The following is a 57753-nucleotide window of genomic DNA, read 5'->3' as shown; positions in this document are numbered from 1 at the left end:
GTAACGCGGCAAGGCTGCAGCTGCCGGGGCCGCGCTTTCTCCTCCCCGCGGCCTGCTGGACACGCTCGCCGCCCTATTTCTAGCACCGCGACGGCGCTGGGCAGTGTACTTGCTGAACGATCAAGTGAATCCACCCATCCCTCCATCCTGGGAAAGGCTGGACCGCACGGCCACCTGACGTAGTTGGACTGGAGGAGTGAGTGGATGGCGGCTGGTGGCCCCCGTTGGGCTGAAATGGACTGCCAGGCACGAGCCGCCTGCCGCCCGCCCCAGGCCCACAGTTAGCCCCGAGCCCCAGGGGCGGTGAATTCGCAGGGTGTCCTTACTGAAGCAGGGAGTCCAGGACAATTTACCCACTCCTTCAGGAGCGCCCATCGATAGCTATCCCTTTGGGTCAAGCTACAGCGCAGAGTCCTAGGTTAGGATGAATCCATGAGCCTGTCTTCCAACATATAGTCAAACTCCAGTTCCACAAAGAAAATTCCCTCTAGGGCTGTCAGTGCACAATTATCAGCATATAAAAAGCCCAATTTTCTCAATGATTTTTCTGACTTTAAGAGGCCCCCAAGACCTCAGCTTTCCTCCAGCCCCTGGAGAATATAAAACAAAGATGTCGTCTCCAATCTAGAGGCAGATACCAGCTACTACTCTGCAGTGTTCTGTTTCTAAGGGAGGAAAACAAATGACCCTCCAAAAAGTCAAATGAATCAAATAACAAATCATCAGGAATTAATTTTCTGTGACCTCTTACGTCCTTCCCTTCTTGCCCCACACTTCCACCTGCCCCAGACAGAGTTTCAGTCCTGACTCTGTGGATCCAGCATCACTGGCCCAACCTCCAGGTGGGTAAAGGATTTCCAGAGTGTACAGCTACCTGTGCTTCAAGGGCAAGTGCAGGTCTGGTGGAGCCAGGGAGCTGGCTCCACCCGAGTTTTCATCCATATAATTTTGCCCAGGCCCATGGAGAATGTGTGACTGGTCATCAGCTCATCACTGGCCCACTTGGCCTAGAATCCACTCTGCCGTGTCATTTCAGTGCTCTGCCATGACCTGGCGTGAGATTAGGTACAGGTGACACCTACTGACTGCCAGCCAGACAACAGGGCTAAGGGGCTTACCGTGGTGACCTCATTTAAGCAATATCCTTATGAAGTAGGCACTGTTGATTTCTACATTGTACACAGGAATTAACAAAGTGAAAGACTTCCCCTAAATTCCACAGAGTGAGCAAGGGTAAGAACTCAACAACACGGTGAGATTTTTTTATACATAAAATTAAGCTCTGTTGGTTGAATAGTTTATGGAACATTTGTGTTCTGCTTTAAACAATCTAGGAGTGAAAATGTGTTAACAAAGAGGAGCAAAAGAAGATAATTCAGAAATAGTTATTTCCTTTTTGAAAAAATTTGTCTTAAGATTCTTAAAATGGCAAACTCCACACATGCACGTTATTCCACTTACAAACCTTCTTCCTGAAGTTTTTGAGAAGTCTATCTCACATGTCTGGCAGCTGTATGTAACTAATCCATAAACATGCAAAGATCTGCACCTGGCTAATTCTCTACTCCTCATGTTGTTTTGATTTGTCATATTTAAGAATATCAAAAGAAAATTTTCAAAGGAATTATCAATTAACTTCATTTATGATATTTATTTTTGGCTGTGCTGAGTCTTCCTTGCTGCACAAAGGCTTTCTCTGGTTGCAGTAAGCAGAGGCTCTTCTCCAGTTGTGGTGTGCGAGCTTCTCATTGCAGTGGCTTCTCTTGTGGAGTACCAGCTCTAAGCTCATGGGCTTCAGTAATTGCAGCACATGGGCTCAGTAGTTGCATCCCACAAGCTCTGGAGTGTGGGCTTAGTAGCTACGAAACAAAGGCTTTAGTTGCTTGCAGCATGTGGCATCTTTCCAGACCAAGGATCAAACCCGTGTACCCTGCATTGGCAGGCAGATTCCCATCCACTGTACTACCAAGGAAGTCATTTATTATCCTTATTAAATATCCCTTCTGTCCATACTAAACAAGTTATTCTATGGAGTGTGAAAAAGATGGCCTCAAAGATTAATGAAGATTAAACATTGAATAGATACAACTGAATTCTTAGTATTACACTGCTAATGAGAGAAATCAACACCCCAGGTTCTCATTATATATCTTGTTCATGATTCATTCATTCAGTAGACACTGAATACTTACTAAGCATAAGCACGTGTTACTAGGGCCGAGGCAGGGGTCGGGGTGGGGTGTTCGACTCTGTTCCAGAGGAGCTTATAACCAGTGAGGTGATGACGCCAAGCAGGGCAGTGTTTGTTGGTTTTCCTCAGCTTTGTTCTTGTCAACTATAGGCCCCAAATAAAAATGTTAATGAAAATCTCATGATCTCTGAGGAAGGGGAAATTCTCATAATAAAACCTGAGCATTTTTGGTTACTATATAATACAGATGACTTCCCTGGTGGCTCAGACGGTAAAGCGTCTGCCTACTATACGGGAGACCTGGTTTCAATCCCTGGGTCGGGAAGATCCTCTGGAGAAGGAAATGGCAACCCACTCCAGTACTCTTGGCTGGAAAATCCCATAGACAGAGGAGCGTGGTAAGCTACAGTCCATGGGGTTGCAAAGAGTTGGACATGACTGAGTGACTTCAGTTTCAGGTCATAATACAGGTGAACGGTTGTAGCAGGAATGAACTTCAGTCTACAAACTCCAATGTGGAACAACTGGAATTTTTTTTCTGTAACTGAACTTTATTTTTACTTAAGGCCCACTCAGCTGCCAGGGACAATAATCTTATCATGGAAGGCCCGCGCCCTTCCCCAGGGCTGTGTCTGGTTAGCGAATGTGTAAGGTGCCAGGATGAGGAGAAGCAGGAGATGTCTGGTCCTCACATCTCTGGTCCAGCACGAATTCAGAGGTGCTCTTTGTCCACTCTGGCATTTGGTTTTCAGTCTTGTTCTTTAGGTGCTGACAAGCCTGGCTTGAAGCCTCCAATCACGGTGTCTGCCTGGCTTACAGGTCAGATGCCTGTCGCTTCCTTGCTTCGATGTGGCAGAAATCTCTTTCAGGTGGCCCTTCTGCCTGTACACATTCGAAACATCACCTCAAAATCGTTAGAAAGGCAAATTATCCCCCACCCTACTTCTGCATCAGAAACTGATTTAAACACAGCAGACCACCTGTTTTCAGAGGCTCCTCTCTCTAAGGCTCTTTCTAGGATGGAGTGAGGGCAGGCATTACCAAAGACCCTGTCTCTCTTTTCCCTGGAGTGGGGAGGGTGCTGAAACCTTATCAACACTTCCTCCTCTCTGACTCTTGATTTTATTCTTTTGCTCTGGGGACACTACTTCTATCCTGAAACGTTTGTTTCAGAGACACCAAGAGTTATCTGAAAGGATTTAGTTTTAACCAGGGAAGTACTTCTAGTTTTAAACTGGAAAATACGAGAAGGAAAAAAAAAAAAAAAAAACTGCACAGGTCTTACCTGCCATAAAACGTTTTTGCTGATGAAGAGCTTGAGACATCAGGTTAAGTCCTGAAAACCACAAGGGAAAAAACAAAACAAAACCCAAGAACCGGTAGCCACATTTCCAGGTAACAGGGGAGGGATTTGCCCTACTTTGGCTCCATCTTCACAACACTGTGAGGGGCTTTATTCCCATCTCAGAGCTGGGGAAACTAAACAAATGTGCGGCTGTGTCATCGGCACTTCTCGGCTGCCCTTTCATGTGTGAGTAGGTTCATTCCGAGTATTACTTCGGGAACAAATACTTGAGTGACTACTATGTGCCAGGCGCTGGGTTCCAGGGAATTAAAGCCTCTGGCCTTACATCATATTGAAGGAACATTAGGAAACAAACAATAAAAAGGCTCAAAAAACAAAACCAAGAAGCTCTCAAACACTATTCACCATATTTAGACTAACTTTCGTCGGCCTCCCGTGCCGTCTTCCCGCGAGGCTGCCCTTGGACTCCCATTGGTCTCTGTCTCTGACGTCATATGAGGCGCGACCAGGCGCGGCCAATCGTGGCTCGTGAACTTCGCCTTTCCCTCTCTTCCTGCCAGACTGGAAACGCCAGTGTCCCCGGCAGGGAGCGCGTTCACTTCTCTATGCCCCCGGGGATATTCTCCGGTTAGAGCCCGCCCACCACCCTAGCCTGCCCGGAGAGGCGGAGCGCGACGCGCTGCACACACAGAGTGACTACACACCCGTGGCCTCCGCGCCTGCCGTGACGTCACTTCCGGGACGCTTGCTCGCGGGAGACTTGTGGGTAGCCGGCCGGGGTCTCCTGGCGACGACGATGGCGGGGGATGTGGGCGGTCGCAACTGCACGGATTCGGAGCTGCTGCTGCACCCGGAGTTGCTGTCCCAGGAGTTCCTTCTCCTCACCCTGGAGCAGGTGCGGCGCGCTGCTGCGGGCGGGCCTGCTTCGGGGAGGCGCTGGGACTTGAGCTCGCCCTGAGTAGTCCTCGGCGGCACCCGACACACCCGCCGCCGCCGTGCCAGCCGCCCGGTCGAGCCGCTCTCCGCCCCGTGCGAACCGGCCGGGTCTCCGCACTCACCTGCCGAGAGAGAGAAGGCCTCAGAGTTCCAGGGACTCCTGGGAATTAGGAATACTCATTTGGGGTTCCGATGGTTGGGAAAGGGAAGTCCAGACGACCCCCGCGGCCTGGGTGTGATCAGGGGCCTGCCAAGAGGGGCTGGGGAAGGTCGTGGAAGAACGGGAACACGGGGTGGCGGTCCCCGGCTGCTGGCCTGGAGGGCATCGGAGAAGTCGTCCGTTCTCCACACTCACCGAGTTCAAAGACGGGGAAACTGAGTCTCAGACAGGCGGAGTGACTTCTGTGTTCACACCGCCGTTAGATGGTGCAGTCGGAGAACTCAGGGCTCCTGGCTTCTCAAAGCAGCGTTTGCTCTTTTTCAGCTGTTGTGGCTTAGATAGCAGACGAAAAATAAGACCAAAAAAAAAAAAAAAAAAAATGATTTGTCGTACTCTAGAGCACCGGGAACTGTGTTCAATGTTGTGCGGCAGCTTGGATGGGAGGGGAGTTTGGGGGAGAATGGATCTGTGTATATGTGCGGCTGCTTCTATTTGCTGTCCACCTGAAACTATCACAACATTGTTAATCGTCCAGTATAAAATAAAAAAAAATTTTTTTAAGTGATGAGTTTTGCTTAAAGTGGTAGAGAATTGCTGAAAACTTTGGGGGGTTTTAAGTGGCATGTTTTGTTGTTTTCCTTTTGTTTTTCTCCTCAGTACTCTTCTTTGATTTCCTCAAACCTGGCCCCCTCACCCTCCACCCCCTACCCAGCTAGAATTTTTTAGAGATATCAATTACCTATTTTCACTGTGGTTGTGAAACTTTTTAGGTCCCTCACAATCACCCTAGGGTGTGTGAAAACACAGATTGCAGGGTTCAATGCACAGAGTTTCTGGTTCAGTAATTTTGAAGTGCCTGAAAAGTGCCATTTTTAACAAGTTCTTGCAGCTGGTCCAGCAATCACAGTTTGAGAATCGCCTTGAGGTCTGAGTGATGAGCTCCAGTTTAATATAGTTTCCGAAGTAGGGAAACTTGGGGAAGAACATCCTGGGTGAGATCTCCAGCCCGCCCATCTGCTCATGACAGTAACTGTCTAGATACCTTTCTGACAGGATGGAGTAACTGTTACCATTGTTTGCGTTCTTTTTTCTGTCTCCCCATACAGTCCCCCGTTTTCAGTTGCATTCATCGGTTAAGATGCTGCTACTGGAAATGGCCTTTACGCCTCCTGTGTGGGTCACACTGAGGACACATGACCATTGTCTTTAAGATGAAGCTGGACAGAAAATGTGAAGAGCTTAGCCTTTCTATAGTATTGCTTCTTGCAGCAGCATATAGGATGCTAGGCGTGTGTCCAAACATGAAAGTGGTTTTATACTTGTTATTTAAGCACTCATGTCTTACCCTGTTAGATAGGCAGTTAAAATGAAGGCTGTTGTTTTGAAATTACTTTTGCTTCCTTTTCCACAGAAGAACATAACTGTTGAAAATGACATGAGAGTAAACAAAGACAGTCTGACTGACCTTTATGTTCAGCATGCAATACCACTGCCTCAGAGAGATTTGCCAAGGAATAGATGGGGGAAAATGATGGAAAAGAAGAGAGAACAACACGAGATAAAAAATGAGACAAAAAGGTACTTTTCTGCAGTTCTGGTTATTGTTTTATATGACTGAACAATCTTGCTTTTCTTTTTTTCCCCAGGTGAATTTAGGTAAAAAAATACTCAGCTGCTGTTTATTGAGCATCAGGCATTGTGCTATAGCATAAATAAGACTGACTGATCTCCTTGATCATATTTGAATTGGGAGAAACACAATAAAAAAGTTAAGTCAAATACAGGGCATGCTACACTGTGGTAAATGTGAAGGAGAAATGGGAAGAGGGATGACAGCTTTGGGTGAAGTAGCCAGGGACAGCCTCACTGAGAAGTGACATTTCAGTGGAGACACCTGTGGAAAGTAGAGGGTGAGCCAGGTTCTGGGCCAAACATGGGAGCCAGGTCAGGGCTGTGTCCACACGATGGCCACGAGCAGCCTGGAGGCAGGCAGGGCTGAGCAGGGAAGGCGGCGCAGAGGGGTGAGTGTGGGAGGACCTTGGCTCTGCTCTGAGATGAGCAGCCGTCGCAGGATTTCGAGCAGAGAGATAATACCGTCTGATGCATGTTTGAAGAGGTTTACTCTGGCTGCTATACTGAGACGTGGTTTAAGGTTGGGGGAGGGTGTTTTGTATTCCTGGCAGTAGACAGTGGTGATTCTGGGGGAGGTACTGGACTTGGTAAGAAGCATTTGGGGTTTGATTGTGTTTTGGAGGCAGAGCCAACAAGGTTTATTAAAGTAGAAGGAAACAGTGGAGTCAGATAAGGCCATGAGGTCGGTGAATAAAATAGAAATAAAGAGATGGTTGTATTGCTTCCATAAACCCCAGAAAAGTCCAGAAAATTTTAAATTCCAGAAAAATTTTCGTAAAACCACAAGCAGATGAATTTCCTTTTATACATTTAATTTAGCATAGTTAGGACGAAGTATCTTAACATCTCTAAGTGGCCTAATTATTTCCCTGTGTCTTATTTCATCACGTGTGGGTGCTATTGATTAATTGCTGAATATTTTTTTGAGAGCCTCACTGTCCTAGGCAGTGCACTACAGACAATGGGAGAAGATGGAATGAGAGGGTTCCATAAGGGGCACCTTAGCTCTGAGTTAGTGGTTTTAATCTCTAGTGACGAAGAAAGATTCCTGACTGATGGGTGATTATTTCCCACTTCTGAGAATAGCGGAAGAACATAACACCTGTGTCATCAGCGTATAATCTTTCGGCGAACAGGTGTGTGTACAGTTTCAATGTTGATTGGAACACAGCTTAGGATGAGCATATTTCTTAGAAGCTCCTGAGATGGTGCTGATGCTGCTGGTCACTAGTAGCACTCTCAGTAGCAAAGCTGAAGTGTTTTTCCTAATAACTGGTTGTTCAAGTTCTTTCAACATATTTAATTGAAAGTTGTCCTGTCCCCCCCCACCCCCATCGGGCCCAGACGTTTGTTTCACTTAATGTCTAATTAATACTGAACAAATGAATGCTTTTATTATTTATACTTACAAATAAGAGTGGAAATTCGGTTTTCAGAAACTAAAAGTGAAGACTTGCTAGTTATAAGCTTAAAATTATTTAAATGTTACAGTTAGTTTAGGAAATACCTGAACTTTAAGGACTTTTAATGAGTGGAGTCAGATGTCCTGTCAATTCCTTGTTTGTAAGCTGCCAGTATGGTGGTTTAGTGTAGTTTTATAGTTTGTTAGCCTTTCTAAATAATCAGTGATACGTGGGCAGAATAACTGTCAACAGGATGGTAATTTTTAAAAGTTAAAATTTTTTGTTGTTGTTCAGTCAGTGAGTTGTGTCCAACTCTCTGTCCATAGACTGCAGCACACCAGGCTTCCCTGTCCTTCACCATCTCCCCGAGTTTGCTCAAATTCGTCCATTGAGTCAGTGATATCATCCAACCATCTCATCCTTTGTTGTCCCCTTCTCGTGCCCTCAATCTTTCCCAGCATCAGGGTCTTTTACATGAGGTGAGTTAGTTCTTTACATGAGGTGGCTGAAGTATTGAAGCTTCAGTCCTTCCAGTGAATATTCTGGGTTGATTTCTTTTAGGATTGACTGGTTTGATCTCCTTGCTGTCCAAGGGACTCTCAAGAGTTATCCAGCATTATAGTTCGAAAGCATTGGTTCTTCAGCATTCAGCCTTATTTATGGTCTAGTTCTCACACTGGTACATGACTACTGAAAAAACCATAGCTTCAACTATAGGAACCTCTGTTGGCAAAGTGATGTCTCTGGTTTTTAATATGCTGTCTAGTTTTGTCATAGCTTTTCTTTCAAGGAGCCAGAGTCTTTCAGTTTCATGGCTGCAGTTACCATCCATAGTGATTTTGGAGCCCAAGAAAATAGTGTATCACTGTTTCCATTGTTTCCCTATCTCTTTGCCATGAAGTGATGGGACTGGATGCCATGATCTTAGTTTTGTGAATGTTGAGTTTTAAACCAACTTTTTCACTTTCCTCTTTCACTTTCATCAAGAGGCTCTGTAGCTCCTCTTCAGTTTCTGCCATTAGAGTGGTATCATCTGCATATCTGAGGTTGTTGATGTTTCTCCTGGCAATCTTGATTCCAGCTTGTGAGTCATCCAGCCTGGCATTTCGCATGTTGTACTCTGTATATAAGTTAAATAAGCAGGGTGACAATATACAGCCTTGATGTACTCCTTTCCCAATTTTGAACCAGCTCATTATTTCATGTCCAGTTCTAACTTTTGCTTCTTGTCTTTTATACAGTTTTCTTAGGAGACAGGTAAGGTGGTGTGGTATTCCGATCTTTTTGAGTTTTCCACAGTTTGTTGTGATCCACACAGTCAAAGAGTTTAGCTTAGTCAATGAAGCAGATGTTTTTTGGAATTCCCTTGCTTTTACTATGATCCAGTGGATGTTGGAAATTTGATCTCTGGTTCCTCTGCATTTTCTAAATTCAGCTTGTACATCTGGAAGTTCTTAGTTCATGTACTGTTGAAATCTATCTTGAAGGATTTTGAGCACTACCTTGCTAGCATGTGAAGTGAGTGCAACTGTGCAGTCGTTTGAACATTCTTTGCTTTTCTTCGGGATTGAAATGAAAACTGACCTTTTCCAGTCTTGTGGCCACTGCTGAGTTTTCCAAATTTGCTGGCATACTGAGTGCAGCAGTTTCAAAGTATTATCTTTTAGGATTTGACAATAGCTCAACTGGAATTCCATCACCTCCACTAGATTTGTTTGTATAATGCTTCATAAGGCCCACTTGAAGTTTTAGGGTTAATTGATGGATTGATGCTCTAAAAGTAACTATATCTTCTGTATACATGAAAGATAACTAAATTTTTGTTGATAAATTTTTGTAAAGTTCAAAGCAGCAGAAAGTTATTTCATTTAGGGTAAACATAGAAAACTTCATTTCCAGTAGTCCTACTTAGTCAAATCTTTTTTGATCATTTTAGCTTTGAGTTCCAGGGAACTGGTTTGCCATTCAGAGTATTTTTCATGAATACATCTCTCTGATTTCAGGAGTAGCCCTGCAGATGGGTTGCGGAAAAGACCTCTCATTGTGTTTGATGGAAGTTCAACAAGTACAAGCATAAAAGTGAAGAAGACAGAGAACGGGGATAATGACCGGCTCAGGCCTCCGCCCCAGGCGAGCGCTATCAGTAATGCCTTTAGAAAATTGTCTAATTCCTCTTCAAGTGTTTCACCCCTAGTTTTGTCTTCCAATTTGCCTACGAACAATAAAATGGAACACAGTAATAATGACACTAAACAGAACCATGACTTAAGGCATAGGAAAAGTCCTTCGGGCCCTGTGAAGTCGCCGCCTCTGTCGCCGGTGGGAGCCACTCCCGTGAAGTTAAAACGAGCTGCCCCCAAGGAGGAGGCTGAGGCCACGGTGGGTGCTGCCTGGTGGGCCCTGCGCCAGCTGCGTGCCTGGGGTCCGCCCTGCCCCATGCCGCTCTCCTGCCCGTCAGCAGGAGACGTCTCATTTCTGCATTCACTCCCTGTGCGTGGCCCTGGGAGCTGTGATAAGCTGATGTCTTAAAGTGCTCTCCATTTATTTCTGCTTAAAACATGTAAAGGCAGTGCCTCTTGGGCAGTTTTCCTCAATTGTCCTCTTGGAACTCAAGGAGAGAAGTAGTCCTGTGTTAGCAAGACTCAGAATGTTAACTCCGTTGTGCAGGGTTACACGTTTATTAAGCGGCAGTGTAGATATTGACCTTGAATCTGTCTGTTTTGCACTTACCTTAAAATCACACCAGAGTCTTTAGGTTTGCCTCCCCGCCCCTTGCAGGCACCTGTCTTTAGGAGGATGGAGGTGGTTTGGGAGACTGCTCAGTTAGGCTCCACTAGACTTACTGTCTGAATGCTTGCATTTCAAATGGCAGATGTGTAGAGTTGCCAGAATATATTTTGAGTTTAATTATGAGATTTTATATATGTATATGTGCAGTTTTATAGTTTTTACTCCTTGTCTTAGTTCATTCAGGCTGATACTAACAACAGACACTACTGACTGGGTGGCTTCAACGGTAAACATTCATTTCCCACAGCCCTGGGGACTAGAGTCCACACTCAAGGCAGATTCAGTGTCTGGTCAGGGCCTACTTCCTGGTTCAGAGTCGGCTGCTCTCTCTGTCCTCTCCTGGTAGAAGGGGCAGGATGCTCTCTGGGATCTGTTTTATGGGGGCAGGCACTCATACCCTTCATGACATAACCACCTCCCAGAGGCCTCCCTCCAGTACCGCCACCTTGGGGGTCAAGATTCAACACAGGGAGTTTGAGGGACATAGGTATTCAATCCACAGCATTTCTGTATATTCTTCGGCTTTGTTGTCAATATCATGTTCTGTGTCAAAGCGATCAAGTAGTTGAGACCTAAATAGCAGACCCCGGAGAGAGAGCTGCAGTGACCTGACCAGCCCACAGTTCTCCTTTCAGTTTATCAGTTCTGACTCCTTTCAGCCATCCCCTGCAGTGGGTGCAGTAGCTGTTCCCATTTCACAGGTGAAAGAAGCCTCGCTAATTGAAACAAACTAGCCTAGGGCTCCAGTCAGTAGGCACCAGTCTGTAGCTGAATTCAGGCCTGCCTGACCCCAGCACATGCACTTCTGGTGATGCCACACCGCTTCTGTCCGCAGTCCCTGCTGGGGGACGGGGGGCGGGGAGAGGTGGGCATGCGAGGAAGGACCTTGAGTATTACGGTCAGTGAGCCAGTGAGCACTGAGGACTTTTTTTTCCCCAATCTCTTGGAAAGCATTTTTCTACTCAGAAAACTTTTATTCTTTCAGAGGTGTGACTATTTTTTTAAATCTTGTACTCAGATCTTAGACTGTGAGGTTGGGGTGTGATGGGCCCTGCAGGGAGGAAGCAGGTCTGGAGTGGCTGTGGTTCTTAGCTCTGAGTGTACCTGAGGGGGGCTTCCAGAAAACCCCACTGGGGTCAGGGTCGCATCCCAGCACCTCCTGAGGGTGCTGGCTGACTTGGCTCTGGGGTGAGGTCCAAGCCCGGGCGTGTTGTCTGTGCCCTGGCCCAGTCTGTCCGACAAACGTCAGAGAACCACAGCTGTAAACGCAGGACCAGGGCTGGCCTTTCCTGCCGCCAGGTGGCAGCAGTGCGCCACCGTCCCTGTAGCCGGGGTCAGTCTCTGTAAAACGTGCTTTTGGGGTGTCCTCCGACATTTCTGCAGTGTGCACTGACTTCTGCTCCTGTGTTTGCAGATTAACCTGAAGCCCCCAGAAGCCAAGAGGAAGATACAGCATGTGACATGGCCGTGAAGGAAAGTTTCCAAAAATGTAAATATAACTGTAACTGTAGTTTTTCAAGCAAGTCCGCATATATTGACAGTATTTACAGAGATCTTGATTATTGTGGAATTTTCTTAAGAGGTTTAAATTAGGTTCAAAAAAATAAAGTCCTTTTCTTTCCCTTTCTCCTTCCTTTCCTTCCTGTGGTGGGAGGGGGGTGGAATCTTGCCTTTCATGCTCTGATTAGGAAGGAATTTCTTTTTAAACAAGTGGTTTATTTAGTAAAGTCATTTATATTGGCCCTAGTCACATAATTAGCTGCCAGTCAGGTATAAAACATTTGATGATTTATAAGAATTATGCTCAATTGTCTGTTTTGGTCTTTGGGGAAATTTGAAGGATTTTTAAAATTCAAATACTTTAGAAATTCACGATTTTTATTTCTTTGCCCAAGCTATAGAATATAGCAGTTCATCGCAGTATTTTAGTGAATACTGACAGACTCCTCTTCAGGGTTCCCCATGGAGAGCATGTTTGTAGTGCTGCCAGTTACCTGCTCAGAATATTCAGATAACACTGCTGTCCTTGACGCTCACGTTGCCTCTTTTCCTAGAAACCAAAAGGGAACCCAGTGCTTGTTACTGCTCCTTCTTCCCTTTAATTGTGAGTTGATTTCTGGAGAGTAGACTGCCCAGCCCTTGGACACTCCTAACACGTAGTCATGGCAGCTCTGACCTCCCTCTTGGCCAGGAATCACTCCTTCCTGGCAGCATTATCTTTTCCAAGTGAAGCTGACTTTAAGCTCTTCAGGGGAGTGATCCTGTTGGATGTGGTACCTGACGGCAGGAGACTCGGGATAGGAAGAAGGGGTAAAGGCCAGAGCCTGAGGATCCAGGAAGCCTAGGAGACAGCCGGGGGTGCTCAGTGCCACGCGCAGTTGGCAGGAGAGGGGCCGCCGAGTCGGGGGGGTCACTCAGCAGCGCGGGGCAGTGGGCAGTGCCCACGGAGGCACCAGAGGTTTCCTGGTATGTGAAGTGGCATTACTCTGGTCCTCTAACAGAAGTCAGCGGGGAGACACGCTAGCCTCCTGCTCATGAGTTCCCAGGTCTGCTTTCTGCCGTGTGCTTCTGACCAAGGTCAAGGGTACTTCACGTTCTTCCCTTGTATGAGTGACCCTCAGATTGGAGTTTTCCTTCCTAGAGCAGTTCATCCCTTTGTTGATTTGTTAAAACAAGCATTTTAGCTCTTGAATCGCCTTACAAAACATTCATTCAGCCTTGAAGATAGGTACTATACCCAAATTTTAACCCTACAGTTTTCAGCCTTTCTGCCTTTATCCCGACTAGAAATCCGCACACGTAAGACAGACTGATCAGCAGTAAGTGCTGTGTCAGTTGTTAACATTACAGTAAATTGTTAGAAACGCTTTGTGATCTGCAGGGCTGACATCTGGGTATGTTAAAGGACAACCATAATCCTGTACACTGTGTTACAGGAGATTGTGGAAGTGCAGAGTTTAGGGTAGAATGACAGATTGTATTTTATGTTCTGCTATGTCCGCTCCTGTTTGCATCTCTCTCCTAGTTAAGAGAGTTAGCCATTTGACAGTTTTACGTCAGTGGAAACTTATTTTTAGTTACTCTATAAAGTTAATTTTTAATTTGTATATTTAACTTACAGAGTAGGTTGGTAATAACAGCTGAACTGTGTAACATTGTTGCTTCAAATTGAAGTTTATATTACGAACATTCAGCATCAGTGCTCATATAGCAGCATATTTTTGAGCTGTTCTGAGTTTGAAGAGTGGAGAAGCCTCAGCCAAGTACTGCGGGTCACCTTTGCCAAATCTGAGCACAGAGTGGACAGGCTCCACGGCGATGCCAGCGGTCCCAGGGGTCGCTTTACGGGCTTGTGTGCAGGCCTTGACCTGAGCAGCACTCATGTGGACGGTGCCTCGCTCTGTGACGTGGCCCATCTGGCTTGACGAAGTGAGTGGAGGGCAGGTGGTCAAGTCAGGTGACTCCCGGTGTAGGCACGTCTACTTCCTGGGCACGTGGGCGCCTATGCTTCTCCCTCTTGGCTCCCTGTTTTCCTGTTCTTACTCTTCTCTCCCACAGTTCTACCTTCTCTGCTCCTCCTCCTTCACCCTATAGATCCTGAGCTCCAGGCTTACATTTATTTGCAAGTCGGATTGCTTGGCCCGCTGATCACTGGGGCCAGAGCCAGGTGAGCCCCGTCCTCCTTGAGGACCACAGACGCTGGTGCAGGGGTCCGAGAGGGTCTGTCACCCAGAGGCTGAGGACGGGCAGTTCACCAGAACCACTTTGGGCACAACCAGGCACTTTGCAAATACCACTATGAGGCCATCATATATATCTCTGCTAGTATTAAAATTCTTCAGAATTGTAATTATTATTTGAAATAGCATTTTGGTTAACTTAAGTTTTGAGAGATGATTCTAAAACTCAGCTAGAGACTCATTTGATAGCACCAACCTTCTAAAACTTACATTAAGTGAAACTGCCCGTAGGTGAAGTCAGGTCTGTCAGAACACCCTTCCTCTGCTGATTGCTGTGGGACTTGTCATCCTTAGAGGCTCCAGAGTGGCCATGATGTTTTAAGTGTGCTCTTTTATTAAATGCTTGTTTTGTAATTCAGTACAGAGTTTAACCTTGTAATGTACATTTTTGTATGTCAACGGTCTTTTAAGTAGCCTTATCTTTATTTAAATAAAAAGAGTAAAATTACTGAATAGGTCTATCATTCATAACAAAAATAAAATGTAAAAACACTGTAGTGATTTTATCTTATTTTTTTTCACTATATAGAAACTTGTTTATTCCTTATAGTACAGCCTTCTGTACCTGGATTGACTTCTCAGGTCTGGTGCCAATAGTCTGGCCTCGTCCTGGGCCTGCGGGAGGGGCTGAGTGGGGGTCCTTGGGGCTGCCTGCTGGTGGCCCCTGCGCTTCCAGGGATGGAGCCACCAGCCCCCATATGTGTCCTCAGTCAGCTCTCCTAGCAAACGCGGACTGACCAGAGGTTCAGCTGAGGGGTGATTTGTTTTGGGAGTAATCTTGAAAAAGTTGTTTTTAAAATTTTTTTTACTGATGTTTTACTGTTGGAAACTGAAGCTCTAAATTAACTAATTAATTTGGAGAAGCCTCAGGTAACTTTCTACCTTGAACTTAAACATAGATCTTTTTTTTTTTTTTTTTTTTTTTGGTCTGGACAGAAGAGACGAAACAAATGTCATTTCCATTTAGATCAGTTTTACCAAAGTGCCTTTTGCTGACTGATGTTCTCTGTGCTGTCTGTACTGAACTCGGTTGTCTTCCTTGTGGTGGAAAAGATAAAGATGTGAGTTAAATTCCTGCTCAGTGGATAGTAGATAATTGTAATAATAGGAAGAAACTCAGACTGCAGTGTAACAGTGAGGGATGCGGGTGGTGAGGAGCGTTAGGGAAGATCCCCCAGGAAGAGATGGTACTTTAAGGGGGGGAGGCTTGGAAAGCTTTCAGGAGAAGAGTTCTGTTTGTTGTGGGGTTCAGAGGACTGTGTGGTCGTTGCTACTCTGCCCATAAAAGGCAAGAGTCTGCGTCCCACTGCTGGGTGTGGAACCAATCGAGTGCTCGCCCTGGTACCCATGCTGCAGCTGCGGGAAAAGCCCACTGGAGAGCTGTGTCCCAGCAGTCAGCGTCCCCCAGACCCGACTGTGGGTCACCCTTCTCCACGGCCAATGAGACCAGCTGGCAGCCGACTCGGAATCATGAGGAGCAGAAAGCCCTGAGGTTCTTTGCTCCCAGCCCTGGATGACTCAGATGCCAGCCAGTGGTTCTGCAGAGGGGACAGGGTCTCATGGCAGAAAGGCTGTAGCTTAAATCAGTGAGAGCAGGGAGCCTATTAGGAAATTACCCAGAAATCAGGGTGGGGTGGAGGGGGCAGGGGCCAGATAACCTAGGATTTACACAGCTGTGTAGGAATTAGGATTTGATTCTAAGAGTAACTGGAAGCTGTTAAATGTGTCTAGCCTTAACTAAGCATTCAGTTTAATCAAAGGACAGAAATAAGACTAGTTCAGTAAGTACATAATAGCTCTATACATTTTTTCTAGTAAAAATTATTGATCTTTTTTAAGCATATTTGAACTTATATATATATATATATATATATATATTTTTTTTTTTTTTTTTTTTTTTAAGGCTAATAATTAAAGCTTTTGTTGTTGCTGTTTGGTTGCTATGTCCTGTCCAACGCTTCGCAACCCTGTAGCCTGCCAGGCTCCTGTGCATGGGATTTTCTAGGCAATAATACGGGAGTGGGTTACCATTTCTTCCTCCAGGGGATCTTCCTGACCCAGGCATTGAACCTGTGTAGCATGCGGAATCTCAATTCCCTGAGCAGGGATTGAACCGATGGCACCTGGAAGGGGGACGTGGACATGCAGTCTTAACCAATGGACTGTCAGGGAAGTCCCATAAAGTGTTTATACTCAGAAACTGCATGTTTCATCACCAGATCACACATTGCGCCTGGCAAAAGATTTTGCCCTGGATACCTTTATTGTAAGCCGTGTCATCTTGCTTTCAGCCCCACAGGACAGGAAGTTACACCAGAAGTACCAACTCATTACCTTACGGTAGTTCAGAAACAGACAAGTTTGTGACAAATTGATTGCACTTAAATACGCATGAAAGAAACGTTTATAAAGATATCACTCAAAAGGATTTTTACACTCGGATTGGCCTCGCTTGATTACAGAAAGTCAAAGCCCTTTCCCGCCTAAAGTTCCCATGGGTTTTCTCCTTCCCAAGCACAGAGTGTGGATTAAAGGACTTAAACAGGTGAGGATCGCTGAGAAGCTCAGAGGGAAAGCCCGCAGTGGCCAGGGCCCCGGGTTGCAGCATTGCCGGGTGGAGGCGGAGGAAGCAAAGAGCGTCTGCGTGCAGTGCAGTGCGAGCAGGGACCTGGGTGGGTGGGAAGTCGGAGGCGGCGTCGCTCAGATGTCCTTCCCGCAGTCGGGGCACAGGATGTCGTCCCTCTCCGTGAGGAAGCCTCGGCCCACCAGCGACAGCGAGCACTTCTTGCAGTTGAAGCAGTCGTTGTGCCACTGCCGTTCCTCGAAGGAGATGTACTTGGTACCGCCCAGGCCTGCGGAGGCGGGAGGAAGACCGGGTGAAGATGGGGAGGAAGCCGGGTGAAGATGGGAAGGGAGCCGGATGAAGATGGGGAGGGAGCCGCGCGGCCTGGCTCCCGCACTGTGGACAGTGTGAGCTGCTTACAACCTCGAGGGGCTGGGCTCCGCGTTTAAACCAGATTCCATGCTCAGGCTGGGGAGCTCCTGAGCCTCAGAAAAATATGACGGGCTCCAGCACTACGTGGTCATCACTCATCATGAGACTCCTGCTGTGTGTGTGTATTCCTCCTACTGTGCGTCTGGGAACTGATTTCTGTTACTCCTTAACTGCGCACCTCAAGTCTGGTGCGCAAAAGTTTCTCGATGCAAAGAATGAGGGAGAACAGAGGTGGAACATGGCATCACGGAGGAGACGCTGCGTGGGCCGGGGTGGAGGGATGGTGGAAGCCATCCCTGCACAGGGTGATGGAAGCCGGGAGCGGATTAGGAGGACGTGTGCAGAGAAAACCATCCTTTACTGAAACAACAGGACCTCGTTTCAGCTAACACCGGACACCCGCAGGAAGGGGTGGGGGGTGGGGGGGGTGATGCAGGCCCGGATAGGACGCTCACCGCTGATGGGGTTGGCGCAGCCGGCGCATTTCTTGGCGTACAGGTCGCAGAAGCAGCCCAGGCAGTAGGCGAACTCGTCGCGGGACGTGAAGCGCTGGCCGGACAGGGGCTTCTTGCAGGCGGTGCACACGAAGCACTCGCGATGCCAGGGCTGCTCCCGGTACGTGACGCCCCCGGTGGTGATGGGCTGCGGGCAGAGGGGCCTCAGCTCCCGCGGCGCCCAGACCTCTGCAGGGCGCGCGGCCCTAGCCCCAGACACGCTCTCCAGACGGAAGGGCACCCCCGCCACCCCCGTCCCCAGCGGCCGGGCCTCCACCGCAGACCTGGCTCCCCGTCTGTGACCAGGGTACCAGGGTATCTGTCCGGGGAAAGCGCCGCCTCCTGGCTGGCAGGAGGGCAAAGCTGGAGACTGCGGCTCCGGCGTGGATGCTAGGTCACCCGGCACCCTCGGTAGCCCCGCCCCTTGGCAGCCACGCCCCTCGGCAGCCCCACCTGTGGGCAGGTCCCTGTGAGCATCTCTCTACCTCCAGGGGCACCTCCTCCAACAGTCTATTGAGCTACTCGGGCGTTAGAAGGAAGAGCCTTAACAGACACCTGGGGTTGGCACCACCGTGGAACCGGCTTGGAACCGGCTTCTTGGAAGGTGGAAAAGAAGCCCAGGGCCTGCCTCCCTACCGTGTCTAGTGGTGTTAGGACACGGCCCTGGACAGTATGATGAGGGGTCTGCTTCCACCCACCCCACCCCCACCCCCGGGAGACCTTTCCAGTTTCCTTGTCTCCTCCCTGGCCCGGTCCAGGGCTGGTTTCTCATTTATCCAAGGAGAGCGGTGAGCGGGGAGACCTTGGGGATGGGCGGACGCTGTTGAGGAACACCAGACAGACACAGGCCGGGTGAGTGAGGGGTACCTTCTTGCACTGCACGCACTGCAGGGCGTACTGCCTCTCATAGCAGGGCACGCAGAAGTTCTCGCTGTCCTTCGGGATGAAGCTCTTGGTTCCGATGGGCTGCTGGCAGCGGTGGCAGATGAAGCAGGTCTCGTGCCAGCTGCTGCCCTTGTACTCCATCTTGCGGGTGCCTGTAGGGGGTCAGGGAGACAGGAGCTGAGTTGTTACTGACCACCCAGGAGGGCCAGCAACCGGTGCTGAGAACCTGCCGCCCTCCAGTCCTGGGACTCGCGTAGAGTCATTTCAGCTCGGAAGGCTTGCCTCTCAACCGGCAGCTTTCCTATTTAGTCGGTTCACAGCCACACACCTGGCTCCTGGAGCAGAATCTGTACATAGTCAATACTTAACGTGTTGAACAGGGCGATTATGAACATTAAGTGGAAAAAAATCCTTGTCTTTCAGCTTGTGAAATACTAACAGACACTGGCACAGCTCAGATTCATCCTTGGGGAATATGCATCTGGAGCACGGGGACCAGAGGATGAACACACGTCTGGTTCCCAGTGGGGTGAAAACGGAGGGGGGGGGGGCGTTGTAAGTGAACCTGTAGTCTAACGCCTGCTTCAGGGAGGAGCCTTAGTATCTCTCACATGATGCAGCCGGCTGTGTAGACTGAGCTGTGATGAATCCTAGTGGTTAAAACTCACCTGCCTCACTTGTACTTCCATTTAACAATTTTCTGATCTTACCTCATGATATTTCATTTCCTTCCGAAAAAAGTGCTATCAGCTGAGAGGTTTACATCATTTCTCAAGCAGACCAGAAATCCTCGAGAAAACGCTGTTGATTCACCCCTTCCCAACCACCAGGCTTGATTCACAGCAAGGAGAGCTGTATTTGTTTGGATTTCTTCCCCATATTTGCCAAAAAAAAGAGCATGTATCTGTTTATAGAAAGAGATGGTTTAAGTAAGAGAAACGTGTATGCGATCTCCCTCTGTGAAGTACTACAGAATTTGCAGGCTTCCCAGGTGGCGCTAGTGGTAAAGAACTGCTTCCCAATGCAGGAGACACTGGGGGGGTTTGATCCTTGGGTCGGGAAGATCCCCTAGAGGAGGAAATGGCAACCCACTCTAGTATTCTTGCCTGGAGAGTCCCCAGGGACAGAGGAGCCTGGTGGGCTACAGTCCATGGGGTCACAAAGAGTGACTGAATGTGACTGAAGCGACTTGGCAAGCACTTAGCATGCACGCAAGGAAGGACTTAGGGAGAAGGAGCTTCTTGGGTGAAGAAACAGAAGCATTCCTGATACTTGGGCAGCTCAGGGGCAGGCCGGACTCTGCGGGTCATCACCAAGGTCTTCCCAGACATAGCCGCAACCCAACCACTGGCTCATCCTCAACCATGGATGTTGTTTTGTGGTTTTTTCCACTCTGGCCACCCCCTGGGCTCACCTGAAGGACGGAACCTACAGACTAACATGTGAGTCAGACTGAACTCAGATCAGGGAGCAAGGAGGGAGGCGGCTCCGGAGCTGGAGGCGGTGTGTGGGGGCTTCGTGTTGGGACACAGGCATTGGGTAACTAGTTTTTAGCACTAAGACTGAAATAACATTTGAAATGACAGTCAGTGAGCCAAACTGTAGCTGGCTGGAAAGGAGCTGAGCATCGCTCCAGAATCATGACCTGCTTGTTTTAGCAGGCGTCATTTTTTCAGGATAATTTTCTCAGCTTCCTGGCCTTTTAGACCCCAGGCATCACCTTCCAGAAAGAGCAGGAGGTAGGGGGCACATGGTGATCTTCAAAACTATGTGATTAAATTGTAAGGCAATGAATCCTGAAAATGGGAAAAATTACATCAAGCAATTAAATTTCAGGTAAAAGTGGTGGAGGGACTTTGCTGTAAATTCTAGAACCAAAATCTCCTTTGGTCTCTGGGATTTTAATTTCCCATGTACACCTCTGACACTGGTTCTTTTAACCTCTGAACTTCTTTCTGGTCAGACACCAAAGAATTTGTCCATAAATATCCAATGATTCTGAGTCTCACGAAAGCCCCCAAACCAGACCACACATGCCTTCTGCATGTTCAGAATGAGCCTTCTGTCCACCCCAAAGCTCAGGGAGATGTCCAGTCCTAGGTCCCAGGTCCCAAGTCGGGCACCCCCAGACCTGGTGCACACCTTGTGGGCCTTGTGCAGGGTCGCCAGCAGGGGGCGGCAAAGGTCCTCCTTCTAAGGACCTGCAGCAGAGGAGGAGCCTGGGGACCGAGTCCACCTCCTGGAGGAAGGGGTGTCTTTCTGTTTCAAAGGAGCAAGTGAGGAATCCGAAAACCGGTGAAGGCCTGGCAACAGCGTGAGGCTGCCTGGAGGCCGTGCTGCACCTTCGAGCCAGGGCTCAGCATCTCTGCGTGGGCTCGGGAGCCTCGTACCTGGGGTTGGTGACTCACAGCTGTGGGTGCCAAGTGGGGACGCCTGTCCTCTTTATCCAAGTTCAATGCAGAAGCCGCATTGCCAGTCTGCATTGCTCTCATCTTGATTTAGTTGTAGCACTTTTGAAAATCAAACCAAGGAAGGAAGCTAGCTAGCACTCTGATCTAGTTTTGTGGGATTTTTTTCTGTTTATTTTTTTTTTTAAGTGTCTAGTACTTGTTTTATTTTTGCAGGCCTTTTTTCTTGCACTGCCTCTGGTGCGCGGTCCATTTCTTCTGCCAGATCTACCCTCTTCTGACTTCTCCATCCGCTGAAATCAGGTCGACCTTGCGACTGCTCAAAGGTCATGTCCCCAAGGGCTGCTTTCCTGGCTGCCCTGCTCTGGCCTAGTGCCTCCATCACAGTAGATACCACCCAGGCTTCTCCTAAAAACCCCAACAGCAGAGATGGTGAGGTGCATGTCCCTGGGGAGAAAGCAGGGTGGAGGGAGGGGGAAGTAGTCCTCAGAGACCAGCCTGCCAGAATCAAGAATTGTCTTGGTGGCCTCAGGAATTTTAGGAAAAATTCACCTCTTACTCTAAGGTATATTTGTCTTTGTCAAAATGGCAGTGAACATTTTTCTTCCCATTCTGGACCGCTGCCCTGGGAAGCTGTGTCTTTCCCCACACGCATGGCCCTGGCTCGGGTCCCGGCAGCTGGGCATCCCCTGGGTCAGTCTCCTTGCAGAGTCAGGAGTCTGACTCTAAATGATCCCGGCAGCCTAAGTTCTCTGCATGTGTCGGCGCAACCCCAGCCCCTGTGTGGACTAGCATGACTCTGCAGGACACCTAGGTTTCTACAAGCTGACATTCATTCTACTGAAGTTGAAAATTCAAAATCCTCCCTCAAACTTCATCCTGCACATCTTATCGGCGTGTTCATGGATACAGCACATTAAAAAAATCACTTTTAAGGGGCATGACTTTATGTTTGGTTCCATTCACCAATGTAGTGAAGTCCTTTAAAAGGACACTTAGAATTTAATGATCCCAATGCTGGAAAAGATTGCAGGCAAGAGGAGAAGGGGGCGACAGAGGATGAGATGCTTGGATGGCATCACTGAGTTAATGGACATGAGTCTGAGCAAACTCCAGGAGATGGTAATGGACAGAGAAGCCTGGCATGCTGCAGTTCATGGGGTTGCAAAGAGTCAGACAGGACTTAGCGACTGAACAACAAAATTTAGTGTATTTGATATCCCTTCTAAGTTCGATGCCAAGGAGGACTTTGGCAAACTGGACCTCAAGTTCTTGAGTAATTGTTGATAAAGTGAGCTAAATATAAAAATACAGTGGACAGATAATGATGGACAAACATTGACCGTTATTCAAAGCCTCAAAAACTAAGGTATCTTAAATGTCAAAAACATTTACTGATTAAGAAAATCCCCATATAAAACCACAAACCTAAATCACTTAATTGCACACTTTTAGTAAGAATAAAAAAATTAATTTACTCTTGGAGACCAATTTTTTTTCTAAACTTCACTCATGCTTTATCAGATTATTTAACACAATATTATTGCTGTGGGTTGGATTCTCTTGATAAGTGAGTGTGCCCTTAATTCTAAAGCTTCCCAGGACTGAAGGAAGCACATCCTCTAAGACACTGTCTTGAGGACAGACACTTTCTTGAGTAATTTGAGGGCTCCCCAGGCAGCAGCATCCAGCTTCCCAAGAGCTGGGGAGCCTAGACCTATGCCCTGCTCCCACCACCCTGAGTCTGGTTTGGGGGCCACACCCCAGAAGGCAGTCAAAGGACAGAGCCCTCTCTTGATTTTATGTGGCTCTCTGGCAGAGATGCCAGATTAATGAAGTCTCAGGTGGGATCGGCTGAAATTCCAATTTACCTGGGAATCCTGTATTTTATTCACTATGTCTGGCGAGGTTACTGTCCAGTCGCCCCTTACTGGTCATACAGAGGTCGTCACTGGACCCTACGTGGCTGATGAACTATCCAGGGTCCAGATCTTAGGTTCTTCTTGCCCTCGCTTTGCGTGTCTAACAGATTCATTTTTTTGAATACTGTGTTGAAAAATTTTATATAGCATTTTTGTCCATTCTATTCTTTAAAAGATTCCTGTCTCCCATAAAGCAAAGATTCCCCACCCCCCACCAAAAGCAAGGGACACAGTCCCATCTTCCCCCATCAACAGACAGGTCATCCATCACCGGCCACTAGACCCAGCTGCGGTCAAGTTTGCCAGGATGTCGCCGCATGGGGTGCAGCACCCAGCTCTCAGCTCCAGGTCCAGCATGAGTGTGCGGGGGTGGAGGGGGGTGTGGGCAGGGACTGGGGGGTTAGGGCTTGGGGACTTGGCGCCCACCTGGCATGATGCTCTTCTTGCACTCCTGGCATCGCGACGAGTACTCCTGAGAGTAGCACTCAGCACAGAGCAGCTGGTCCTCCTTGGCAGCGAACGGCTTGTCCACCAGGGAGCCCCGGCACCGCGAGCAATGGAAACAGGCCTCGTGCCAATGCCGGTCCTTGTAAGACAAGTCCTGCAGACCCGGAGTCGAGAGACGGACACGTGAGAGGGGCCGGGGGAAGGGAAACGGAATTCGAGGGGTGGAACGGGTCAGGGTGGGGAACGTCTCTTGCTCCTCTCCAAGGCACTGTTAGAAGCTTCTGAAAAACAGGTAGCTTTCCCTGGGAATGGTCTGTAAGAAACAGAAGCTGCACATGGAACTCATCAGTGCTTCTCCTGGATACACAGACCTTGGGGGCCCACTGGCCACAGCACATGGGGCAAACCCAACCGAGGGGGTGGTTGTGATTCCCCGGGGAGGGAGGCTGGGCTGCGGGAACCTCAGAGACAGAGCCTAGGGTGGGGGCCCTGGGTCAATCTGGAGAAGGTGGGAGAATACGTCCAGGAGGTGCCACCAGCTGAACATCAAAGACCAGAGGATGCGTGAGCTGGGCAGAGAAAGGGCACAGACCAGGAGGGCCAGGATGAGGGGTGCCGGCTGGGAGAGTTCCCAGCGGGCTGGACCAGGAGGCCAGATGAATGTACCCAGGTGAGTGCAGTTCAGCTCTGTCTTTGAAAATTTGAATAAAGTCGACAAACCATCTAAAGTCCTGTCCACTGAGGACAGTGATCAGCCTAATTAAAGATGAGCTGGGGTTTGGATCATGTGATCACTGTTGTAATGCTGATTATGGAATAAATGCATTGAACAATTTTTTTTTTTTTTTTTTTGGTATGGAGAACAGTATGACAGGCAGTTCCTCAAAAAATTAAACAGAGAATTACCCCATGACCCAGCAATTCTACTTCTGGGTACACGTCCCAAAGAACTGAAAGCACGAATCTGTAGACCCAGATTCACAGAAGCCAAAAGGTGGAAGCCACTGAAGTGTCCATCACAGAGTGGACAGATAGTGATGGACAAACATGGACCCTTATTCACAGCCTCAAAAACGAAAGAAATTCTGACACACACTGCGTGCGTGTGTGCTGAGCTGACTCTGCATCACCGTGGACTGTAGCCCACCAGGCTCCTCTGTCCATGGGATTTCTCCAGGCAAGAATACTGAAGTGGGTTGCCATTCCCTTTTCCAGGGGATCTTCCTGACCCCAGGGATCAAACCTGGGTCTCCTGTATTGCAGGCAGATTCTCTACCAACTGAGCCCCCAAGAAAGCCCCATTGACACTAGAAAGTTCCCTCTAAATCTGATACTACGCCCTGTCCTGACTAGATCCTCCAGAGGGAGGCCCAGCTCTTGGCCTCCACCCTCCTGAGGCTGTTGGTCATTTGGTTGCTCGCTGTCCCGAGTCCCATGTCCTGCATTCAAGGGAGGGACTGCTCACACCCTGGCTATGGCATGGCCCTCCAGGCTGGTGACAGCAGCTGCCTGGAACCCTCCCACCCATCCCACACCCACCCTGGGGGCTGGTCACCATCCTGCCGAGATTCCTGCTGAGCTGAGTCACCGGCCTTCCCTTCCCTGGGGCATCTTCTCCCCTCTGCACAGCTGCTCCCTCTGTCTGCCCTCTCTTGCACACACACACACGTGTTTCTGCATTAACACACAGCAGCCCTGAACTGTTCATCCAAAAACATTTGATAATTCTTAAACCTTCTGACAAAAATATTTTTCTTGAAGATAAATACCAATCCACGCCCATGCTCTCAGGAGCCATGGTGAGTCACAACTCTCTCTGAACAAGCTGGCATCACCATCAGTGGAGCGGGGAGGGGGGTGGGCTGAGGTGGGACGACAGCTCACCCACCCCTGTTCCAGTTGCCATCAGCGGCGACCGCCCCAGGCCGAGGACACCTGACGTGCAGGCAGGTGGGAAACGTGGAGTCACCGCCCTGCACTTCTGCCCTGCCACTAGTACCCTTGGGGACCCTGGGAGCACGTGTCTAAAAGGCCTGATGTATTCACCCCAGCGATTAAACTTGAAGGCTCCAGACTCAAGTCCTGGCTCCGCCGCAAACCTGCTGCATGGTGGGGGGTGAGGGGGTGCTGGGTGGAGGGGGGTCAGTCACCTGACCCCTTCCAGCCTCAGACGCCACCTGTGAAACAGAGATAATGGTGAAGAATTGACCACAGTCCTGGCACATCGTAACTGCTCGGCTAACAGTCTTCGATCCCAGCTCATGGTGACAGCAGGTGCCCTGAAGCGTCACTTGCTGGGGTTGCTGTTTTTCCTGAGATGCGGATGGAATCCACGCCCTCCTCTAAGAGCGCCAGGTCCCTGGGCTCAGTCAGTACTCTGTACAGCGCTTGCAGCCTCTGCAGCCCTTCTAACTCTAAAATTCTCTTAATCCCCTCTTGTTTTGAGTCACACAGTGACCCCATGGAATAAGGTTTTATTCCTATTTTATAGGTGAGCAAGTTTAACAGAATGATGCTAAGATGTTGTGAACCCGGTCTCCTGCATCCCCCTTTCTGGTCTGCATCTGGCAGGGCACAGACCTTTACTGGGCCTGGCAGCGTCTTTATAAGCAGGCCCCAGCGTGCTTGCCCAGCCTCACCTTCTGCCCCAGCCTCCTCTCTGCGGCGCTCCCCTCTCCCCTGCCCATACCCTAGTTTGCGCTGTCCTGGCCTCCGAAGGCCCTCGCCCTCATCCCCCTCGGCTATGAGGCCCGGCTAGACACCAGTTGCTCCGTGATGCCTGTGTGGCCAGGAGCGATGCTGGCCCTGCGGGAGGGTGTACCACACCCACGGGCGCGCCTGGAAGAGCCCGCATCCTGCAACTTTCTCAGGGTGCTTGTGGGAAACCCCACCTGAGGCTGTGCCGGCAGCTTCCCTGGGAATCCTCCTCCTCTCGTGCCATCCGCACACGTCAGTATGAGTCAAGTTGACACTTCGTGTCCCCACCTCCTCTGGACTCCCTTCTATGGGAAAGCCCACTCTGCATGGGCGCCAAGGTGGGAAAAAGGCCGCTGGCTTTGCTGGCTTGTGGGGCTGGACTGGAAATCGGCACAGGAAGGCCGATGCATCTGGTCTGGGGCCTGAATCAGGCTGACGCCTGCTCTAAACATGTGTCTGTAAACTGGGTTCTGAGTGACTCTTCTCACCACTGGCATTCGCTGCTCCAAATGGAGTTTCAGTCTTATAGTACCAAGCTAGTCTTGTCTTGCTGAATTCTGTTGTGTGTTGAGCCTACCGGGCGGTCCCCAGAGACACCACTGAGATGCCAGAGGTTCAAGGCTAAGAAGTAGGGGCTCGCTGACTAACTTTCAAGAACTTTGAAACATCCTAGAAAATGCCCGTTTTAAGGTTTTCTAGAGAGCGCGCATGAAGGGGCAAAAAAGAAAAAATAAAATCTTCAGCACATCCCAGAAAAACTAGCAAGGCTAATCCTGTGCACATAGAATGTCATAAATTGCTGTAAAATGTTTGATAAACAGTGTGAGGTTAGGTGCAAACACTTCCTTTTCAGTTTTCCATGTTTCCATTTCAGAGACACTCCTAACATGGGAAGGGCTTGTGGCTTTGCTCTGCCCTTGTTGAGGCCTCGGCTGATCCGTGGGTGGAGTCAGTGGCCTGGGGGGACCCCGAAGCTCCCCAGTTAACGGCGGCGGCCCAGGGCAGCAGGGTCACTTGCTGTCCTCGCCCCCCCGTCTGTCTCTCCCGGGCTGGGACAAGCTCAGCTGCTGATTCCCAAGCCAACCAGTCCTCAGACCCGCAGGACCCCGTTGTGTCGGTGGGCGTGCCACGTCATTCGTGCTCAGCACCGTGCAAAGATGTTCCCAGCTTTGTGTCAGTCACAAAGCCACCATGTTCCCATCCGTCTGGTCGTTCAAATCCTTGAAGAAAGACTGGCAGAAACCCTGGCACTTACCCTGTTGCCAGGCTCGGGGTTCACTTCCTGAAAGGCAGGCACGTTTCTCCTGCCATCACTTTCTCCACAAAGCCAACTTTGTAATTATTTCTAAAAGCCAAGAAAACTGTTCCAAATATTCCAAACCCCACATGCCAAGGTCTAACTGCAAGTTCCCTTCTTTGTTTCCTTCCCAAATGCACAGAATCACATGCTGAGACTCCACAGTGGACCGTTACCCAGGTTGAAAAGTTCAGCGTGATTGACTGAACAGCAGTCTTGACTCTGCAGCAGTTTTGTTGATTTTGGCCGCTTTGGGGGGATTCTTGTTTATTTACTCATAAAGCATGTGCGGAAGGATAAGAAGTTTCAAGGGCCTGTCCACTAAATCACACTGAAGAAATGATCAGTGACCTTAGTTTTGTTTTCACGTTAGCTCCCAGCCAAGGATGACTAGCCCCAAATCTCCAAAACATCTCCTTCAAACCAGAGTTGGTAAGTCAGAAAAAAACAAATATCGTATATGAACGCATATATGTGGACTCTAGAAAGATGGTACCGATGGACCGATTTGCAGGGCAGGAGTAAAGACGCAGATGTAGAAGGCAGATCTGTGGACACGGAGTGGGGAAAAGGAGGGTGGGATGCATTGGGAGACTGGGATTGACGTGGATACATGACCATGTGTAAAACAGAGAGCTAGCGGGAAGATGCTATATGGCACAGGGAGCTTGGCGCGGTGCTCTGGGATGACCTAGAGGAGCAGGATGTGGAGGTGGGAGGCAGGCTCAAGAGGGAGGGGACATATGTATACATATAGCCGACTCACTTCCTTGTACCCAGAAACCAACACAACACTATAAAGCAATTATGCTCCAAACGACCCCCCAAACCCCAGAGCTGTTCTCTGTCAGAATGGTATCTGAAACGCTCATCTACTTACGTCTTTTCCAAGGAGAGCCTTTAGAAAATAATAAGTTTTCCTCTGCCTATTAGTTCTCCCTCAAAGCAGACGTTCTTATTGATGTTTTTCTAGTGAAAACGGATAGGGTGAAGCTTCAGGAGGCCTGGGAAGGGGCTGAGCTGCAGAAAGAACAGGGGCGCAGTCGGCAGAGAAGAGGGGACAGGAGTTCATACCACCAGCACTGCTCCCTGAGCTTCCCAGCTCACGTGAGTGGTAAAGAACCCAGCTGCCCGTGCAGGAGACATGAGAGGCTCGGGTTTGACCCCTGGGTCGGAAAGATCCCCTAGAGGAGGAAATGACAACGCACTCCAGTGTTCTTGCCTGGGAAATCGCATGGACAGCGGGGCCTGGCGGGCTACCGTCCATGGAGACGCAAAGAGCCGGACATGACTGAGCACACACAGGCAGCTGCTCTTTAGAACTCTGGCTGCTCCGTAGCTGCACATGTGAGAACCCACGGCCCAGGCTCCCTCGTCGTTGCTCCACTTTGTAAACACGTAGACGGGCACTGAGGGAGTCAAGATGTGGGCCTGAGATCACACAGCCTGTGAGACACAGGGCCAGTTTGGAACGGGGCAACTCGGGGTCCGAGCTCTCCCGCTTGGCCTGGAGACAAATGTAGAGGGACTCAGACACACATCCCCCCAGAGCTGGAGGTCGGAGGGCCGGCAGCTTTCAGGTGAGCAAGACCAGCTGCTTTTGCTCCTGGATGAAGCCAAAGCTCCGGTGGTTTTGAGGTTCCCCATGTCCCTTCCTTTCAGAACGCACCCTGCTCTGGAGCCAGGGCACGTCGTGACTGCAGCTCAGGCTCCAGCGGCTGGCATCCCACGCCCCTTGTCTCTGCTCAAGGCACAGTCTGCCTTCCCCACCAGATGGAAATTATTCCTAGACTGTTACTAAACACACAGAGACAGAAGCTGGTGTGTGACCAGCTGCTCACCGCCTGCCCTCGGAAGGATGAGATGCAAGATAGACGCAGGGCAGACGCGCAGTAGAGCCAGCTGCACCTGCTCAGCCAGCAGCTACACAAGCTGACCCTCCCCACGAAGACCAGAAGCTCCCCAGATGCCCCCGGGCAGCCAGAGCCTCTGAAACCCTCCACCCAAGGGGCGAGTGCCCGGTCACCCATGCCACACTCACTTCGCAAATATTGACCTCGCACACCTGCCCTGTGACTCAGCCCGGGAAGAGAGCTGGGAGCCTCAGGGCAGCAAGGGATTGGGCGGCAGGTGTCTGGTTAGATAAGGATGCTGACCTGGAGCCATCAGAAGTGTACCTGGGACGCCAGGCGTGCATGTCCCGGAAAGCCCTGAGCAGGTGCGACTGGGAGGGGGCAGAGACCAAGCCTGCAGGGAGAGGCTAGAAGGGCTCACGCAGGGTCCCAGCCCAGCAGAATGGGGCTCGGGAGTGTTCAAGGTGATGGGGACCAGGACTTGAGTGCAAACTATGCAGAGTAACATGGGGAGGTGATGTGGGGCCCAGTGAAGCCGGGGGGTAAGGGAGGACATGGGGAGCATGGGGGGACCCCCCAAGGGGCCGGGGTACCTTGCAGTCACAGCCGATCAACTTCCCGCACTCCTCACAGGTGCTGGCGAACAGGGCCTCGAAGCAGGCCACACAGTAGGGCTGCTCCTCCCGAAGTACGTACTTCCTGCCAAAGAGCGAGTCCTCGCAGTGGTGGCAGTCAAAGCGCTCCGTCATCTTGGCCCCGGATGTCTGTCACCTGCCAGGAAGGAGAGAAGGACAGGTTCCAGTGGGCATGCACACGGCACGACTGTCCCCCTCCACCACGGTCACCTTGACCACCACCTTCACCATCGGTGGCTCGTCTCCTGTATCGACACTCACCCCTGACACGCCTTGTAATTTTCAACTTTAAAAAAAATTATCTGGGGGCAGTTCTGTGCCTGAGCGCATTCCGCTTCCCTAGAAGTCCTAGTTCTTGGTGACCGTGTCAGGAAAAGTGATCTTGACATTGAACACAAGACAAGAGTTGGAGCCAGAGCCCTGCTCCCCCAGGAGGAGTGCCTGCCCCAGGCAGGATGGAACTGCACGTCGCATCTTCCCCATCTTCTGCCCCCAGAATAGCTTGGCAGGGACAGAAACAATATGCTCATTTCTATAAAAAGACTTTCCACGCGCTCCTCTATGATTCATGAATTTGAATAAGGAGAGACCACAGAAGCCAGGGGAGGGTCGTCGGAGCTGGAAACCTGAGGCCGAGGGAGCACACCGTCCCCTCCCCCACACCAGCCAGCGAGCAGGATGCAGGGAAAGGCTGGCTTCCAGGCACAGACAGGGATTATCACAGTAGGAAACTCGGAGACAGAAATCAACCGTCTCCCCAGGCGACACCTCGACTTGCATTTTTCCAGGATGAGTGTGGCATGTGCGTGAGCAGAACGCAGAACGCAGAACAGACTGGGTGGGGATAGAGGGAGGCAGGACTTCCCCTCCTCCTCCTCCTCGCCGAGTGTGGTTCCTGCACCAACATGTCAGAACCACCCCACAAAGAGCCCGTCTACCCTGGGAAGCCCAGGTGTGGAGAAACGCCTCCACGCCATTAGAAACACAGCCCAGCTTCTCAGGTGGCAATATTTAATTGACGGAAAAGTGAAAAGCTTTATAAATGATTAAATCTGGAGACAGGTTGACTGCATAACTCACAGGGATGTTTCACAAACTGATGAAACTCAATTCGATTTTCAGTCATCTCCACCCATTGAAGAGTGAAATTCCAAAATGATACCCTAGGGTGCAAATAAAATATTGCTGGCTGGTTTACGGTAATAGTGAACTTCACCTTGTTTATTAATTTTGTACTCTGTGTATACAAGACTCTGACGACTGTAAGCAAAGAAACGGACAACTTTCAGGAGTCCATACTTGGTGACTTCTGTGTTTATTGGACAGTCTTTTTTCCCGAAAGTATTAAACTTGCAGCTGGACACATGTGGCAAGATCCATCCCTCTAAATTGCTCTTCCTGGAGTTAAAGAAAACATTGCCGGGATATTCTTGAGATAACATCACAAGATGAGGCTCTTGAGTGATCTTTGTTCTGAAACCCAGTGTATGAATATCACATCTGTCCTAAGGGCATCTCAGATTTCAGCTGCTAAGTTGGCAGAAGACACCATGCTTTCCTGAAACCCCTGTTACTGGCCTTGAAAGTGGTCACCGTTCAGTTCTTTGCAATTAAGCACCGTCCTTCCAACCTATGGGTTTTTCCACAGAGGCCGCCATTTAACTGCAGAATCTTATTCCCTATGCGGGTCACACAAATTTAAGAATAATGACCTGAAGATTTGAAATAAGAACAAGGAAAGGAGATAGGGCTATAAAAAATAAATTTTTAAAATCTGGGAACTACCCAGGAGATTATCTATTAACACAACTACCTTGTTTTATGGGCTTCCCTGGTGGCTCAGTGGTAAAGAATCCGCCTGCCAATGCAGGATACTGAGGGTTTGATCCCTAAGTTGGTACGATTCCCTGGAGAAGAAAATGGCAACCCACTGCGGTATTCGTGCCTGGGAAATTGCATGGACAGAGGAGCCTACTGGGCTACAGTCCATTGGCTTGTAAAGAATTGGATATGAATGAGCGACTAAACAACAACAACCTCATTTTATGGACGGAAAAAGGGGAAGCCAGGAATACTGATGGAAACAGAAGACTATATGAGCACTGGTTTCCAAACAGCCCTCTCACTTAGAACAAAACAGACTTCCAGTCTGCATGGAAAAGTGGTTCCACGCGGGTTTGGAAGAGCAGCGGCCCTTCTGGGGGAAGGAGACAGGCTGTACCAGTAACCCCCATCGAGAGCCATTCCTGTGCTCTGGAGCCATGAAAGGGGGCACTGTTTTCTCCAGGGTATTGCCCCAGCAATGCTCATATGCCTGGGATGTGCTTTCTGCCTCCTCTGACTCCACAGGACTGTGACAGAAGTCATCTAAGACAGTAAACCGTGAGCACACGCAGGGATCCACGGCGGATGAAGAGGACCGAGGCGACCCCAGCACAGTGCCCCCGCCCTGATACTGACTCTCGGCAGGACGAGTGAGGTCCTCACCTGCCCTCCAGATCCGACGGCCCCCACTTCTGCAGATTGTTTCAGAGACTGGGGATCGCTCTCCTACCTCCATCCTTATCTCCTCTAAGTCACAACAGCTTTATTGACCAGGACAGTGCTTATGCTTAAACCAACAGGTTGGGGTGGAAAGTAAGACCACTGTTAATTAGAAGCAGAGCAGATGGACATGAATCTGAACCCATCTCCAGTGAGTTCCAAGAAGCACAAGCCCTGAGTCTCAGAACAAGCAGCATATCAGCTCCTAAGGAATCTAAGAGGCTCCCTTCTCCTACAGAGTTTGGAACCAGTTCTTTAATCTAATGCTACCAAACAGAAAATGACACAACTGTGTATCCAAAGTTACACTATCAATCTTAAGCCTCTGCTTAATGGGAAAATTTTTAACATAGTCTTGCATTAGACGTCCCCTATAATTCCACTTTTAAATCTTACAATATGCCTGATTTTTATTTATTTGAATGGGGCTTTCCCTGGTGGCTCAGATGGTAAACAGTCTGCCTGCAATGCAGAAGACTCGGGTTTGACCCTTGGGTCAGGAAGATCCCCTGGAGATGGGAATGGCTACCCCCTCCAGTATTCTTGCCTGGAAAATCCCATGGACAGAGAAGCCTGGCAGGCTACAGTCCAATCTTTTTAAGCCACTGTTTAATGGGAAAATTTTTAGCTACAGCCTTGCGTTAGACACCCCCTATAATTCCGTTTTTAAATTTTATAAAATGACTTATTTTTATTTAATTAAAATTTTTTCTTTTTTAACTTAAAAAAAATTTTTTTGGGGGGTACACCACATGGCATGTGGGATCTTATTTCCCAAACTAGGCATCGAACCTATGCCCCCTACATTGGAAGTGCAGAGTCTTAGCCAGCGGATCGCCAGGGAAGTTCTAAAATGCTTGGTTATTCATTCATTCCAGAGGCATCAGCTGAGCTGGAACTGTGTGAAATGTTATCCAAAATGCTGTAGCTGCAAAGCCCAGTAAGATACGGGACCTCCTGGAGGGAATTTGTGGTCTAGTGAGAAATAGATGCATGGCGTGTATCAAACAGACAGTTCTACGCTCAACACCCTGAGGGAGAGACCTGAATGGTAGCAGGGAAAGCCGGAGGAGCAGCCCCTGAGTCACCCCTCCTGGGAGGGTGGACAGGCTTCCTAAGATGTTACCAGTGCCGGGAAAGAGTTATCCAGGTGATGATGTAGGCAGAGAGCGGAGGCTTGGGAACGGGAAGTGGGGTGGGGAGAGCAGACACCCCAGGAAGATGGGTGTGACTCAGGTCACTTCAAGAGCAGTCAAGATGAAGCTGAAGAGATAGCCAGAGGCCAAGGGAAGGAGGGCCTGCGGCCATGACCCTGAACACAGATTGGCCCCACAGGCAGTTAGCTGTAGCACGTGAACTCCTCAGCCTGCAGTGAATGAAGATTTACTGTGTGGAAGCCTGACTTCGCTCTTTGGGGTTGGGGGAGACAAAAGCAAGGGGCAGTGACTCTTTCAAAATGTTTTTGGGGCGTCCAAGGCCATTTCTGAATCATTTCCTCAAACAAAACCTGAACATCTTGTTTTGTTGTTTTTTACCTAATTGTGCACAACCTGCTTACCCCCGCCAAAATGCCACATCCCTCCCTGTGGGTTACCTGTCACTCAGACCATCACCTGTGCGCAGATGCTGACAACGCAAAGCAGTAGCAGGCACGGAGACCCTGGACCTCAGGGATGACTGCCGACTTGTCGTTCACGAACTGAACCCAGATCCCAGTGTCCGGGAGTTCTTACACCTCCCCCAGGTTAAGTCATCCTCTGATGTCATCCCCCTTCGGCTCTGAACAAGAAGCCGATCATAGGGGACAGGTTTACAGATGTGGCTGCTGGCCCAGCCGACGGTGCTGGGTGCAGACAGCCCTGGGGCAGCTGGCAGGCCCGGGGTGGTAGGAGGGAGGGAGCTTTGATCTGAGTCTCTCCACCTGTGCTGACTCAGGTGTGAGGATGCAGGTTCAGAGAGTGCATAGGGCTCCCCACAGAAAATGATGACTCTAAAAGGTCCACAGGCTTGTACATGTGAGCTATTTTTATCCTCTCAGATCTAAGAACTGTCAAAGTCCGGGATGGGAGGGGGAGTGTGAGAGCCAGGAAGAGAAGAGAAATGAGAAGGGAGGAGGAGAGGAAGTGGAGGAGGGAGGAAGGCATTTAGAGCCGGGGAAGAACATGCCTCATTTTAAAAACTTTTCATTTTGTATTGGGGTATAGCCGACCAACAATGTTGTGATAGTTTCTGGTGAACAGTGAAGAAACAGAAATATGAGCCAAAAGGATACACACACCCCAGTGTTCACTGCAGTGCTATTTACAGCAACCAAGTCATGGAAGCAACCTGAATATCTGCTGACAGAGAAATGGATAAAGATGCGGTACATATATACAATGGAATATTACTCAACCATTAAAAAGAATGCAATCATGCCATCTGCAGCAACATGGATGGGCCTGGAGATTATCACACCGAGTGAAGTAAGTCAGATAGAGAAGGAGAAATATCATATGACATACCTTATATGTGGAATCTAAAAAGAAATGACACAAATGAACTTACAAAACAGAAACAGACTCAGGGACTTAGAGAACAAACTTATGGTTGTGGGAGTGGGGAAGGATGTGGGGAAGGGATAGTCAGGGAGTTTGGAATGGACAAGCACAGGGCTGCTATATTTAAGATGGATAACCAACAAAGACCTACTATAGAGCACAGGGAATTCTGCTCAACGTTACGTGGCAGCCTGGATGGGAGAGGAGTTTGGGGAGAATGCATACATGTATATGTATGGCTGAGTCCCTTTGCTTTTTTTCCCCCAGAAACATTTCCTGGGAATCAGGAGAGGGGCAGAGTTCCAGGCGTCTGGCCGGTCCTTCCTGAACAGCGGGCCTTCCATGTAGCTTTCTCTTCAGTGCTCCCCTTGCCAACCAAACACCTCGGCCTGACTCCAGAGATGCCCTCTGCCTCCAGCTCCACGATGCCCGTGCGTCTTTATCCATGCTGCCTGGTGAGACTGGTCTAACAGCCTTGATTCCTCCCGAGAAATCTGCAAACATCCCCGGAGCCATCCCACAAGCTGCAACGCAGCCTCAGCAAATCAGTCCTGACGAATCCCCGCCCAGCTTTCACCGACAGCCAGGTTCCAGGTGGGAACCACTGTGGCTCACCAGCATTTGGAGCTTTCTAGGGAGGATTCAGAAAACCAGTCTGCAGCATGTGGGTTCTTTTAAGGAATATATTTGAAAATGCAGTGTTTTCCTGACACCACAGGATGCTGACTGCCTGTGTACCCCCACCCCTCAACCATAATCCTTGCAAGGGTGTCACCAGGTGACAAACATGGGTCCGGCACTTCAGGGACACATGGAGAATGAATGAATGGACACGCAATGGGTGGTGGGTGAACATGCATATCCCAGAGCACAAACATGTGGGCAACATCCCCAGAGGAAACGAGGCCTCTGTTATGTGGACAACCCACTTTGCATAGCAAACCCCAGATGTAATGTGGTTTGGCATCCGACACCGTTACAGTTTCTAAAGCAACAGATTTAAGCTTCATTCTTTCTTCTCTGCCTCTGGCCTCGTCCCTCTTCCAGATAAACGGCTGCTTCCTCAGCGGGTAGAATTGTTCTTATTGTATTTGGATCCACACCCATGTGAGGACACAGCTGCAAGGCCCCCGGATGAGGCTGGTCAGGTCAAGAAGCCCACACCCCCCAGGAGATGCCCCCAACATCTTTGTGCGGAACTACCAGCTCCCTAGACCCAGGCTCCAGGCACCAGGGGGGTCCGGGGGGTCCCACACAGACACGGTAGCCTGTAAACCAGAGGTCTCTGTCCAAAGGCACAGACTCTCACCAGCAGAGAAGCCAGAGAACACTGCACCAGTTTGTTCTTCTGTGGACAGAAGGACAGACACACAGACCCGCTCACCCCAAAGCTCTTGCCATCAGGCCAGCTGAATTGTTTCTATTAAACAGAAATTCTGCTGAAAGGGAGAGGGACACCATCTCAAAGGATGTTGTTATTTTAAAAAGTATTATAATGTATTCAAAATCCTTTTGAAATCTACTTTGGGATTCTTGGTAAGAATGACTATATCTTGTGTGTGTGTGTGTGTGTGCGCGTGTGTGCGTGTGTGCGTGTGTGTGTGTGTGTGTGTGTGTGTGTGTGTGTGTGAGTTCAGTCGCATCCAACTCTTAGTGATCCCATGGACCGTAGCCTAACGGGTTCCTCTGTCCATGGGATTCTCCAGGCAAGAATACTAGAGTGGGCTGCTAATTCCTTCTCGAGGGGTTCTTCCTGACCCAGGGATAGAACCTGCATCTCCAGCATTGGCAAGCGGACTCCTTACCACTGAGCCACCTGGGCAGCCATACCTGTTGTATATTTAAGGGTTAATTTACTGAATCTTCAGTGAGAATATAGGCAGGGGTCATGAATGTATTATAACTTGGTATATTAACTAGTAACTTTCAGAAATATTTAAAAAGCTTGAGTCGTTTATGATCATGTTAAGAAATATTTTGTGTGAGAGGCAAGGCTTGGATGAGGTGAGCTGATGTCTTCGGCATTATCTTTTGGGTAGTACTGAGTAATAAAAAGGCCCCAGGAGACTGAGATGAAACACACAGTCTCCGGAAGAGTTGTCTAGTTCTAGTTCTAGCTCCAAAGAATTTAAATCACCTTTAAGATTCTACCTGGCAATTTAATCTCAAAACACATCAGCTCTGTCTGCACAGGACAAGCATAATTACACAGGCTAGGATGGTGGGCAGCCTCGGGTCCTCAACTGGAATCAACGTGTGTAGGGGGAACCCGGCCTCTCTCCCTCCGCTTCCTGCTTACGTGTGGCTCAAGTAACCACGCTGGGTTTCACAAGAACAAAAGGAAAAACTCTCACTCCCCTTCATCCGTCTCCTCCCATCTCCAGAAGGCAGCTCGCAGTTGGCTCTCGTCTGCCTGGCCTTCCATCTGCTATGACCCCAACTTCCACAGAAGACCAGCCCCCTCGCTGTACTCACAGCCCCACTCCTCTTGGTGTTTTTTTTAGCACAACCTGCAGGATCCTGTCACGACAGGCATGCACATCTCCTGCTGTTCCCACCACTGCCTAAACTGGCTGATTCTTATGTTACAAAGGTTGTACCATCAAACACAGACAGACCTATTCTCTTGAAACACAAACGTTTACAGGCTTCAAGGATGCCCTTCAACCCTGGTTTTACTTACAAAAACAGGGCAGCCACTTCACCCATGGACACAGACATCACTGACCTCACTTAGAAACACTTAAAGGAGATCTTTAAGCCACAAACTAATTTAGGGCTGGCAAGGTACCGTTTACACAGGCCAAGGACGAGCAGGGTGACATGTGATGTCCAAGCTCAGACAGGGCGTGAGAATCACCCATGAGAACCAGACTGAAGATCAACAGACCAGAGGCTGCCCCCAAACAGCTCATCAGAGACCCAAGAGGGCGGGCAATCACAATTTACAGTGAAGGGAATGTGAGGACCACCAGTAGCAGTAGGATGATGGAATCTTTAAAAACCAAGATGGGGCCAGGGGAGGAAATGGGAGATTGAGATGGATACATATACACTATTGATACTAGGTATAAAACAGATGGTTAGATAGCATCACCTACTCAATGGACATGAGCTTGAGCAAACTCTGGGAGGTCGTGGAGGACAGGGAAGCCTGGCGTGCTGCAGTCTGTGCGGTCGCGAAGAGTCGAATACAATTTAGCAGCTGAACAACAACAACAACAAAAAATAGATGACTAATGAGAACCTGCTGTAGGGGACAGGGAACTCTACTCAGGGCTTGAGATGACCTAAATGGGAAGGAAGTTCAAAAAAGAGAGGATGCATATATACAAAAAGCTGAACCATGTCGCTGCACAGCAGAAATTAATGTAATGTTGTAAAGCAACAGTACTCCAATGAAACTTACAAAAAGCAAAACTGAGCTTATGAAGAGAACTGGGAAGAAAAGTTACTGAGAAATGGCTGGAGTCAGGGTTCTCCAGAGAAGCAGAACTGAAAGTATATATTATATGAAGAGGCTGATTATTAGGAATTGGATCATATTATTATGGAGGCTGGAAGCCCCAAGCAGCTGGCAAGCTGGAGACCTACTGGCAAAGGAGAGCTACGAGGTCTTGAGTCTGAAGTTCCAGTCTGAGTCTGAAGGCCTGAGAACCAGGGACCAGAGGTATAAATTCTAGTTCAAAAGCCGGTATTCTCAAGACCCAAGATGAGCTGAAGTTCCAGCTGTGACCAGAGCCTGGAAAGGACCGAGTCCCAACTCTGCAGTCAGGCATGGGGCGTCCCCTCCTGCTCGGCCTTCTATTCTACCCAGGTCTCCAGCTGACTGCAGGAGGCCACCCCAGCCGGGCAGGGCGACTCATGCTACTGATTAAATGTTCATCGCATCCACAAACAGCCTCCCAGACATACCCAGAAGTTAAATCTGCGTCTTGGTACCAGGTGACCCAATCAGGTTGACGCACAATGAACCACCACAAGAGCTAACACTGCACTCCACCAGTCAGGACAAGAGAGGCCATTCACGTAACTCACCCCAAAGTCACTGCCGGCCTCGGGTTCTGGAAGACTGGCCTCACAGTCCCTAGAGATGGGACTGTGCATTCAGTTTCAGGTGGTCATTTTCAGGAAGTGACCGCTCAGTGTAAGTCCATGTGACAATGTGGCTCTGATAAATCTGGTGTAAGAGAATGATCAGGAAGTCCCCAAAGTATCGTTTTGTTCACGGGAGCTCACGGAACTGGGTTATCTCCTGGCGCTGAGTCAGAGCAGCTTAGGTAAGCTACCTCCTCCAGCCTCCTGCTGATAACAAGGCAGCTGGAGCCCCAGAGGCTGGGAAACAGGCCCTCCGGGCAGGACAGGAAGAGAACCCAGGCCTCCTGAGCCCAGACTTCTTTTTTTTTTTTTTTTCAATATCCTGCTGGGCTACAATTAGATTCTTTCAGTACTAGAAGTGACTTAACAACAACCCTTAACAACAACCGTGGGTGAAGGTATGCAGTTACGCCCTCATTGAAATGTTCAGGTTCCCCCACCCCCACCCACCCTCAGCTTAGTGGTTAGAACTCAGGCTCTCAAGTTTGAGCTGTCTGGGGTCTGCTCTTGGAGTCACAGTTTCTAAGCTGGGAAACCTTGGGAAAAGTTAACTTCGATCTCTCTGTGCTCCAGTGTATCTGTAAAAATAAGAGGACTATCCATTTTGTATACACTGCTTCTGATGTGCAGGCTTTATAATAAACCCTGCAAGCAAGCCACCATCCTGTGTTTTCAGGTTGTGGAAACCAAAGCACCAAGAGTTTAGATGACCTGGTCAAGACTGCACAGCTTGAGGCTGAGGGATGGGGAGCGACGGGAACCTAAGCTCGGGCAGCCTAGCTCCAGCCCAAGCACACAGGCTACCAGCCACACCTGCCTCAAAGCACGTCCATACCTGAGCCTACCCCACCGTACCTGGCTGGTGGGAAGCCAACACAGCCCTGTGAACACGCAGCTCTGCAGAAGCATCGAAGCACACCAGGTAATAGACACTGTGGAAACCCCATTCTATCTATTAACTCACAACCCTTAAAAATACAGGCTGGAAAACACTGTGAAAAAAAATCATACAGCTGCACAATGAAATATTCTTCACTGTTTGCTTTTATAGGACTTGAAGTGTCCGCCTAGGAATGCCTGTACTTCTCAGACTCTCCTCACATGTTTCTTAGTCGAAACCACCTTCAGGATATGAAAGCCTCCTCCCTCAAAGGTATCATTACAAAACGCACATCTGCGGGGTTAGTGCCAAGGGGGTGGGTCCTAAACACAGTTCTTGGGATTCTAAGTCCCAGAGGTGGGTGGGTTACTGCCTCCCAAGTGCCCTAGTGCAGCATAGGTGACCAGGTTAGACTAATGGGAATGAAAAGCCAAGTGGGGGTCTGAAAGTCAAGAGAATTAATCCTTCCTTTAAAATGGAAACATTTAACACTTTGTTCCTGCAATTTTAGGTATGCTAAGATATCACAGGAGTCAGTTTAAGATGAGTACTGTGTTTTGTTTTGTTTTGTTTTTAAAGAAGCCCGTTTTGGTTTTATTCCGCTCTGATGTTTCAGGTTCAGATCTATGCCTGAGGTCACCGGCAAGGTCCAGTCCTTTCTACCGCAGGGAAAGCCTGGGTGCCCAGAGCAGACTCACTCGGCCAGTGCACCAAGAACATTGGCTTGGTGACCCTCCTCTCCAGGAGGCTGGCTGCCGTGCTCCCTTCGGGATGAGGTGGGGTCCATCCCCAGCCGGATCCCTCCCACCTAAGGTACCTCTAAGGTGTCCCGGTGGGCCAGCTCCCCTGTCCCTGGATCCCCGCCCCCCCATGGCCGGCTCCCCTCTCTCTGGGTACCCCCACCACCAGACCTCCCATCCCCAGATCCCCCACCGCCAGCTCCCCCTGTCCCCAAGTCTTCTGTCCCTGGGCTCCCCTGTTCCCAGGTCCCCCACCACCCCCAGCCACACTGTCCGCAGATCTCCCTCTTCCTCCGAGGTTCCCTTGTCCCCCGGCCCCCCACCGCCGGCCCCCCAGTCCCTGGCCCGACAGCAGCTCACTCACCGCGCGGCGGCTCGCGGACAGACGGCGGACGGCAGCGGAGGTCCGCGCGGCTGGGCCCGCGGAGAGGCGCGCCCCGCCCGGAGAACCCCGCGTGTCATTTGACCAAATAAGGAGACGCTCGCTGGGCGGCGCGGGCCAGGCGGGCGGGCGCCCCCGGGCCCAGGGCGGCGCTGGGGACCCCGGCCCTTTGTCTGCCGCGGGCGTTTCCTGCGTTCCCGGGCTTCGCGGGCGCAGGTTCCAGGGCTCTCGCCAGGTTCCGGGCGCGCGGCGACCCCGCCGGGAAGGTGCGGGGCGGCGGCGGAGGGGCGCCCACTTACCGGATCTGCAGGAGCGGGAGGCGCGCCGGGGCGCGGGGTGGGGGGCGTCTCTCCGCAGCCCTCGCGGCTCCTGTGCCACCAAGCGAGCCGGCCGATGGCAGGAAGGATGCGGAAGGCCGGGTCTTTGTCCCGCGCGGGAGGGGACGGGAAGGACCAGTCCCCACGCTCCAGGCCGGAGGAGCGCTCTTTGGATGTTCTGTGGTCTCTCCGGGGCAGGGAGACCCAGTTGAGCTGGAGAAAGCGCCTCCCCCACTGGATCCCAGGCCCCCCGAGCCCGGCCTGGGGGCTCAGCGGCACGGCCTGCGGGCCAGAGCGCACAGAAGCCCAGCCAGGACCGGGCGCGCGGGGCTGGAATTGTCCTAGCGCGCAGCCGGGGTGCAAGGTGGGCGGATGGAGGCCGAGGCAGCACAGAAGGCCTGGGGGTGGACGTGGCGCGTTCAGCAGGAGTGGGCCTCGGAGAAGGGAAGCAGTCGAGTTGATTTCTCCTGTTCTATGCTCTGTGTCCCCTGATGCGTCAGCGGGTCCCCATTATAGAGTCACAGAACCCCAGCGTCATACTGTTAGCTGTCACCCACTGAGATGTAGCTCTACAGGGCATCTCATTGGACCCTCGCCCCTTTAAGGTAAGGGCTAACACTCCTGCTTGAGGGTAGAGACATTTCTCTCAGAGGGGTTTGCTAAAGGCAAATGATTCTGGCAGTGGTGATCTGATCTGGAGTCTGAGGAAGGCAAAGCCCTGTATCCAACAGGGGACGAGATGCCCTCCGCCCAGCAATCACTCCAGGGCCGCGGGGGCTGTGACTCGCCCCAGACCTAACCCCTCAGGACTCCCTTCCCTGCTTCCTCCCTGATCCTTGAAGTTTTTTACCAAGAACCTAAGTGTGGGCTCCGGACCTGATTCCTCACTAACAGTCAAAGCAGGCCTCATCTGGAAATCCAGAGCAAACTGGGTATAAAAGCCTTTTTCCCTCTGGCAGTTCACCTAGGTTATGTTGTCAGGTGTGCTGGTTTAGTCTCTTAGTCGTATCCACCTCTTTGCGACCCCGTGGACTGTAGCCCACCAGGCTCCTTTGTCCATGGGATTCTTCAGGCAAGAATACTGGAGTGGGTTGCCGTTTCCTCCTTCAAGGGATCTTCTCAACCCAGGGATCAAACCCGTACTTCCTGCATTGGCAGGCGAACCCTTTATCAATGAACCACTAGGGAAGTATTGTTGTATATTTAGTTGTAAATCACAAAATGACCACCTAGATCTCAAATGATGATCCTAAATCTTTTCAGCAAGTTGAAAAAAAATAACAAAACATTAATTTCTGTATTTTATCTTCTTTCTGCTTTTCCTTTGCTTAATTTTTTATTGCTATATTTTTCAGCTTTGTAAGTCGAATGTTTAATTTATTTTAATTTTCTTTTTGATTGTTATAGATATTTAGTTATCTATGTTTTCTTTTAATAACTACTTTAGGTAAGCCACACAGATTCAGATGTGTTTTTTTCTTGATTATTTTAAGAAATTCTACAGTTTAATTCTGCAGTTTTCCTTTGACCTAAAGGATAGAGGAGCATATTAAATGTCCCTATGGGGATGTAACCAGCAAAATCCAGCCTCTGGAAGCAAATTCACTCAGTTTCTACAGTAATATCACTCAGGAAGAAGAAGAAAAAAGAAGAGAGAAAGGAGAGAGGTGGAGGAGAAAACCAGTAAGTTTAAAAAATAAAACTTAACCAACTGCAGTGAATGGATAAAACTTATTGAGATTCTGAATCAAAGAACAAACTGTTGAAAAAATAATTTTTCATGAGACAGTCTGGTGAAATGTAATACTAACAAATAATGACATTAAAAATAATATTAATTTATTTTAGATATGCTAATGAAATTGCACACACATTTTTTAAGCCCTTACTTTTCAGAAATACTTTTGAGAAATATTTACCCATGGAAAAAATGCTATGTCAGGGTTGTTTCAGAATAATTTGGGATGAGGGGGATAAGTAGGACCTAATTTATATATATATAGTATGTATGAAATATTATCAGCCATAGATTAATGATAACCATTGAAAAGTGGTGGAGTGTGTCTAGAAGTCCATTGTACTTTTCTCTTTGCTTAATGAATGCCAGGAAGGATCATCAGAGGCTGCAGGTAGAGTGCTTTGGGGGACCCAGACATGGTGCCTTTAAAACAGGGTTTTGCCAGGTTTGCATAGACCTGGGACATGTATATACCCTTTAAATAGATTTTGGACTAACAGACAGGTGGAAAAAAACATTTGCTGGCAAGCAGAGAGGTGAATCAGGGCTTCCCAGGTGGCTCAGTGAGTAAAGCATCTGCCTACCAATGCAGGAGACATAAGAGATGCGGGTTCAATCCCTGGCTTGGGAAGATCTGGAGGAGGGCATGGCAGCCCACTCCAGCATTCTTGCCTGCAGAATCCCATGATAGAGGGGTCTGTGGTGGGCTACAGTCCATAGAGTTGCAAACAGTCAGACATGGCTGAATCGACTGAGCACAGCATGCAGAGAGGTGAATGGTTGCTACAGAAAAGAGCTGGAATCAGAGAAGAAATGATCCCAAAGGAAAGAAAGAAGCAGCGTGCTTCTGGGCCTAGAGTACAAATAGCTTCATCCATCACAGCCCAGCATTTCCTGCTCCAAGGCAGATCCAGAGGAGCCGCAGCGTGACAGCCTCCTCTCACTGGATGTTAAGCCTCAGACAGAGCAGTTCCTCCTGACCTAGCAAGGCTCCCGGGGATTTGGGTCAGCTGCTCAAAGACGCAGGAACCAACCAACAATGCAAAGTTTGACCCTGGTGCTGCTTGTGGATCCAAGTCAGACATGTCTGGGAGCTTCACAGCAGCAGTCCCCAACCTTGCTGGCATCAGGGACTGATTTTGTGGAAGACAGTTTTGCCATGGACATCCAGGGTGGGGTTGGGGACCCCTGCTTTACATACTGTTTGCACCCAGTAGGTCAGTTTATGGAAAGGGGAGTGTGAAGAAATGGGATGTGGCAAGGCAAGCATCTTTCTTCCTAGCCAGAGGGTGGTCGGGAAGGGGTGGGGGCAGTGTCTATCTTTTGTGCCCACCTATGCTGTATGCTCAGTCCCACCCAGACTCTTTGCAACTCCCTGGACTGCCACCCGCCAGGTTCATCCGTTCAGCAGATTTCCCAGGCAAGAATACTGGAGTGGGACCCTCCAGGGGATCTTCCTGACCCAGGGATCGATCCCGAATCTCCTGCAGTGGCATGGGGATTCTCTACCACTGAGCCACCTGGGAGAGCTGAGCTTTTTCTGCCCGACTGCCAGGCACAGGAGCAGCATGGGTCCTTCAAGAGTGAGCGGTGTGGAGCCACTGTGACCCGACCAGGTTCCTTTCATTTGCTCCACCAGCTCAGGGGCACCAGGTTACTTAACTGGGCTTCCCAGGTGGCTCAGTGGTAAAGAATTCACCTGTCAATGCAGGAGACACGGGTTCAATCACTGGGTGGGGAAGGTCCCCTGGAGAAGGAAATGGTAACCCACTCCAGTGTTCTTGCCTGGAGAATCCCACGGACAGAGGAGCCTGGCGGGCTGCAGTCCATGGGGTCCCAAAGAGTTGGACATGACTTAGCAACTAAAACAACAACAAAGTTATTTGTAATACACAGACTACGTAAATAGTTGTAGATTCCACGTAACTAGTTACCAGCCTGGCAAATTCAGGTTTTGCTTTGGGGAGCTTTCTGAGATTTCATTTATTTTTTAAAAGTATTTACCATCTGAGGTTGGTTGAATTTTCAGATGCTGAACCCATTGATAGGGGGCCAGCTGTATTCCCAGGACCTGACTGTAATACATGGCACATGGTAGGTGCTTATTAAATAAAGAATTTGAATTAATAGATGGGCCATAGAAGAATTGTAATATGTGACATCTCTCATTTTGTAATTTGTTAGTTCATAGTATAGCAGATGGAATATTATAGAAAACTGGCATCAGACCCGACTTTGAACCCCTGTCCTACCTGTGACCAGCTCTGTAGCCCCAAGAAAACACAAAACCCTAAACCTCAGTTTGCTCATGTGTAAGATAGACCGATGACATATTATCTGCAAAACTGTTGGGAAGATCCCTTGACACAGTGCACATAAACCACTTACAGGAGTACACACTTGGGACACCGTAGGCCCTCAGTAAACGCTAGCTTTTATTCCATGGGTGTAGGAGAGATGACTCCAGAATAAGAAGCGAATGTGAAGGTAGTTAAATGGTACACATTTTTTTTCAGTTACAGTAAGTTCCCAGCACACGAACTAATTCCATTCTAAGAGCATATTCCTAAGTCTAGTTTGCTTGTAAGTCCAACAAAGTTAGCCTAGGTACCCATGTAACATAATCAGCTATAGAATATTGTACTGTCATAGGTTTGTAATACTCTTCACACAAATAATACATGAAAAGCACAAAAATAAAAGCATTTTTAACCTTATGGTTTAGTACTTCAGAAAGTACAGTAGTACCCGCTGCATCACCACTGGTTGATGCTTGCTTCCAGACATCCTGGGCTTCAAATAAGGACCCCGTATGACTATTCTCTGTACAGTCCCCACAGTGACGGGCACGAAAGCACAGCCCCTTGTAGAGGATCCACGTGCATGACAACATACGCCAGGCGTGCAAACCAAGTTACGTGACTGGACATGTGAACGCACGTTCACATCTCTGAAAGTTCTCAGTTTGGAGTTTTGTATGTAGGGGACTTACTGTGTGAGATAAATAAGTCCTGGGGATCTGATGTACAGAACAGTGACCCTGGTTAACAGCACTGTATGGAATACTTGAACTAACACAGTGCACATAAGAGATGTGGGGACTTAAAAGTTCTTGTAGACAGAAACTTAGAAGCTCTGTTTACAAGAAAAAATGTGAGGCAAGGGATGTTAACTAAACTTACTGTGGTCATCCCTTCACAATATATGCCAATATCAAATCACGCTGAAAGTAATATAAGGTTATATGTCAATTGTATCTCCACAAACAAAAATCAGGAAACAGACTTAATTCTTCTCAGAAGGAAGGACAACAGTTTGGATCCTGCTTTCAAGATAAAAAACTGTCTTTTTGAGAGAACAATTCTCTGCTATAGACCTGAGTTGAGTGGTGTAGAAGGACAAAATTAAGAAACTCCCTTTCCTGGGAGAGGGTTTCTGTGGCAATGCGGATGGGTCATTCAGCTTGCTCTTGGGTTTATTTCACTTCCCCTGAAGGCTTTGTGGGGCTGTTGTTATGGTTTAGTTGCTCTTTGAGACTCCATAGACTGCAGCCTGCCAGGCTCCACTGTCCATGGGATTCTCCAGGCAAGGATACTGGAGTGGGTTGCCACTTCCTTCCCCAGAGAATCTTCCTGACCCAGGAATCAAACCCGCGTCTTCTGCATTGGCAGGCAGGTTCTTTACTGCTGAAGCAGCAGGGAAGCCCAGCCAGTGGTCCTCTGGGTGGTCTGGAACCAGAAGCGCTAGGGTCACTGGAAACTTGGTGAAGGAAAACTTCTCAGGCGGGTTCTGTTTGAACAAGCCTCCAGCGATGCCCATGACTGCCCGTGCTTTGAGGTGAAACACTCACCAAGGACTCAGTGATTTACCACAGACTTCTCTGGGGGGCAGGGAGCATCGGCTAATCACAGACCAGGCCCAGGGACTCAGACCCAAGTGCAAGTACCACTTAGGCCGGCAGGCAGGGCTTGTGAAGGAAGTACAAGGTGCACGCCTTGCAGGCAAGGAGTTCCAGACGCATCTCGGTGATGCACACGCTGAAGCTGAGCTCTCTTCTCCCGACCGCTAGGGGAGGACCAGCTTCCCAGAGAGTGGGCCCACTGCAGACCTCTGTGGCACCCCCACCCTCACCTAACAGGAGGAGAGGGTTAGTCACCCTAAACCACCATCTCAACAGAGATCTTCAGAGTAGATTAAAGAGATAGTTCTCACTGGCAGTTGGTTCCACCCACGGCAACCCGGGGCAGGAAGCTGCTGGATGATCTGCCCCTGAATCAGAGGTAATCATCTGTAATTGCCTCGTGGTTGGACAGAGAATAAGTGTCTCAGAACTAAAGGCTGGCCATGCTCCCAGGAGGGGAGGGGAGGGGAGAGGGGAGGAGCAGGGAGGAAGAAGGAGAGCGGAGGGGAGCAGGCTCAGTGGCGGCTCAGGGCGCTGGTGCTCCCTCTTCCTGAAATCACAGGACGCCCTCTCTGGGACCTGGCCCCACAGGCAGGGTAGCACAGTGCCGGTGCCCCTGAGCGGGAGGAGCAAGTGGAAGGAACCTGGTCAGGTCACAGCGGCTCCACACCGCTCACCCCTGAAGGAGCCATGCTGCTCCTGTGCCTGGCAGTCGGTCAGAAAAACCTCAGCTCTCCCAGGTGGCTCAGTGGTAGAGAATCCCCATGCCACTGCAGGAGATTCGGGATCGATCCCTGGGTCAGGAAGATCCCCTGGAGGGTCCCACTCCAGTATTCTTGCTTGGGAAATCTGCTGGATGGAGGAACCTGGCGGGCTGCAGTCCAGGGAGTTGCAAAGAATCTGGATGGGACTGAGCATACAGCATAGGTGGGCACAAAAGATAGACACTGCCCCCACCCCTTCCCGACCATCCTCTGGCTAGGAAGAAAGATGCCTGCCTTGCCACATCCCATTTCTTCACACTCCCCTTTCCATAAACTGACCTACTGGGTGCAAACAGTATGTAAAGCAGGGGTCCCCAACCCCACCCTGGATGTCCATGGCAAGCCTGTCTTCCACAAAATCGGTCCCTGATGCCAGCAAGGTTGGGGACTGCTGCTGTGAAGCTCCCAGACATGTCTGACTTGGATCCACAAGCAGCACCAGGGTCAAACTTTGCATTGTTGGTTGGTTCCTGCGTCTTTGAGCAGCTGACCCAAATCCCCGGGAGCCTTGCTAGGTCAGGAGGAACTGCTCTGTCTGAGGCTTAACATCCAGTGAGAGGAGGCTGTCACGCTGCGGCTCCTCTGGATCTGCCTTGGAGCAGGAAATGCTGGGCTGTGATGGATGAAGCTATTTGTACTCTAGGCCCAGAAGCACGCTGCTTCTTTCTTTCCTTTGGGATCATTTCTTCTCTGCTTCCAGCTCTTTTCTGTAGCAATCCATTCACCTCTCTGCATGCTGTGCTCAGTCAATTCAGCCATGTCTGACTGTTTGCAACTCTATGGACTGTAGCCCACCACAGACTCCTCTATCCATGGGATTCTGCAGGCAAGAATACTGGAGTGGGCTGCCATGCCCTCCTCCAGGAGATCTTCCCAAGCCAGGGATTGAACCCGCATCTCTTATGTCTCCTGCATTGGTAGGCAGATTCTTTACCCACTGAGCCACCTGGGAAGCCCCGACTCACCTCTCTGCGTGCCAACAATTGTTTTTTTTCCCACCTGTCTGTTAGTCCAAAATCTATTTAAAGGGCATATACATGTCCCACGTCTGTGCAAACCTGGCAAAACCCTGTTTTAAATGCACCATGTCTGGGTCCCCCAAAGCATTCTACCTGAAGCCTCTAATGATCCTTCCTGGCATTCCTGCTAAGGGGGCCCTTCATGCCTCACTTGTTTCTCAGAATGTCGATTTTAAACCACACTGAAATCACAATTGTTCTTTGTAAAGTAACTTTATGAGTCAACACTGCAACTTTAAAATCCCAAAGTTCTTTTGTGCTATTTCCGCCTAGATCAGGGTCATTAACAGAAAATCTGTGGTCTAGCCAGGAAGAGCCGGGTGCCAGGCCCTGGGGGGTGGAGGTGGGTGGGCATGGGCAGGGCTCCAAGCCAGGAGCTCTGATGGAGTATGTGTGTACATGACCACAGGCAAGAGACCTTCACTGGGAAAGACCCTGATGCTGCGAAAGATTGAGGGCAGGAGGAGAAGAGGGCGACAGAGGATGAGATGGTTGGATGGCATCACCAACTCAATGCACATGAACTTGGGCAAACTTCAGGAGATAGTGAAGGATAGGGAAGCCTGGCATGCTGCAGTCCATGGGGCTGCAAAGAGTCAGACATGACTGAGAGACTGAACAGCAAGAGACACCCTCAACCCCACCTGACCTGTGAGACAAGGAATGTACCACTCACTTCTTACCTTAAAGGGTTAATCGAGTTTTTCTTCAACTCATTTTCATGGCTAACCAATAACAGAAAGATTTCTGTTATGTCTCCCATGGGTGGTTCTTCACCACTGTGCAAATGTGGGTATAACAAAGAATAGCATTTTAAGTTGATTTCTGTTTTTCTAAATAAAACAAGTTAAGGACTATTTTCCACCTGTTTCAGAAAGTGCTTTGACTCTGGACCTCAGAGCCATGGCAGGGTTTTCCAAAACAGCCAAGCTTCTTTCTACATCATTGCAACAGTAGACTGTTCAAAAACTAGGAAAAGATTTTCTAAAACATCTGACCTTCAGCCTCTCCTCGAAGGAACTCTTTGTCCCCCAAAACATCTTTTAAAATTCTGGTCCAACCTTACTGCATGAACATTTTTGGAAAGTTCTGTCCAGTTAGATGCTGAGCAATTACCCTGTAATCGCATGAGATTGGTCACACGCCTCCTGCAGAGATGGGCCAGGGCAAGTTACTGGCAGGTGTCCAAACATTCATCTCACTGTCCTAGCATTCAAGGTGCTTCCCACCCTCCCTCTCTCTCTTCCTTCCTTCTTTTCCTCCTCCTTTCCTTCCTTTCTTTGTTTCCCCTTCTTCTCAGCAGTTGAAGTTCTCCTTTCACCTGGCAGGTGGCCTTGCCACACACAGGCTCCCTGACCTCGTTAAACTTTCATGGGCTCAACTCCATCTTCCTCCCCTTTTTTGGTGATGCATCTAGTTCCCTACATGGATATTGGGTCCCTCGAGACCCCAGGACTTGCTACAAGCAGTTGAAGGAAACACTGAGAGTCAATGGATGTCCACTTGTTATCCCTGATTCATCATCACTGTTCAACACATTTTCTTTTCTTTCTTGCTCCTTTTTTTTTTTTTTTTTGACTGCCGATGTGATGCCTGTTTGGCAGAGGAAGGTGAAATGGGTGTGGATTCAGATTCAGGGTCTGGGAGGATTCCTTTCTGCCTGAAACTCCAGGAGGGGAGGTGGTATGAGGTGGGCCTTGCATCCAAGGTGATGCAGGGGAGCAGAGCAAGGGTGGGAGCCCGTGGTGGCCAGGCTGACTGTGGGGTCCCTCCTGGTGGGACCAGGAAGCAGCTGGATGTGGTGGCAGGAAAGGCCTTGGGACCCAGTGAAGGGGCTGCAGGGGCCTCCTGTAGTGGATGCATGAAGGGACAGTGTTGGCAAGACAGACAGAAGTGAGGCAAGGAAGGTGGGAAGGTGGCAAGTGCAAGTGATAGGAAGCCTCCACTGGGGAAGTGGGAGAGTGCTGCTTTAGCTGCTTCATTTTTTTTTAAGACTTTTTTTTTTTTTTGATGTGGACAATTTTTAAAGCCTCTATTGAGTTTGTTACAATATTGCTTCTGTTTTATGTTTTGGTTTTCTGGACACAAGACATGTGGGATCTAGCTCCCCAACCAGGGATTGAACCAGCAGCCCCTGCCCTGGAGGGCGAAGTCTTAGCCACCCGACCGCCAGGGAAGCCCCATGGCTGCTTCATTTCTGAGGGCAAATAAGTCCACTGTTCACAAGCGATGTCTGGAAATCAGGGTGGTTTCCGAGGATGAGATGGTTAGATAGTCTCACCAACTCAATAGACATGACTTTGAGCAAATTCCAGGCGATAGTTGAAGGACAGGGAAGCCTGGTGTGCTGCATCCCTGGGGTCACAAAGAGTCGGACACGACTTAGTGACTGAATAATCAAAAGGCAATCCGAGGACAAAGCTGAAGTTACCCCAAATTTCCCCACACCTTAGCTTCACACTCAGCTCCAGCCTTTCCAAGAGAGGCCAGGACATTGTAAGCCCAGTGGGAGAGCAGCTGAGGAAAGAGAGAGGGCATCTACCAGCTTGGGGCGGCCTCAAGTTCATGGTGACTTACATATTTGTTGAATGAAATGGTTAATATAGTTGTGCCCAGGACTAACCAGGTTAGTTCACACTTGGTTTGTGCTTACAGAGACCTATTCAGGAAGCTAGTAAATCAGGTGATACTAGTTTTGAACTGCCTATGGAGGACTCTTTGTCCCAGAAAGAGGAGGCAGAGAGGGGATGAAAGATCCACCCTGAAGCATCCCAGTTCCGTCTGACCTCCCCTGGGGTCCGGAGCCGCCTGGAAGAGCCCCACCATGCTTTTCCAATGAGCAGATAATGCAGCTCAGCTCTCTCCTCTGCCAAGAGGACAAGCCGACTCCTGTTCGGCTTGTGAATGATCATTCAAAAATTTGTGAAGGGTCCTGGAATTTGGCACTGCTTTGACATTAAAAGCTCAGATGACATCCTCCTCAGAGTCATTGGATTGAAGGTGGGGGGAGGCAAGAGGAAGTGATTGAGCAGGAACTTGTTGTTTGCCGAGTGAGTCATCCTCAGCAAGCCACTGAGATGAATAAAGCCCAGGCTATCGCTCCCAGAGCCCAAAGTACAGTGTGACTGGAAGGGAGGGTGCCAGCATGGTAGAGATGAAATCCCAACGCAATCCCATCTGGGTTAAGATACAGGAAGCATATCCCACCTCTGGGTACACATTCAAAAGAGGCGAAAGCAGAGTATAAAGAAACACTTGCATGTTTATAGCAGCAGAATTCCTAACAGCCAAGAGATGGGAGTAACTCAAAGATCACAGTGCTCAGTGGCTCAGTTGTGTCTCTTTGCTGACCCCATGCACTGTAGCCCGCCAGGCTCCTCTGTCCATGGGATTCTCCAGGCAAGAATACTAGAGTGGGTTGCCGTTTTCTCCTCTGAGTATTCACCAGTGGATGAATACATAAACCAAATATGGTCTATACAAACAGTGGAAGATTATCCAGTCTTGAAAAGGAAGAGAATTCTGTTCATCAAAAGCTACAACACAGACGAACCTTGAAGATGCAGCTGTGCAGACATGCGCGCTCAGTCCTGTCCAACTCTCTGCGACCCCATGGAGGGGAGCCCGCCAGGCTCCTCTGTTCATGGGATTTCCCAGGCAAGAATAATGGAGTGGGTTGCCACTTCCTCCTCCAGGGGATCTTCCTGACCCAGGGATTGAACCCGTGTCTCCTGCATCTCCTGCATTAACAGGAGGATTCTTTACCACGGATCCACTGGGGAAGACCTTAAGAACATTATGCTCAGTGAAATAAGCCAGTCACAGAAGGACAAAGGCTGAATGATTCTATTTATAGGAGGGATCTAAATATTCAAATTTATAGAGGCAGGAAGTAGACGGTGGATGTCGGGGGTTGGGGAGAGAAGGGACAAGGAGCTGTTTAATGAATATAGAGTTTTAGTTTTGCAAGAAGAAAATGTTCTGCAGTTCTGTTGTACAACAATGTGAATATACCTAACACTACAATAGTACACTTATAACCAAAGATGGTTAAGAAAAATTACAGAAAAGTGCGTTCATAGAAAGTGATAAGAACACAAAAGAATCCCTTAGCCCAAACTGAGAGTCTGTGATGGCTAATTTTATGTGTCAAGTTGGTGGGACCACAGGCTGCCCAGATATTCAGTTAAATATTATTCTGGGTGGTTCTGGATGCGATGAGTATAGGAACCTGTAGAATCAATCAGCTTGCGCTCCCTATGGGAGACAGATCCCATCCTACTGGTAGATACCATCAGACCAACTGAAGGTCTGCAGAGAACAAAAAGGCTGCCTCTGCCCTGAGGAGGAGACAATTCTTTGTGCGTGATGACCTTCAATCCTGGGGCATCAGTATTCATCTTGCTTTTGTACCAGACCTGAAACACAGGCTGTCTTGGGGTGTAATCTGTCAATTCACTCTGTGGGGCTGGGAACTTCTCAGGCTCCATAAGCACATGAATCTTTTTTTTTTTTCTTCTAATAATAAATCCCTGGAGATTTATTTCTGGAGAATGCTGACAGACTGACTACCCAAGACACGGCCCTGGGAAGACCTCTGGAGGAAACGTCATTGGATCTGAGCCTTGACAGTGAGGCACGAGGTGGCCAGCTGGCTGACAAGAATGGGGCACCAAGGTCCCCGTGGCAGGCAAGCGTGACACAGCCAGGGAAGAGGCTGGGCATGCAGGCGGGCTGTGGGGATCTCCAGTGTCACCTCAGGGAGTTTTATCCTGGGGTTGAGGGTTTCCCACTTAGGCCTGTAGACAGCAGTGTCAACAGGGCCTCACATAAGACACGCACTAGTGAGCTCAAGGCTGAGGTCAGAGAGGGCTGGTCCTTCCCAGGTTAAATGAGTCTCCAGCTGGCAATCACAGCTGCCTCTGCAGACTAGACTGAACCTGTAGATGGCGGAGGAATCGCTTTTCACTACACCAAGTCCCCCACACACAACCTTCAAGTTGAGAATTTTCAAAGATGTGAATATGTGTTCACATGTTCAGTCGCATAAGTTAGTTCACACGTCTGGTGTACGTTGTCACATGCGTGCCTCCTCTACAAGTGGTTGCGATAGGATCATGGCATCCAGTCCCATCACTTCATGGCAAATACATGGGGAAACAGTGGAAACAGTGACAGACTTTATTTTCTTGAGCTTCAAAATCACTGCAGATCGTGCCTGCAGCCATAAAATTAAAAGATGCTTGCTCCTCAGAAGAAAAGCTATGACAAACCTAGTTCAGTTCAGTTCAGTCGCTCAGTTGTGTCTGACTCTTTGCAACCCCATGAACCGCAGCGCACCAGGCCTCCCTGTCCATCACCACCTCCCAATGTTCACCCAAACCCATGTTCATTGAGTCGATGATGCCATCCAACCATCTCATCCTCTGTTGTCCCCTTCTCCTCCTGCCCTCAATCTTTCCCAGCATCAGGGTCTTTTCAAATGAGTCAGCTCTTTGCATCAAGTAGTCAAAGTATTGGAGTTTCAGCTTCAACATCAGTCCTTCCAATGAACACCCAGGACTGATCTCCTTTAGGATGGACTGATTGTATCTCCTTGCAGTCCAAGGGACTCTCAAGAGTCTTCTCCAACACCACAGTTCAAAAGCATCAATTGTTTGGCGCTCAGCTTTCTTTATAGTCCAACTCTTACATCCATACATGACTACTGGCAAAACCATAGCCTTGACTAGATGGACCTTTGTTGACAAAGTAACATCTCTGCTTTTTAATATGCTGTCTAGGTTGGTCATAACTTTCCTTCCAAAGAGTAAGTGTCTTTTAATTTCATGGCTGCAATCACCATCTGCAGTGATTTTGAAGCCCCCCAAAATAGTGTCAGCCACTGTTTCCACTGTTTCCCCATCTATTTGCCATGAAGTGATGGGACCAGATGGCATGACAAACCTAAACAGCATATTAAAAAGCAGTGACATCACCTTGCTGACAAAAGTCTGTCTAGTCAAAATTATGGGTTTTCCAGTAGTCATGTATGGATGAGAGTTGGACCATAAAGAAGGCTGAGCACCAAAGAATTAATTCTTCTGAACTGTGGTGTTGGAGAAGACTCTTGAGAGACCCTTGGACAGCAAGGATATCCAACCAGTCCTTCCTAAAGGAAAACAGTCCTGATTGTTCATTGGAAGGACTGATGTTGAAGCTGAAACTCCAATACTTTGGCCACCTGATGCGACGAGCTGACTCATTGGAAAAAACTCTGATGCTGGGAAAGATTGAAGGCAGGAGGAGAAGGGGACAACAGAGGACAAGATGGTTGGATGGCATCACCAACTTGATGGACATGAGTTTGAGCAAGCTCTGGGAACTGGTGAAGGACAGGGAAGCCTGGCGTGCTGTAGTCCATGGGGTTGCAAAAACTCAGACAAGACTGAGCAACTGAACAGCAAATAGAGTACAATAGTATGACATCTTCATTTCAAGCTCAGGATATCCAGAAACAAGTGTAGAAGTAACAGTGATATAACTGGTACTACTGTACTTTTAGAGGTATTGGACTATAAGATTAAAGATGCTCCCCTTATTTTTTGTGTTTGCTTTTTAATGTATTATTTGTATGAAAAGTATTATGAATATATTACAGTATAGTATTTTGTAGCAGATTTTGTTAATTGGGTACCTAGGCTAACTTCTTCAGACTTAAGGAGCAAACTGAACTTACAAACACACTCTTAGAACTCGTTCGTTGCAGGGGATTTACTGTATTCCTCCTTTTGTACCTTTTAAATTTTGCAACCATGTCCATTGATATCTACTCAATAAAATAGAATAATGAATTAAAATTCCTCCTATCAGAGCAAAGACAATTGAAATAGTCTTTAAAGAATAAAATTTATTAATGCCTTTAAAGAGAGAAAGAAGGATTCCCTGGTGACTCAGTGGTAAAGAATCCAGCTGCCGATGCAGGAGACAGAGGCTTGATCCCCGATTTGGGAAGATCCCACATACCATGGAGCAACTAAGCCCGTGCTCCACAACTATTGATCCTGCGCTTTAAAGCCCGTGCTCTGCAACAGGAGAAGCCAGCAAAAAGACGACCTGCTCACTGCAACTAGGGTACCCCCCACTCCTGCAACTAGAGAAAAGCCCAAGCAGCAGCGAAGACCTAGCATAGCCAAAAATAAATAACATAATTTTTTTTTTTTTTTAAAAAGAGAAAGTGATTCCACACCAGGCAGTGGAATAATCTGTTTGCAAGAACAAAAACTGTCTGTGAAAGCCATATTAGTCTGTGTTGGGAAAATAAGGTTGATGAGCTTTTGTTCCTAAAATAGATCACAACAACAAAAAGTAGTCACTGAAGCAAATTCCTTAAAGGCACAAGAGATTCCAGCTCCCCTGAAGGATTCCTCTGTGGTCTTCACCCCAAATGAAGCAGCAGGGGTCACTGGCAATAAGGATACATCCTGTACAGTCCCGTCATCTAGATTATTTAAGCCAAAACATGTGCTTCTGACAAAGTGCTTCACATGACGGGGTAGGTGAGGGACATTAAGGGAGCTGAAACTCCATGTGTGCAATCATATTCAATCAATTTCAAGTATAATTAAGCCAGTTATCCTCATCCTTTGTTCTCAGAACGCCTTCACTCACTCTAATATTACTCAGGATCTCAAAGGAAAGCTTCTGTTTCTGTAAGTGAGTCCTACACTTTTTTTTAAACTACATTAAAAATTAAAATGGAGAAACAAAAAGTTAATTCATTTAAAAATTACAAAGGGACTTTGTAATTTACCACTGGTAAATTACCACTGGTGGTCCAGTGGTAAGACTTCACTTTCCAGATGAGGGGGAGGGAGGGAGGGATAGTTAGGGAGTTTGGGATGCATGTACACATAGCTGTATTTAAAAGGAATAACCAGCAAGTTCCTACTGTATAGCACAGGGAACTCTGCCCAATGTTATGTGGCAGCCTAGATGTGAGGGGAGTTTGGGGGAGAGTAGATACATGTGTTTGTATGGTTGAGTCCCTTTGCTGTCCACCTGAAACTATCATGACATTGTTAATCAGCTATAGCCAATATAAAATAAAAAGTTAAAAAAATAAAATAGATAACCAAGAAGGACTTACTGTACAGCGAAAAAAAAAAAAGTACTTTTGCAAATCTCCTTCATGTTATCAGTCTTAATCGAAGACAGCTGGGTGGCTGGGGGAATCTCATACCTGCTTCTACATTTCATCTTTTGAGAGATGTGTTTCACACAGATATATTGTTGGAAAAGAGAGCTGTTGCATAGCCATCTTAGGTACTTGTCAACATAAATTTTTACGTCTGAATTTCCCCTGTGGCTCAATGGTAAAAAAATCCACCTGCCAATGCAGGAGATGCAGGAGACATGGGTTCAGTCTCTGGGTCAGAAGATCCCCTGCATGAGGAAATGGCAACCCACTCTGGTAGTCTTGCCTGGGAAATCCCATGGACAGAGGAGCCTGCTGGGCTATAGTCCACTGGGTCACAGAGTGGACTTGACTGAGTAGCAACACAACACAATGATGAGCACGCACATCATTGGTGAGAATAACAAACTATAGCTAATTCCCTGCTTTCCCAAGTTGGTGTTAAGATGGATGCGGAGATGAAGGTTACGTGTGGACATGTGTGGGAATGGCTGGGGCTGGTATACATGGATAGCGCTGCTTCTCAGAGAAGATAAAGCATGGAGGAAGCAAAACTTAGCCGTGAACCCTGGGTCACGCACAAGGACAGATTATTTCCTTTCCTCAGTCTCCTCATGTTTTGATTCACTTTTTCATTACAGGATGATAACTCTACATTAGATGTGAATCTACAGTCACTTTAAAAGCATCAAGACAATATATAAAATTTTTCTACCAATTTTCTTTTGCCCAACAGATGTGACTTGTCTCTGACAACAGAATACCCCAGATGAAAGAAATCTCAGTGAAATTAAATATGGTCTGCAGTTTAAGATGGCCATCAAATTATGTTTTGAGGGTGATTTTTGTGTCCTCTTTATTTG

At 48.8% G+C, this 57753-nt stretch overlaps 2 protein-coding genes across 7 annotated transcripts; one reads left to right on the top strand and one right to left on the bottom strand.

Annotated features, from left to right (window-relative positions):
- The first annotated feature begins 4118 nt into the window (after positions 1-4118).
- C3H2orf49 (chromosome 3 C2orf49 homolog) lies at positions 4119-14655 on the top strand. The gene is made up of 4 exons (XM_065929645.1): positions 4119-4392; positions 6005-6171; positions 9632-10007; positions 11833-14655. The coding sequence occupies exons 1-4, from the start codon at positions 4294-4296 to the stop codon at positions 11887-11889; spliced, it is 699 nt and encodes a 232-aa protein (XP_065785717.1). The 5' UTR covers positions 4119-4293; the 3' UTR covers positions 11890-14655.
- Positions 14656-16544: 1889 nt separating this feature from the next.
- Positions 16545-41704, bottom strand: FHL2 (four and a half LIM domains 2). Of its 6 annotated transcripts, none has more exons than XM_065929639.1 (8): positions 29750-29853; positions 28184-28323; positions 26201-27851; positions 25356-25486; positions 23289-23463; positions 18515-18684; positions 17609-17795; positions 16545-17010 (listed from the first exon to the last, which is right to left on the bottom strand). In XM_065929639.1, the coding sequence occupies exons 5-8, from the start codon at positions 23293-23295 to the stop codon at positions 16859-16861; spliced, it is 516 nt and encodes a 171-aa protein (XP_065785711.1). In that variant the 5' UTR covers positions 23296-23463; positions 25356-25486; positions 26201-27851; positions 28184-28323; positions 29750-29853; the 3' UTR covers positions 16545-16858. The 6 variants fall into 6 exon arrangements, with proteins under 6 accessions (XP_065785711.1, XP_065785712.1, XP_065785713.1 ...); XM_065929640.1 differs by having other exon boundaries at positions 26201-27719; XM_065929641.1 differs by lacking the exon at positions 26201-27851.
- Positions 41705-57753: the final 16049 nt, after the last annotated feature.

Source organism: Muntiacus reevesi, chromosome 3 (assembly GCF_963930625.1).
Source record: "Muntiacus reevesi chromosome 3, mMunRee1.1, whole genome shotgun sequence".
NCBI classification, from domain to species: domain Eukaryota; kingdom Metazoa; phylum Chordata; class Mammalia; order Artiodactyla; family Cervidae; genus Muntiacus; species Muntiacus reevesi.
The sequence above is the reverse complement of the archived record's forward strand: the minus strand, read 5'-3'. Positions and strand labels throughout refer to the sequence as shown.

Excerpts from the sequence above, each read along its gene's own strand:
- C3H2orf49 (XM_065929645.1), top strand. The coding sequence starts at position 4,294 with ATGGCGGGGGATGTGGGCGGTCGCAACTGCACGGATTCGGAGCTGCTG. Across the intron at positions 6,172-9,631 it reads ATAAAAAATGAGACAAAAAG|GAGTAGCCCTGCAGATGGGT; the intron begins GTACTTTTCTGC and ends CTCTGATTTCAG. Across the intron at positions 10,008-11,832 it reads AGGAGGAGGCTGAGGCCACG|ATTAACCTGAAGCCCCCAGA; the intron begins GTGGGTGCTGCC and ends CTGTGTTTGCAG.
- FHL2 (XM_065929637.1), bottom strand. The coding sequence starts at position 29,905 with ATGACGGAGCGCTTTGACTGCCACCACTGCGAGGACTCGCTCTTTGGC. Across the intron at positions 23,464-29,749 it reads TGATCGGCTGTGACTGCAAG|GACTTGTCTTACAAGGACCG; the intron begins GTACCCCGGCCC and ends CCGGGTCTGCAG. Across the intron at positions 18,685-23,288 it reads CAAGAAGAGCATCATGCCAG|GCACCCGCAAGATGGAGTAC; the intron begins GTGGGCGCCAAG and ends GACCCCCTACAG.